The following is a 72089-nucleotide window of genomic DNA, read 5'->3' as shown; positions in this document are numbered from 1 at the left end:
ATTTATTTTCACTTTAATTGACCCATTTGTTAAGTTGGACCGCCTCCAATTTAACCCACCTATGAGAGCCTCCAAGGATCATAGGTACCCCAAATTGTTACTTCCATGAGAGCCCTCGGGGATCATGGTTTAATTAAACCCATATCCAATTAATTATTTGTGATGAGAACACTCTGGGATCATAGGTTCCCCAAATTGTTATTTCCATGAGAGGTTCCAAGTCCAGTTGCTGAAAGTTGTCCATAACCGGGGACATGGCTAATCATCATTAGTTTGTACACTCTGCAGAGGTTTGCGCACTTTTCCCCACAAGAATCTGTCGGATTTTGGGTTCTGCGGACCCTTGAGAGGTTCGAACTCTGGGGTGCGTGCGAAGAACTCAACCTCCCTAGCCTGCCTACTAACGAATCTCATAGCCTAGCTCAACGAACTCGAAAGAAAAGGGGACACAGCTGTTTACCTAGGTTCGGGCCACCTTGCGGTGTAAAACCCTACTCTTGCTTTGTGGTGGATTGGCCTCGAGGGATGAGGGTGAACTAGTATAGCGGGAGAACAACCTCAGGAGGAGGAGTGTTCTTGGGCTCAAGTGAGTTGGTGAGCTGATCAGGGTCGAATGGATCCGATCCCCTCCATGGTGGTGGGTACGTCCTATTTATAGTGGCCTTGGTCCTCTTCCCAAATGAAGGCGGGAAGGGATCCCACAACGGCCAAATTCGAAGGGGGACAACTAGTACATGTTGCCGTCTGAAAAGTAGTCTTCGCCTGCAAAAGCCTCTTGTCGTGACGCCGTGGTGGGCTCGACAATGACCTCCGTCCTGCCGTCCTGCGGTCTTGTCTTGTTGCACAGGAATGGAAACCTTTGGCTGATTCCTCGATACTCCGCGTCTGTGCTTTCCTCCTTAGAACCAAAGAGGAAACTGGTACATTGTGCCCGCCTGGCCTTGGTCGCCATGGCTCACCTCATCCGAACCTCGCGAGGTGAGGCTTGCATAGAAATCTCCGCTCCTCGGGAGCCAACCTGAGGTGGCTGCTCCTCGTGGAGGTCTTGGTGTTGTCCGCCTCACGAGGCTTGGCCCCTCGCGAGGGTCTTGAGTTGTTGATGCCGTAGTTGGCCATACCAGGCCGTCGGTGAGCCACGCCGTGGGTCGCAGGTAGGCAAGTTTGGGTACCCCTATTCCCAGAACACCGACAGTTGCCCCCGGGCCCAAGGCGTGCTCGGACTTGGCTTCGAGGCAAAGCCAAAGGACAAGTGCAAACCGCCGCAGGCCCTAACCACCTGCGGCCTTGGTCGACGCATGGCGATTGATGGGACGTGGGCGTCTCTGCTTCTCTAGGCTGCCCCTGTTAACTATTTCGGGCTAACAAAAAGACTGGCGCCTGGTGCGAAGCCTTCATTACCTTCTCTCTGCCTTGCTCCAGATCCCCTTCTTCCTCTGCTCCAAGTGCCTCCAGATCTGCTGAATTGTTCCCCTGATCTTGCTGCTGATGGCCTCCGACAAGGCGAAATCCTCGGCTCCGGCTGTGCGCCCGGCTTCTTGGTTCGAGCCAGCCCTGAGCGCGTCCACCATCACAGAAGAGAAGCACCTCGCCGCCGTGCTCCCGCTGACGGCAGGCGACGACAATGAGGAGGATGACACGGCGCTCCGGGTTGGCTTCGCCAAGCCGGAAGCTTTGGGTGATACCTTTTACCCCTTCTTCCAGCACAACTTTCTTGCTGGGTTGGTTCCCCCTTTCTCCAGTTTCTTCTACGCCATCCTCCACCATTACGAGCTTCACGCCCTCCATCTTCATCCCAACTCCATCCCCCTCCTGTCAATCTTCGCCTTTTACTGCGAGGCGTTTGTAGGGGTGATGCCATCCATCATGCTGTTCCGCCATTTCTTTTACCTCCGGATAAGCGGCGACCAGTGTTCGGGGTGCGCCTACTTTATCACGGCCAATGGCAGTAATGCGATCTGTCAGGCCGGGAAGAAGGTGGAGGTCTTTCGGAACAAGTGGATCTTCATGGACGCCAAGCGCACCCACGCCCGGTTGGAGCTGCCGACCGCGTCGCCAATGCCCCTGGAAGGGTGGGCGCACGAGAAGCTCACCGACCCCCGGGTGGAGCTGTTCGTGGAGAGGATGACGGCTGACCTGAAGGTGGAGGACCTGATGGCAGAGAAGCTGACGGGGCCCATGATCATCAAGGAGTTCCTCACGCAGCGCCTGGCCCCACTCCAGGCGCACTCGCGCCTCCTGGGGAGATTCAAGGGCGCGGAAGATGACCTTCGGCTACGCCCAGACAACTTGCCCGACGAGGAGTTGAGGAAGGTCATGCGCGCCCTGCTCGGAAAGGACCAGGGCTGCCCCCCGGACTCCCATCTCTTGTTGTACTGCCGCACTGATGGAGATAAGGTGGCCGCCGTCATGCCCACCTTCAACGAGCGTGGGCTTGTGCCGCTGAAGCCTTCCCAGCCCCTGGGCTCCCCGGTGTCGATGTCTTCTGGTGAGTCCAAGGAGGAGGAGAAGGCAGATTCAGAGGCAACCTTGGAGGAGGTGCGAGAGACCTCTCCCCCGTGACAGACCGACCTCCTTAGCGGCCTTTCCAACGATGACGACGCCGATGAGCACCCAGTCATAGAGTCTCCGCTCTCCACTGGGGTCACCACGAGGTTCGGGGGCACCCCCCGGAAGAGGCTGAGGTAGGGGATCCCGAAGAGGGACAGGTCGTCGCTGATTCCTTCGGGCAGCGGCGCTCCTGCCTCGCCACCGACCTCAGGAATTATGTCACCGAGGATCAGTAAGTGTATTTCCTTGCCCTTGCTCTTTAATCTCGATGCAGTACTCAATATCTTCATCCTAATGCCAGGCTGATGTCGGTGGCAAAGAAGAAGAAGGAGGATGCTGGAGCCGCCGAGGCCTAGCGCCCTGCTGTGGTTGCAGTGACTCTAGCTCAGGAGGACGAGACTGCCCCCCATGCTTCTGCGGCAGTGTCTACCTCCCGAGGCTCTGGGGCCCGGCCTCAGGAGAAGACGGTCCTTGAGGCTGGGGCGACTCCGGATGCGCTTGCCTTTAGCACGCTCGCTGAGGACCCGAAGGATCTGGAGCCCTAGGCCCCTTCTACTGCTGCTACCTCACAAGGCTTGACGCTGGCACCGCTTCCTCCCCCCATCATCTCACAGGCGGGCCGTGGTTCTTCTGCCATGCCCAATGCCCTGGAGGAGGCATCCTCCGCACTGCACCGGCTCTGGGACGATCTTCAGGACCCGGACCAGCGCAGGGCATCGGGGCTCCTAGAGCTAGTCTCGGGGTGGCTCCAGGCCGACGCGTCCGTCAAGGCGGCCTGGGGCCAAGCCACGGCAACCGCAGAGGAGGGAAGGAAGGTGGCCGGCCTAGCCACAGCCGCCTGCAACGTGGCACTGAAGGAAGCCAAGGCCACCGAGGAGCGCTGCAGTGTGGCACAGGCCGAGCTGAAGACCCTTTGCGACGAGCAGGCCACCCGCGCCCGCCAGCTTGAGGAGCAGGAGGAGAAGCTGAAGACCCGGGAAGCTATGGTCGCCGATCGTGATGCCGAGCAGGAGCAGGTAACCCGAGAGCAGGCTTTGTAGCATGGCCGCCTGGACAAGCTAAAGGAGGAGGTGGAGGCAGCCCAGGCGTCCCACGCAAAGCTTGTCTCTGACGACAAAGCCCGGCTGGAGGCCGGGGAGAAGCGCCTTACTGCTTCTGAGAAGACGGCCGCCATGGAGCACGCCGCCTTTTACTCCCTTGAGTTGAGGTCCCGCAAGGCGCTGCGGGATCTCTACAGGAGCGGGTACAAGGAGCCGTTGGTGAGTCCAGAGGAAGGCCCCACCGAGCTGCTCCTCAAGCTTGTAATGGCGCTCGAGGCCATTGTCGTCGGAGTGGGCCCCATGGTGGAGGGGGAGGCCCGCGCGCTTTCTACCTCATCCATGACGCGCGTCTTCGGCCACCTCTACCTCCGGGACACCAGCTTCGACCTCAGTGCCTTGCTCGAGCTCGTGGACCCCGAGTCCTATACTGCCGCTGATGAGGCCGTGAAGGATAGGTGGAGGCCCTGCCGCGGAAGTTCCTCGCCATCAACTCTGTACCGCAGCTGATGGCAAGGGTGCCGCCGTCGGCTCCGTGACCGCAGCTGAGGGCAAGGGTGGCGACGAGGTCGTCGACGGCGGAGCTTCCCACACGGGTGATGGCGGCGTCCCAAGGCTAAAGGAGAGGCTTGATGGCTTGATGGTGGTGCTTCCCTCTGTTCAAAGCCTGCAACACATATCGTGCCTCGCGGAGGTGTAAGCAGTTGTGCTTGGTACCCTTAAGATATAATATGTTTTGTAATAATTTGCTAAGGTTCCACGATTTCCTTTTTGTTTGCTTTAGTGTTCTGCGTCGGCAGGGACCGGCCCTGCGCATACCTCAGCCGTCGTTGGATCGTCCGGATAACCAGGACGAGACTAAGGGGTGAGGGGCTACGTGACCAGTTAGGCTCCTGAGTCGTGATGCTAAGGAGTCCCCCTTGACGTACAAACAACCCTCGGGAAGGAGATGCGAGAGTAGGTCTTAGCGTTCTGCATCGGCAGGGCCCAGCCTTGCGCATACCTCAGCTGCCATTGGATCGTCCGGATCACTAGGACGAGCCCAAGGGGTGAGGGGCTACATGACCAGTTAGGATCCTGAGTCGCGATGCTCATGAGTCCCCCTTGACGTACGAACAAACCTCCATACCTTTCCTCGTCGGGCTCTTGCTCGGGAGGGGTGCACGAAGACCAGGTCCGAGGCACCTGGCGAGGTGGCGTATGCCAGGCATGCCCAGCCCCCTCGCGCAATTCTCCCGAGGGAAAAACGGCGCGGTGAGGCTGAGCACCGAGCCTAGTGGCTCGCCTGAGGTTAATGCAGCCGTGAGGCCACCCTCAGCTGTTTATCACCAGTGTGGAGCATGGCGCTTCCGCTCTTGCATGGGCATAGCCGCTCCTCGACTGTGTCGACTGCGAATGGGAAGCATGGTGCTTCCACCGGTACGTGGGTGGGGGCTCCCTCTAAGGGGAGACCCCGGGGCGTGTACAACCCCGCCCTGACATGTGGCTTGCATGGCAGGGCTAGAGGAGGTGTGTTTAGGCACTCATGAGCTAGCGCGGGACTCACGAGGTCCTACCTCACGGAAGGTTGCGCCTGAACTTGGTCGGGAACACTTGGATAGTCTTGCGAGATGGTTAGGCGACTTGCACCGAGTGAATCTCCTGAGGTTATCGCATGAGAAGGCCAAACCCCAATGACCCAGAGGTGACATGAATGGGACCGGCCCACCAGACAGAGCTCAGCTGTTGGGTTTATCGACGTTGCAGGGACGGACCCGAGCACAGACGCCGTGCCAAGTCTTCTCATGCGAAGGTCCTGAAGAAAGACAACCAGCGCATGGCTCCCGAGGTGACGAAGCACCAGGCCGCGTGCCCTCACTCATCCGCCCACAATTAGCTCATGCGAGAACAAGGCACCAAGGACCATGAGAGGTGACGTACACGGGAGCTAGCCCGCAAGCCAGAGCTTAGCCTCTTGGGTTTAGCAATGCTGCAGGGACGGACCCGAGCACAGACGCCGTGCCAGTCCTTAATCATGAGGCTGTCGGGGGTGGGTTTGCAAGGGCGTACGACGTTCATGGCAACGAAGTGCCGGACAGAAAGATGATGATCACAAAGCAACTCATGGAAGAAGGTAAAGCCAGTTCTGATAAATGCTGGAAGGATACATGCCGCAGGGGCAAACCCACACGGCTAGGGGATAATGCAGCCCGAGGGGCGCCCCCAACTAAACAAACTAAAGGGTGTCACCTGGCACCGTTGCTGAAGAGATGTTGGAGTAGTTGAAGACGCGTGCAGCAAAAGTCGCTCCTCATGAGCCACCCAGGATCCTGAACCTCGGGAGGCTCTGGAGGCCCAGGGGACTCACAAGGATCCGTCGCCAGCTCCGCCAGGATCGCCTGGTGCTTGGCCTCACGAGCCACCTGACACTCCGCATGTGGCGCCGATGCACGACAGCCTTACTCAGCAAGCCGAAAGGCATGCGAACATAGCTATGAGGGGGGCCCTCGCATCAGCCAAGGCGGGACAGGCAGAAAAGCTCCTCAGACGCGTCCCTGTTGAGCCCGGGGATATTGACGCAGATGTGCAGCTCACTGTCCTCACCGAGGTAGGGGGCTGCGCCTGGTGGTGGGGAATGGTCGCCGCGCATAGCTCTTGCCTCCTGAAGCTCCACGTTTTCTTTGGTGATGAACTCCTGAGCGCCTGGTGCCTCGCGCCCCGCGCTTTCTTCATGGGAGCGCGTGTTTAAGCACGCCTCCACATGGTGCCCGAGTGCCTCCCTCGTTGTCGGATTCAGGGTTCCATAGATCCTTGAGAGGTTCAAACACTAGGGTGCATGTGAAGAACTCGTCCTCCCCAATATGCCTGCCCACCGATCCAATGGCCTAGCTCGACGAACCGAATGAACAAGAGACATAGCAGTTTACTCAGGTTCGGGCCACCTCGCGATGTAAAACCCTACTCCTACTTTGTGGTGGATTGACCTCGAGGGATGAGGATGAACTAGTATAGTGGAGAACATCTTCCGGAGGAGAGGTGTTCTTGTGTTTGATGAGCTGATGGGTGAGAGGATGATCTCAAATGATCCATCCGTCTTTCCGTTCCTATCATGGTGGCTAAGTCCTATTTATAGTGGCCTTGGTCCTCTTCCCAAATGGAAGGAAGGAAAGGATCCCACAATGGCCAAATTTGAAGCGAGACACCTAGTATATGCTATCCTAACAAAAGTAGTCTTCGCCTGTGAGGGAGTCCTAGATTGGGGGGTCTCCGGACAGCCGGACTATATCCTTTGGCCGGACTGTTGGACTATGAAGATACGAGATTGAAGACTTCGTCCTGTGTCTGGATGGGACTCTACTTGGCGTGGAAGGCAAGCTAGGCAATACAGATATGGATATCTCCTCCTTTGTAACCGACCTTGTGAAACCCTAGCCTCCTCCGGTGTCTATATAAACCAGAGGGTTTTAGTACGTAGGACAACATACAATCATACCATAGGCTAGCTTCTAGGGTTTAGCCTCTCTCATCTCGTGGTAGATCTACTCTTGTAATACTCATATCATCAAGAACAATCAAGCAGGATGTAGGGTTTTACCTATATCAAGAGGGTCCGAACCTGGGTAAAATATCATGTCCCCTGCCTCCTGTTACCATCCGCCTTAGACGCACAGTTCGGGCCCCCTACCCGAGATCCGCTGGTTTTGACACCGACATTGGTGCTTTCATTGAGAGTTCCACTGTGCCGTCACCATAAGGCTCGATGGCTCCTTCGATCATCGCTAGCGATGCGGTCCAGGGGGAAGCTTTCCTCCCCAGACAGATCTTCATATTCGACGGCTTTGCACTGTGGGCCTATTCGCTTGGCCATCTGGAGCAGATTGAGAGCTACGCCCTTGGCCACTAGGTCAGATTTGGAAACTTGAACTACACGACCGACATCCGCAGAGACTTGATCTGCGACGGATTCGAGCCCATGCCGGACGCGTTGTACAGTCTTGACGAGCATGACATAACTCCGCCGTCGGACAGTATTCGAGAGATCGCATCCGCATCTACTCCGTCCATCTATCCGGAGCAAGTCGTGCCATCCGAGAGCGGAGGGATGGACCCCGCCATGGAGGCCGCACTCTCAGTGGCGATAGAGTCGGATACTGACTTTACCCCTTACGAGAGCCGTGTCGCCAAACCACTGGATTCATCCATGGCCACGGACTCCGAGCTGCTCATATCCGTGCCCGTCAAGTCCGACTGGGCGCCGATCATGGAGTTCACCTCCGCGGACATCTTTCAACACTCACCCTTCGGGTATGTGCTAAATTCATTAAGGTCTCTCTCCCTGTCAGGAGAACCTTGGCTGAACTATGTCCATCTAGAATGGGATACGGACGACGAAGAAATTCGCTACCCACCCACCACCCACTTAGTAGCCACTGTCGACGACTTAATCGACATGCTCAACTTCAACTCCGAAGACTTCGACGGTATGGACGATAAAGCCGGAGACGAACCGGAACCACCGCCCATAGGGCACTGGACCGCTACTTCATCACATGGCGTATACATGGTGGACACCACCAAAGAAGCAAATGGCGATGAGAAGACGGAGGATGACCCCTCCAAGAAGCAACCCAAGCGCCGACGTCAGCGGCGCCGCCCTAAGCCCCGCCATAGCAAGAACAGCGATAATAATAGTCCACGCGACTCTGGAAGAGACGACAACTGCGCCACCCCGGTGGCAGAAAACGATCAAGATGCAAACTGCAAACATAGTGCGGATCTGACATCCGAACACGATGACGCAAAAGATAAGTGTGACGCCCCGAGACCGTTGCGCCAGGTGTCTTCCAGTTATTCCCTGTTGTTGCCTTGTCTTTCGCTTGCGTGTAGCATCTTGCCATGTCATCATCCGCATTGCATCATCATGTTTTCGAAACATGCATCCGTCCGGGTTTCCCCAGTTCCATCAGTTGTTCGTTCCAAGCCTAGACACACTTGCACGCGCCCGTGGCACGTCCGAAATATTATTTTATAGGTGGTCGGAAAATGTTCTCGGGATGGGTTGAAAGTTGGCGTGTGGTCTTATTATAGTGTAGATAGACCGCCTGTCAAGTTTCATCGCATTTGGAGTTTGTTTGACGCCCCAACGGATAACTATAGCGGCAGTATAGTCAGTCTAACGTCGGACGTTTTTGGTCTCCGAAAACTGCTGCCTGGCCCTCTCTCTCTCTTCTCTCCTCTCAGCCTCGCCACAGCCCACCTAGTCCATCCATCTACCCCTCTTCGCGTCCGGTGCCATCCGATGCGATCGCACGGTCCGAAAACCCCTCTTTGCACAGTGCACCGACCCCTCACGTGCGCGTCCGAAACTTCCCCGGACCCGACCCGGGCAGTCGTCACCGTTGTGTCTAGATCATCCCCAAACATCTACAAAACATCACCGTTTTCTTATTTGGACTCCCTAGCCTCTTTTTCTCGACCGCCCGATTACGATCGGACGGACCGAATACCCCTAACCAAAAACCCACTTAATATATATATAGGGCAAACCCTAAAATCTAGGGACATTGTCCCATCCACCAAATCCCCTCACCCGCCGCCGCCAGTCCTGACCTCTCTTCCTCGGGATATTCCCCGATCCATCCGCAGCGCCACCCACCTCCCTCGTTTTCTTCGCCGGACCAACTAACACCCCTCTCGCTCCACCTGAAGCCAGCGCGCCTCCCGATCGAGGTGCTCGATCTGCTGCACCCGAGAGCGCCTGCCTCCTCCTGCTAACATGCCTCATCACCGGAGCTTGCCACCGGCGACAGCATCAAGAACACCGACCTCTGCTGCTCCTTCTTATTCCATTTCCTCCTCGGTCTCCCTCTCTCTCATGCCGGTCCTCCTCCCTCTCTCTCAGGTACCCTGGACCGCCCATGAACGCCAAGTCCACAACTCGTCGCCGCCGGGAACGAGTCCCTCCGCCCGGATCCGACACGGCCCGTGTTCTCGGCCTTGTCCCCGCCTCCAGGGCGCCGCGCCGCCCACAGGAGACCACCTGCGACGCCCGCCAAGTCCTTGCCGCCCCTGCATCCCCTGCTACGAGCAAGAGCTCGCCCGATGCCACCTCGCCTTCCCGACCCGAATGGACACCAGATCCGGCCGAGGACCACTGGATCTCGCCGCCTCCGCCTTGAACCTGTCCATCCATGACCTCCGGTGCACGCCGCCGCTTCCCTGCATCGCCTGAAGCCGCCCGCGTCTCGCCTCCTCTGTGTTGTGTTTCCTCTGCATAGAGCGACAGCTCGGGAACGAGCACCCGCCCCGCGTTGACCGTGTTTTCGCCAGCCGCTGTTGTTTCCCGATCGATTGCCTAGGCCGGCCTCGCCTTGTGCCTCGTCGCGGCCCAGCAGGGCGCTGAGGCCCAGGCCTCTCCAGTCAGATCCCGAAGCCCAGCTGCGCCCCCCTGCAGGCCTCCCCTCTCCACCAGCTAGGCCAAGGCCCGATGTGAGCAGCCTCTCCAGATCCCCTCTTCCTGTTGGGCCAACAAGATTCGGCCCATGTAGTGTATTTTTTTCCTCGGGACGTATTTAGCTATTATCTAGGAATTGCAGTTTTACAGAAAAACCCTCCATGTTCATGCATTTAATATCTCACAAACCATGCATCGGATTAAAACAAGTTATATATGGAAAATAATTAGAATCTTGTCTAGTTTCATAATATGTAATTTTCACCCGTGTTTAAAATGTTTAAACTATTGTTTGATTAAATTTGCTTAAATAACTTGTTAAAATGTTTTAATTCATAACTAATCAGCTGTAGCTAGGTTTTAAATAAACTTTATATGTAAATTGGGTAGAAAAATGCATAGATTATCGTGGTGACCTTACTTTGCATGATTAATAACTCTAAAATTATGTTTAGGGCAGAACAGTACCAAACCTTAAAGTATGCATATGGGGGTTTACCGGAATTGTTGGTCGTTGTTTCCGGCCTGATTGAAACTTGCCTAGATAGGTAGTTTTGTTGTGCTTCACCCCTTTCCATGTTAATCAACATTTAATATTGTTGGGTACATAAACAAGATCGAACTAAATAATTGATGTGGTGTTCTCGTTGCATTTTGGGCTCCACTTAACTTGTAGTTTTGTTTGTGCACTTTGCCATGCTTCATTAAGCCGGACAAGCATCATACTTGATTGTGCATCATGCCATGTTCATGTGGTGGTTGTTTACCATGATTGTTTGCTTCTTTCCGGTGTTGTTTCTTCGGGTTGGTTCCGACAACGTCGCGTTTGTGAGGATCCGTTCGACTATGTCCATTTTTCTTCTTCATGGACTCGTTCTCCTTCCTTGCGGGATCTCAGGCAAGATGACCATACCCTCGAAAACACTTCTATCTTTGCTTGCTAGTTGCTCGCTCTTTTGCTATGCCGCGATACCTACCACTTGCTATATCATGCCTCCCATATTGCCATGTCAAGCCTCTAACCCACCTTGTCCTAGCAAACCGTTGTTTGGCTATGTTACCGCTTTGCTCAGCCCCTCTTATAGCGTTGCTAGTTGCAGGTGAAGATGAAGTTTGTTCCATGTTGGAACATGGATATCGTTTGGGATATCATTATTATTATATCTTGTTTACATTAATGCATCTATACACTTGGTAAAGGGTGGAAGGCTCGGCCTTATGCCTGGTGTTTTGTTCCACTCTTGCCGCCCTAGTTTCCGTCATACTGGTGTTATGTTCCTTGATTTTGCGTTCCTTACGTGGTTGGGTTATAATGGGAACCCCTTGACAGTTCGCCTTGAATAAAACTCCTCCAGCAAGGCCCAATCTTGGTTTTACCATTTGCCACCTAAGCCTTTTTCCCTTGGGTTCTGCAGACTCAAGGGTCATCTTTATTTTAAACCCCCGGGCCAGTGCTCCTCTGAGTGTTGGTCCAACCTGTCAGCAGCCGGTGACCACCAGGGGCAACTCTAGGTTGGCCTACCGGAATCTTGGACAATCCGGTGTGCCCTGAGAACGAGATATGTCCAGCTCCTATCGGGATTTGTCGGCACATTCGGGTGGCTTTGCTGGTCTTGTTTTACCATTGTCGAAATGTCTTGTAACCGGGATTCTGAGCCTGATCGGGTCTTCCTAGGAGAAGAAATATCCTTCGTTGACCGTGAGAGCTTGTGATGGGCTAAGTTGGGACACCCCTGCAGGGTTTTGAACTTTCGAAAGCCGTGCCTGCCGTTATGGGCAGATGGGAATTTGTTAATATCCCGTTGTAGAGAACTTGACACTTAACTTAATTAAAATGCATCAACCGCGTGTGTAGCCGTGATGGTCTCTTTCCGGCGGGGTCCGGGAAGTGAACACGGTCCTGGGTTATGCTTGAACGTAAGTAGTGTCAGGATCACTTCTTGATCACTTCTAGTTCACGACCGTGCTTTGCTTCTCTTCTTGCTCTCATTTGCGTAAGTTAGCCACCATATATGCTAGTGCTTGCTGCAGCTCCACCTCATTACCTTTTCTTACCCATAAGCTTAAATAGTCTTGATTGCGAGGGTGTGAGATTGTTGAGTCCCCGTGGCTCACAAATTACTTTGAAAACCAGTTGCAGGTGCCGTTGATACCAGTGCAGGTGATGCAACCGAGATCAAGGAGGAGCTCGATGAGGATCGTGTTCGGCGTGTTGTTTCGCTTCTAGTTGATCAGTAGTGGAGCCCAGTCGAGGCGATCGGGGATTTAGCATTAGGGGTTGTCTTTCTTTATTTGGTTCCGTAGTCGGACCTTGATTGTATTCTGGATGATGTAATGCTATATTCATGTTTTGTGTGAAGTGGCGATTGTATGCCAACTCTTTATCCCTTTCTTATTCAGTACATGAGATGTGTAAAGATTACCCCTCTTGCGACATGCCTACTATGTGGCTATGCCTCTAAGTTGTGCTCCGACTCATGGGAGATATAGCCGCATCGTGGGTGTAACAATAAGCTTCATCAATCCCCGTCTAGGGAAGAAAGCAGTCCGGACGAAGATGCACCCATCATCCCGAAAACCCACTTGCAGCAAGAGAACCTCCGCAGAAGGCTTACTGCCACAACAAGAAGCCTGAAGAAACAGAAGCAAAGGCTCAAGGTTGCACAAGATACGCTCAACAGCAAGTGGAACAAAGTAACAAAGTATGGTGAAAGTTACCATCCAAAAAGCTATCCAAAGCAAAAGCTATTACCGGAATTCGACGACGAGGCCTTAGAGCCCATACAGTCGATAAGTGATACGACCAACCGACCGGATCCACCGCCCTATGAACGTGATAGAGCAGCTAACAAAGTCACGCATAAGTCAACACACGTTCTACGTGAGAACTTGCGTCAAAAATCCGGTGCGACTAGATCTATCTATGGATCTAGGAAGCACGCTACGGCACACAACCAGCACCGAATATTACAACCGTCTGAACACTATGGCGCATCCCATTACAGGGGTGCCGCACACCCACTATGTTTCACTGATGAGGTGCTGGATCACGAATTCCCAGAAGGATTCAAACCAGTGAACATAGAGGCGTACGACCGAACCACAGACCCTGGAGTCTGGATAGAGGACTTCATCCTCCATATTCATATGGCTCGTGGAGACGATCTCCATGCCATTAAATACTTGCCCCTCAAGCTTAAAACAGTAAATGTGATCAATGTGACAAGGAGGAGAAGCAATCACGCACTCCGATGCACACGCGCCATCGAGCCCGTCACCCCTAGGTCCAACCCTTGGTTGACCTACCCGATCACATTTGATCGTAGGGATCACGATACACATATCCGGTGCGAAGGACTGACGGCCTTGGTGTTAGACCCAATAATAAATGGGTACCATTTCACAAGGGTCCTCATGGACGGCGGCAGTGATCTCAATCCGATATATAAAGACACAGTACGCAAAATGGGGATAGACCCGACACAAATAAGCCACAGTAATACTACCTTCAAGGGAGTAATACCAGGCCAAGAGGCCCACTGTACGGGCTCTCTACTACTAGAGGTGGTATTCGGTTCTCCCGATAACTTCCGAAGTGAAATGTTAACTTTTCACATCGCTCCATTCCGAAGTGATTTTCAAGCACTACTCGGAAGGGCGGCTTTCGCTCGTTTTAACGCAATACCGCATTATGCTTTTCTCAAGCTCAAGATGCCCGGTCCACGAGGCGTCATTATAGTTAGCGGAAATACCAACCGTTCTTCACGTACGGAAGAGGACGCGGCGGCTCTAACAGCCGCACACTAGACGGCCTCACCAACCAGAAAAATGGCAGGTTGTCAAGACCACAGACACGGTTAGACGAGTCCGACGTTCCATCATGCATGTATAAGATTGGTTTTCAAACCCTCATAAAGCGATACCAGGGGCTTCCCGCGTGCAATCAGGGCCAGCCCGACTCAACTACGCTTCTCTGGAATTTTGATAATTTATTCTTCTTTCTGGCACGGCAACTTTCACCTAAGTTCTTTCCTTTTGCAGGTGACAATCGTGCTATACCCGTCCAGGACACGGCACAACGGAGACACAGGCGCAGACGTGCAGCAGGGACCCGCCCAAAGGTTTATTTTTAGATTAAGGCCCTGCGTAAACCTTTTTTACTGTCTCTTGTTGCTCAGATCCTCCGGATAATTAACACAACTGAGAAGGATGCCGGCGTATTGGCATGTGGCCACGCCAGGATTTCGCACGTACCCGGACACATGGGGTTTCTTATAAAGGGCATTGTTTAGCCCGGTATATGTTATAAAGACCAAATACCTTAGGGAGTGTTCGGCGTCGTGAGTTTGTACCTATATGCATCAGCTCCGAATCATGTCTTTGGTCAAATTTTGGGTTTACCTGGCTCCCACGTTTTGGTACCTTACGTTCCGTTATATCAGCTAAGGTAGCACTGGGAGAACTACTGTGATTGTGCCCTGGTTCATCTGGATGAGCACCTTAGTAGAGAAAGCCGAAAACTGACTATCATGATATAGCGAGAGACTGGTCAACCACTCGATGACTAATCGGAATCTTCGGGATTCCTCCGCATTAATGAAGGGCCATTTCCCGGTCATGTACGTACGCGCCCCGTATTCGGACGAGCGCAGAAGTACCAGGGGCTATATAGTAGCCCCACTGTCAAACTCCTATGGCTAAGTGAAAGTGTTAAAGCAATATAGTCCGATTGCCTCATTCGCTACGCTATCACCTCCTTAACGGACCAAGACGTTGGATCAAGTGTGGATATGCATCTTTTGCGAACACCCCCGCATTATATGTGTGGGAGCGGAAGCCGACGACTGCAAACTTTCGGGTTATATACATATATACATAAACGGCCGCACAGGAGGCATCATAGTACTTTTGGGCAAAAGTATAAATACAGCCTTGATTAATTCAGAAAAACATTGTTTGTACAATGGGACTACATGCCACTGGAAAATAATATTCTTCGAGCACTGAGCCTCTATCAAACGAGCACCTTCAAGGACTTCTTCAAAGTAGTGCTCGGGAGCAACTCGGCCTATAGCCGAACCCTGTGCCGCAACAGTGGTGGCCTCCATCTCCGCCCAGTATGTTTTGACACGGGCAAGGGCCATCTGCGCACCTTCTATGCACGCTGATCTCTATACAGCATCGATGCGTGGCACAACTTCAAGGAATTGTTGCACTAAGCTAAAATAGCTACTCGGCCTTGGCCCTCCCGGCCACAGGTGATCCACAACGGACCACATGGCAAGTCCGGAAAACCTATGGAGCTCGGCCCAACCGCTCAATCGCTCATTCAGCAGCAGCGGACGGACTGGACCGTGAAACTGTGACCAAAACAGCTTTTCCACTTCGGGACCTTTCTGGTCCTTGAAGTACTCGGCTGCGTCAGCACCACTTGCAGCCAAATCCATGAACGCGTCCGCAGAACTCCATAGCCGGTCCAGAGGAGCATATTTCGGATCTCTGAACTTAGTCCGCAACAAGAAGGGCTTCCCAGAAACGATATCTGCAGCTCGATTCAGCTCCTCCTTCGTCGCTCTAATTTTGGAGCGGGCTTCCTTGGCAGCCACCCGGGCCTTCTCCAGGTCCGTCGCCTTCAAGAAGCCGATAACGGTCAGCAACATCTTTTAACTCCACGGCCATCTTGGCTATTTTTTCTTTGCTCTCGCAATGCGCGGCCTATTCAGCCCTTAACTCCTCGGCCGCCTTTAAAGCGGCCGCATTGCTACTCCTTGCTTGCTCCTTGGATTGGGCAAGCTCTGCCCGAAGGGTCTCCACGGTGGCAGCTCCATCTGCAGTCACAACATATTAAAGACACTGGCATCATCCTACTCTTATTATGTGACGATCACCAGAAAAATCACTCACACTGAGCCTCGTCAAGCTGCTTGTTGACAAGCACGATGTCGGCATCAGCCGCATCCAGCTGCCACCTTAGTTCGGCAAACCCATGAGTCCGGCTAGCCACCGGAGCTTCAACCAACTGCACATAAAGGCGGTCTGGTTATTACCTGGGACTATGATCCTCTGTTTGCCACCGTTCTTGACGACAATCGGAGTCTCAGGGGCTACTATCTGCATGGGCATACCTAACGTATGCGGTACTGTTAAAGGCATATATTATTTCACGTACCTCGAAGCCTTTCAGCAGACTCATAAAAGCTTCCTGCAACCCGCTTTCAGCGGATGAAATTCCCTCAATTACCGTACCCATTAGCGTACGATGCGCTTCCAAGACGGCAGCTTGCCTCAAAATATCCTTCAACGCGTCCGACCGCACACTGTACGGACCCTTGCTGTCGCTCTCCTTAGGAGCCGGATACTGAGGATTCCGGGCAGCCAAAGGGTTATCCTCCGGACCTAGTGGATCCGGAGATACCCTTCGCGATGACACTTCAAGGTCGCCCGCTTCTTGAGCTGGGGAGTCCGGAGGAGGTGTTTCGCTCTCCATCATCTCCGGAAGAAGATCCCCCGAAGATGAACTCTGTCGAGAAGAGCTGCGATCCAAACTACAATTTACAAGGATCAGTCATTGTCTTCGGAAGTAAGGTAGGATATCTTCACTATTAAGTACTTTTTGATTACTTACAGCTCGGTAGAGGGCTGATCCCCGCGCGGACATTGTGCGGCAAGAATACCCTCCGAGGCAGGACCCTCTGGTGGAGATTTTTCTGGATCTTCAGAGGTAGTCCTCTTCCTTCCCCGGGGAGGGAGAATGTCAGATTCATCCCCTTGGTTACCCTCCCTTGCAGAGGCGCTCATTCCTTCGATTGGAATAGGTAGCGATGGAGGCCCGCTTTCACCCTCTTTATTCCCCCTTCATCTTCCTTTGAGGGCAGTAGACGAGGTGCTAGCTCGAGCATCTTTTCTAGCACAAGATTGTCCAAGCCTTCAGGAAGAGGGGCCGAACACCGGATCATCTTCGCCTTTGCTATCCAGTCCTGGTCAAAGAGCGATTCATCAGAATGATGTCATGATAAACAAAAGGACAGTGTGTTTGGCCAGGGGATTATTTACTTGGGCAGCGGGGCGGTTGCATCTCAGGCCCACGTCCTTGATAGTGTCCGGACACTCTATTTGGGGTCCGAAGAATGATTTGTACATCTCCTCATGCGTCAAGCCGAGGAAATGCTGAATAGTGCGCGGTCCTTCCGGGTTGAATTCCCACATGCGGAGGGGCCGGCGCTTGCAAGGCTGGACTTGACGAACCAGCATAACTTGCATTACCATAACCAAACTGAAATCTCCCTCGAAGAGATCTTGGATACGGCTCTGCAGTATTGGCACGTCCTTGGCTGGACCCTAGCTCAGCCCCCTGCTTATCCATGACATCAGTTGTGGTGGGGGGCCCGAGCGAAAGGTGGGGGCAGCTACCCATTTGGCACTTCGGGGAGCTATGACGTAAAACCACTCCCGTTGCCACAATCTGGACACCTCTGGAAAGGAACCCTTTGTCCATGGAGCGTCAGCAATTTTTCTTATTAAAGCACCTCTGCACACTGCGTACTGCACCTCGACCATCTTCGGCTTCACATCGAAGGTCTTGAGCCACAGGACGAAGTGAGGGGTAATGCGGAGGAAGGCCTCACACACGATAATAAATGACAAGATGTGAAGAAGGGAATCCGGGGCCAGATCGTGAAAATCCAGCCCGTAATAGAACATCAGACCTCTAACAAAGGGATCCAGAGAGAGGCCTAGTCCTCGGAGGAAGTGGGAGACGAACACAACGCTCTCGTTGGGTTCGGGAGTAGGGACAACCTGCCCTCAGGCGGGCAGCCTATGCGAAATTTCGGCGGTCAGATATCTGGCCTCCCTCAACTTCTTGATGTCCTCCTCCGTGACGGAGGAAGGCACCCATCGGCCTTGAAGGCTAGATCCGGACATGATTGAAGGTCCGAAGCACCTGACCTGAGCTTTGGGTGTTAGAACTCGAGGCGGGGGAAGGATTCGATTGAGCACAGGAGGGAAAAAGAAAAAGCCTTGTCCCTTTATAAAGGGGATGAATATCGGGCGTCCTCCTCGTGGCCGTTCGAGATTTATCTAAGATCTAGGAGTCATACCAACAGGCACGCTTGGGTTACCCACGTTTGTATTGATGATAATCCCGTGATAAGGGGAGCATCATCTTTGCTTTGACAAGGCGTTATGTGCGGGGCTGGTTAAAGAAAAGTGATGTCATACTATCAAAACATGTCAGCTGATTGGATTTATGAAGTATTATTCTCTCTACGGTGGAATGTGGAACTTATTTTACAGGGTCGGACACTGTCCTTGCGTTCAAACTCTTCAATGGTGTATTCGGAGGAGGAACCCGCCTTGCAACGCCGAAGACAACACTGCGCGCCGGACTCATCATCATTGAAGCCTAGTTCAGGGGCTACTGAGGGAGTCCTGGATTAGGGGTCTCCGGACAGCCGGACTGTTGGACTATGAAGATACGAGATTGAAGACTTCGTCCCGTGTCCGGATGGGACTCTACTTGGCGTGGAAGGCAAGCTAGGCAATACGGATATGGATATCTCTTCCTTTGTAACCGACCTTGTGTAACCCTAGCCTCCTCCGGTGTCTATATAAACCGGAGGGTTTTAGTCCGTAGGACAACATACAATCATACCATAGGCTAGCTTCTAGGGTTTAGCCTCTCTGATATCGTGGTAGATCTACTCTTGTAATACTCATATCATCAAGAAAAATCAAGCAAGACGTAGGGTTTTACCTCTATCAAGAGTGCCAGAACCTGGGTAAAATATCGTGTCCCCTGCCTCCTATTACCATCCACCTTAGACACACAGTTCGGGACCCCCTACCCGAGATCCGCTGATTTTGACACCGACAGCCTGCAAAAGCTCCCGGCCGTGACACTGCGGTGGGCTCCGCGATGACCTCCTTCTTGCCGCCATGGCGGTCTTAGTCTTGTTGCACCAGAATTGAAACCTTTAGATGGTTACTCAAGACTCCGCGCATGTGCTTGCCTCCTTAGCACCAAAGAGGAAACTAGCACACTGCACTCGCTGGCACCCGCCTCGCCTTGGTCGTCATGGCTCACGTCATTCGAAACTCATGAGGTGCACCTTGCATTGATATCTCCACGCCTTGGGAGCCAGCCTGGGGAAGCCGCCCCAGGGAGGTCTTGGTGTCATCCGCCTCGTGAGGCTTGGCCCCTCGTGAGGGTCATGAGTTGTCGATGTGTAAGCTGGGCCGTACGGGGCCACTGACAGAGCCATGCCATGGGCCGCACGCAGGCAAGTCTGGGTACCCCCATTGCCAGAACACCGACGGTAGCCCCCCGGCCCAAGGCGTTCTCGAACTTGGCTTCGAGGCAAAGCCATAGGGCAAGTGTGGAGCGCCATGGGCCCTAACCGCTTGCGGCCTTGGTCGATGCGTGGCGATTGCTGAGGCGTGGGCGCCTCCACTTCCCCACGCTTCCTCGGCAATCGTCCTTGCCTGTCGAAAATGTTGGCGCCCACTGGGGAACTTCCATTCCCTTTCCTTTGTCTTTCTCTAGATCCCCTTCTCCTTCTGCCCAGAAAACCTCCAGATCCACCGAAACTCATCCCAAATCCGCGACCGATGGCCGCCGACAAGACGAAACCCTCCGCCACGGCCGGGCGTCAAGCCTCCTAGTTCGAGCAAGCCCTGAGTGCATCCACCCTCGCCGAGGAGAAGCACCTCGTCACCGCGCTCCAACTGACGGACGACAGCAGCAATGAAGGGGGAGAGACGGCGCTCCGGGTCGGTTCTGCCAAGCCGGAAACCTTGGGCGACACCTTCTACCCCTTCTTCCAGCACAACGTCTTCGCGGGGATAGTCCCCCCTTTCTCCGACTTCTTCTATGCCGTTCTTCGCCACGACAAGCTCCACGCCCTCCATCTTCACCCCAACTCCGTCATCCTCCTGTCAATCTTTGCTTTTTACTCCGAGGCATTTCTGGGGGTGACGCCTTCCGTGGTGCTGCTCCGTCACTTATTATTCCTTTGGGTAAATGACATCCAGTGCTCGGGGTGCGCCAACTTCATCGCGGCCAATGGCAGCAATGTGATCTCGCGGGCCGGGAAGAAGGTGGAGGATTTCAGGAACAAGTGAATCTTCATAGGCGCCAAGCGTTCCCGCCCTCGGCTGGAGCTGCTGACCTCGCAGCCAATGCCCCTGGAAGGGTGGGCTCACGAGAAGCTCACCGATCCCAGGGTAGAGTTGGTGCTGAAGGAGATGACGACAGACCTGAAGACTGATGACCCGAAGGTGGAGAAACTGACAAGGGCCATGATCGTCAAGGAATTCCTGACGCAGCGCCTGGCTTCGCTCCAGGCGCACTCGCGCCCCCTATGGAAGTTCACGGGCGCAGAAGACGACCTCCGGCTGCGCCCATATGACTTGCCCAAGAAGGATCTGGACAAGATCGTGCGCGCCCTACTCAGGAAGGACCAGGGCTGCCCCCCAGACTCCCATCTCCCGCTGTATCGCTGCCCGGATGGGGAGAAGATCACCGATGCCATACCCATATTCGATGTGCGCGGGCTCGTACCTCTGGAGCCCTCCCGGCTCCCGGGATCCCCAATGCCGGTGTCCTCCGGCGAGTCCGACCAGGTGGAGGGGGGACTCGGAGGTGACCTGGGAAGGGATGGGGGAGACCTCTCCCCCGCGCCAGACAAATCTCCTCCACATCCTTTCTGACGACGCCGACGCCGACGAGCACCCGGTCCGGGAGTCCCCGCGCTCCGTCAGGGTCACCACGAGATCCAGCGGCACCCCTATGAAGAATCTGAAGCTGGGGGGTCCCAAAGAATAGCAAGTCGGCGGCCCCACCTCGCCACCAGCCGTCGCCATTTCGGAGCCAACCGTGCACCCGTCTGCCCCTGGGCATATCAGCTCCCGTGCTCGCGAAGCCTGCAGGCCTCGCGCTTTTGAAGAGGACGAGGGATTACGTCGCCGCGGACCAGTCAGCGCCATCTCGTCTTTGCTTCCTGCTCTTGTTGTAGTGTCTTGACGTTTGGTTCCTCTGTGGCCAGATCAATGCTGGCGCGAAGAAGAAGAAGGAGGGGCCAAGGCCACTGAGGCCAAGCAGCTTGCCGCGGCCGTGCCTCCTCCAGCGCAGAAGGATGCGGCCGACCCGTGCACTCCTGCGGCTGGGTCGGCCTCCCGAGGCTTGGACTCCCATCTCAGGAGGAAGTGATCTCTGCGGCCATGCTGACTCCAGAGGCGCCCATCCTCAGCTCTCCTACTGAGGTTCTGAAGGCCTCGGAGCCCCCGGCCTTTTCTGCTGCTGCCGCTTCACCGATCCTGGCGCTGGCAACCCTTCCTCCCTGGTCCATCATGCTGCCGAGCCGCGGCTCTTCTGCTGCGCTTGATGCTCTGGAGGAGGCTCTTTTGGCGTTGAACCAGCTTTGTGATGACCTTCGGGCGCCGACCGGTGCCTGGCGTCAGGGCACCTGGAGCTGATATCGGGATGGCTCCGGGCAGACACGTCTGTCAAGATGGCCTGGTGCCAGGCCATGGTGGCCTCAGAGGAGGGCAAACAGGCTGCCGGCCTGGCTGCCGCCGCCTGTGATGTGACAGTGAAGGATGCCGAGGCTGCCGAGGAGCGCTGCCGAGTGGCGGAGGCCGAGTTGAAGACCCTCCGCGATAGGTAGGCCACTGAGGCTCGTCAGCGTGAGGTGCGGGCGGAGGGGCTGAAGGCCCGGGAAGCTGCAGTCGTCGACCGTGACACCGAGATGGAGCAAGCGGCACAGAAGCAGGCCATGGAGCGTCACCGCCTAGAGAAGTTGAAGGGGAGGTGGATGCGGAGAAGGCCCAGCTAGAGGCCAAGGCCAAAGTTCTTGCCGAGGGGCGTGTCGTCTTTGAGTCCCTTGAGCAGAGGTCCCAAAAGGCCCTGCGGGATCTCTACGGGAGGGGGTTGAAGGATCCGCTGGTGACTATGGAGGAAGGGCCCGCCGAGCTGCTACCCATCTTGTCATGGTGCTCGAGGGCGTTGTTGTTGGGGTCGGCCCCATGGTGGAAGGAGAAGCCCGCGCACTCTCCACCTCGGCTGTGACGCGCGTCTTCAGCCACCTCCATCTTTGCGACCCCAGCTTCGACCTTGGAGCCTTGCTTGAGCCTGTGGACCCGGAGCACTGCAACGCCGCTGCCGAGGCCGTGAAGGGCCAGGTGGAGGCCTTGCTACGGAAGTTCCTCGCCATCAACCCCGCAACCACGACTGATGATGCCGCTAACCCTACGGCCACGGCTGATGCCACGGGCGACGGCACGTTGTCGACGACGGGGCACTCCTCACCGGCGATGACATCACCCAAGGCTAAAGAAGAAGCTCGATGGTGGCACTCCCTTCCATTTTATCTCCTACAACATGTATCGTGCCTCGTGGAGGTGTAAAAACTTATATGCTTTGCAGCTTTAAGAGACAATATGTTTTGTAATAATTTGCTAGGGTTTTGTGATTTCCTCCCTGTTTGCTTTAATGTTCTGCGTCGGCAGGGCCCGGCCCCTCGCGTACCTCAGCCGCCGTTGGGTCGTCCAGATCACCAGGACGAGACCAAGGGGTGAGGGGCTAGATGACCAGTTAGGCTCCCGACTCACGATGCTAAGGAGTCCCCCTTGACGTGCGAACAACCCTAGGGAAGGAGATGCAAGAGTAGGTCCTAGAGTTCTGCGTCGGCCCGGCCCGGCCCTACGCGTTCCTCAGCCGCCGTTGGGTCGTCCGGATCACGAAGACGAGCCTAAGGGGTGAGGGGCTACGTGACCAGTTAAGCTCCTGAGTCCTGATGCTCTGGAGTCCCCCTTGAGGTACGAACAAACCTTCATACCTTTCCTCGACAAGGTCCTGCTCGGGAGGGGCACGCGAAGACTAGGTCCAAGGGACCCGGTAGTGCGGCATACGCTACGCTTGACCTGAGCGTAGCCCTCATGCCTAGACCCTCGCGCGACTCTCCTGAAGGGAAAGCGTTGCGGTGAGGCTAAACACCAAGCCTGGCGGCTCCCTGATGTTTTTTATCACCAGCGCGGAGCATGGCTCTTCCGCACTTGCACGGTCATAGTCGCTCCTGGACCGTGTCGACTGCCAGCGCGGAGCATGCTGCTTCCATTGGTGCGTGGGAAGGGGATCCCTCTGAGTGGAGCCTCCGGGGTGTGTACATCCCCGCCCTGAAACGTGGCTTGCATGGTAGGGCTAGAGGAGGTGTGTATGGGCACTCTTGAGCCAGCGCGGGACTCATGAGGCATTACCTCAAGGCGGGTTGCGTCTGAATTTGATTTAGAACACTTGTGACGATCCTGCGAGATGGTTAGGTGACCTGCACCGAATGAATCTCCTGAGGTTATCACATGAGAAGGCCAAACACCAACGACCCCATGAGGTGACATGAATGGCGCTGGCCTGCCAGACGGAGCTCAGTCATTGGTTTGTCGACGCTGCAGGGATGGACCCGAGCACAGACGCCGTGGCCAATCTTCTCATGTGAAAGTCCTGAAGAAAGACAACCGGCGCACAGCTCCCGTGGTGACGAGGCACTGGGCCGTGTGCCCTAGCTCATCCGCCCGTGATTAGCTCACGCGAGAACAAAGCACCAAGGGCCATGGGAGTTGACGTGCACGGGAGCTGGCCCGCGAGCCAGTGCTCAGCCTCCTGGATTTAGTGGCGCTGCAGGGACGGACCTGGGCACAGACGCCATGCCTGTCCTTAATCATGAGGCAGACGTGGGTGGGTTTGCAAGGGCGTACGATGTTCATGGCAACGAAGTATCGGACAGGCGATGATAATCATAAGGCGGCTGATAAAAAGGGTAGATCTAATTCTGATAGATGCCAATGATACATGCCACAGGGACAGACCCACGTGGCCTGGGGATGATGCAGCCTGAGGGGCGCTCCCAGCAGAACAAGTAGAAGATGCAAGAACGATACATGTCGCAGGGACAGACCTACGCGACCTGGGGATAGTGCGTCCCGAGGGGCGCCCCAACTGAATAAATCGGAAAATGACACCTGGCACCATTGCTGAAGAGATGTTGAAGTAGTTGAAGACGCGTGCTGAAGAAGTCGCTCCTCATGAGCCACCTGGGTCCTGAACCTTGGGGGGGGGGGCCTCTGGAGGCTTAGGGGGCTCGTGAAGAACCGTCGCCATCTCCGCCAGGACTGCCTAGTGCCTGGCCTCCTGAGCCGCCATGATGCTCTGCATGTAGCGCTGAGATGCAGCAGCCGTGTTCAGCAAGCCCAAGGGCATGCGAATGTAGCTGTGAGGGGGGGGGCTCGCACCGGCTGACACGGGATGGCCAGTAGAGCCGCTGAGAGGCGACCCTGTTGAGTCCTGGGATATTGATGTAGATACGCAGCTCGCTGTCCTCGCCAGGGCAGGGAGCTGCGCCTGGTGGCGAGCGTCGGTCGCCACGCATGGCTCCTGCCTCCTGAAGCTCCTCGGTTGCCTTGGTGATGAACTCCTGAGCACTCGGCATCCCATGCCTTGTGCCCTCCTGGTGGAAACGCGCACTGAAGCACGCCTCCACGTGGTGCCCGAGTGCCTCCCTCGTGACATTGGCTAAGTCAGAGGCCCTCCAAAAGAGAGCCCCCGAGCCCAGCCTAAGGGGGCGCCGGGCGTGCCTTCGTATGCGAGGGAGGGAGGCGCCCCATCCATCGGCGCTGGTCCTGAGGTAGTGCCGCCGGACGCCCCGCTCCGCTGAGGTTCCTGGTGGGTAGATGGCGCCTTCGTCGTTGGTGTTCTCGATAGCCGTAGCCTGGTAGGCGCACTCAAGGGAGCATACAACGTCCTTCTCCTTGCAAGCGACCGAGATGACGTTGCGGCTCCCTGGCATCTTGAGGACATTGTAACCATGATGAGTCACTGCCATGAACTTGGCCAGGGTCGGGTACCCAAGTATGGCGTTGTATGGAAGATGGATGTGGGTGACATCAAAGTCGATGAACTCTGTGCGGTAGTTGTCGCGCTGGCCGAATGTGACAGGGAGGCGGTTCTGCCCTATCGAGGTGGTGGAGCCAACGGTTACTCTTGAGAAGGGTTTGGTGGGCTGTAGCTGGTCATAGGGCACCTAGAGTTGGTCAAATGTTTCGATGGACAGAACATTGAGCCCCGCACCGCCATCAATGAGGGTTTTGGTGACGAGGACGTTGCTGATGACGGATGAGCAGAGCATCGGGAGGGCACCGGCAGTTGCCGCACACTTGAGCCGGTCGTACGAGCTAAAGGTGATGGTGCATTGGGACCACCTGAGCACCACGGGCCCCCAAAAGCCTGCGGCCTCGGTTGACGCGTGGCGGTTGATTGGACGTGGGTGTCTCCGCTTCCCCACGCTGCCTCGACGACTGCACGACTTTACAAGTCCCCGCGACATGCAAGGGAAACCATCATTACCTGCGATCGTGGGAGACGCCGGTTGGCCTTCTCTTGCTATAAATGGGGAGAGGGGGGAGGAGCCCCCGTTGCCCATCTCTTCCTCGCTTGCTCGCTTCTTCTTTGCTTCATTGCGTGCAGCGCCTCCGATGTCGCCATGAAGGAAGTTCTCTGCTGCCGAGAAGGGGAAAGCCCCTCGCGAGGGCCCCGGTTCCCCAGCGCCCAAGCGTGGTCGCGGCCGTCCGTGCAAGCACGCTGTGACCCCCACCGTGGCCCACCGTCAAGGCGGCGCCGCAGCACATGGAGGGGACCGTCCCAACCATGGCGGTCCAGCTGACGAGAGGAGGCGCACGACGGTGGGGCGGCGTCCCCACCCACGCTTCCATTCAGCAGAGGTGTCACCAGAATTCATTTTCTGGTCGGAGAACCCAGCCGCCAACTGGCTCCACCTTCCGCGCTTCTTTGTCGATGAACTGTGGTCCAGGCGGGCTCTGGTTGCAGGCGGATGGTTGCTGTCGCAAGGCCTCATGGGTCACGGTCGAGACTTCCGCCGCGGGCAACATAGCCCTGGCCCGTGGCTGGCAGATGCTCGCCCGTGCGCGCGGCCTGGGCAGGCGATGCGCGCTCCACTTCAGGTATGATGGTGGGTCAACCGTCTATGTCAGGGTGTTCGGGGAAGATGGTCGCCGCGCCGGGTGCTGCCTCGAGACGAACGACGGTGAGGAGGTGCTTGTCCTTGGCGACGGTCGCGAAGAGGATGAGGGCGAGCCTGCCCTCGGCGGCGACCGCGTCTCTTCCAGCTACGGCGGCACTTCCTCCGGTGACAAATCCAGCAGCGGTGGCTACGACCAGCCGCCACGCCTACTTCGAAGGAGGCAGCGGGTAATCTCGTCGCCGCGCCTCCGTGAAGCGCGAGGAGGGGTCTGGCTAGGCTCGGGGCGTTGCCAAGGGCCTGCCTCCGCGGATTGCTGAAACACCACTTTGTTTAGCTTTTTCCTTTCCTGCATCAGAAAATGAAACCAGTATCGGCCCAGAGGGGCGTGTATCGAACTGTGGTTCTTGGTTAATGCGACGTGTGTGTTATTCCCATGCCATGTTGTTATTTTGTGCAAAGATAACTTGACCTGATGCATCTGGGACGCCCTTTCCTTCACGAGGTGCCTGCCTGGTGCTTTTGGGACGCCCCTTCCTTTACAAGATGCCTGCGTTTGCTCAGAAACTGCAAAAAAAATTAGCGGGTGCGCTAGAGGGTTTGCCGTTCACCCAAACCTTGACTTGGCGCTTTGTATCGCGGTACCCGAGGGGCGCGTATTAGGAGAGATGTGCCAGGTTTCAGGCTCGAACGAGGGTGACTTGCGAGAAGGCAGAGAGAAGAAAAACGCTCGCGAGGGCACCTACCTAGCCCCCTCGCGAGGTATGCGAGAGAGAGACCATGAGCAAACCAGAGCCGAAAAATGCGGTAAAAGGCAAAGGAACCGAATCAGCAAGGAATGCCAAAAAGCAAACTTGATTTAGGAGAAGCGAGCCAACTACGGAAAGCAAATGAAAATCCGTGTCCGGCACCTAATCTAGTCTTCAAGTCTTCTCGCCAGCGCGGAGCTAAGTGCTATCCACTAGGCGTGGGAGGGAGCCCCAGGGCCAGAGGCCGGCGCTCCTGAGACTCCAGGGCATGTACAGCCCCAACTCATTATTACGTGAGAGTGTCACGGGCGGCGATTCTTCACAGGCACCGGGCCTTCTTCATAGGCTCTGGGCCTTGCTTCACAGGCTTTGGTCCTTGCTTCATAGGCTCTGGGCCTTGCTTCATGGGTAGAACTTCCAGAGGTGCTGGATGTTCCAGGCATTTTGGATAGGTGTCCCTTCTTGCGTCTCCAGGCGCACGGTGCCAGGCCTGGAGATGTGGACGACCCTGAATGGGCCCTCCCACATGGGTGAAAGCTTGTGCAACCCTTCCCTGGAGAGGACCCGCCTCACGACCAAGTCACCAGTCTCGAGCGTCCTGGAGCGAATGTTGCGGCAGTGGTAACGCCGCAACGCTTGCTGGTACCTTGCCGCCCTTGATGTAGCTTCGCGTCGACGTTTCTCCCCCAGTACGAGATCCATCCCCCGCATGGCGTCCTGCTGTGATTCGTCGAACGCCAGAACCCGCGTGGAGCGATGCTTGACCTCATGAGGGAGGACTGCTTCAGCTCCGTAGACAAGGATGAACGGGGTCTCACCCATTGGCTTGGTAGCGGTGGTGCGGATGTACCACGGCACGGACTGGAGCTCGACGTGCCAGCCCCTGCCGCAGGCCTCCAGCTTCTTCTTGAAGGTCCTGGTCTTCAGGCCCCTTAGGACCTCAGCGTTGGCGTGCTCAGTCTGACCATTGCTCCTGGGGTGGGCCACCGAAGTGTAGCAGATATGCGTTCCAAGGTTAGCACAGTAGGTTTTAAAGAGGTTACTAGTAAACTGCGAGCCGTTATCTGTGATGATACGGTTGGAGACCCCGAAGTGGCTCACGAGGCCCTTGATGAACTTGACAGCAGAGCCGGCTGGAATGGTTCAGATGGCTTCCACTTCCGCCCACTTGGTGAACTTGTCAATGGCGACGTAGAGATAATGGTAGTCCCCTGGCACTCGTGGGAACAGGCCTAGCATGTCTACCCCCAGATCGAACGGCAATGTGAGCGGGATGGTTTGGAGGCCCTGAGCAGGCTGATGGATTTGCTTGGCGTGGAATTGGCAAGCTTCGTAGGACTTCACCAGCTCGGCTGCATCGTTGAGTGCTGTGGGCCAATAGAATCCGCTGCAGAAGGACTTGCTGAGGAGGGTCCGCGCTGATGAGTGATGTCCACAGTCCCCACCATGTATGTCAATCACCAGCTCCCTCCCTTGATCGCTGGAGATGCAGCACAACGTGACATCGTTCGGCCGTCTCCTGTACAACTCGCCGTCTTGAATGCAGTATGTCGTGGCCTGTCGGGCCACACGCTCCGCGTCCTCTTCCTTCTCCTGTAGTGTCCCGTGCATCAGGTACTCCTTATACTCCTTGGTCCAGCACTTCTCCTGGGCTCGAGTGCCAAGAGTAGCCGAGCTCCTGAGGTTGGGCCGCAAGCTGGTGCTCCCGTAGCTAGGGGCTGTGGGAGCTCCTCCCGAGGCTGGGTCGTGCTTGAGAGAGGTGGCGTAGCCGACGGCTTGAAGAGCCGCTCTTCGAAGACGTCGAGATCTTGCGGTTGCCGCTTGGATGCTCTCTTGGCGATGTCGTCGGCTTCCTTGTTGGTGCCCCTGGGTACGTGCTGCAGCTCCAAGCCTGAGAACTGCTTTTCCATCTTGCGCACCTCCGCAAGGTAGGCCTCCATGTGTTCATCCTTTGGCTCGTACAATTTGTTGGAGAAGTTGACGAGGAGCTTCGAGTCGCCCTTGACGGTAAGGCGCCTCACCCCCAGAGCCGCCGCAGCCTTCAGGCCGGCTATGAGGCCTTCGTATTCTGCGATATTGCTAGAGACCTTCTCGCTGTGCTGGAAGCAGAGTTGCACAACGTAGTAAAGCTTGTCCTAAGTGGGCGAGATGAGCACTGCTCTAGCCCCCACGCCCTGGTGCGCAAAGGCGCCATCAAAATACATGATCCATCCATCTGTTGCCTCACTTCCTGGGGAGGTGGACCGGTCTTCTCCTTCCTCAAGAGCTGGGGCATCTGTCCATTCCGCCACAAAATCGGCGAGCGCGGCTCCCTTGATGACCCTAGTGGTGCTGAACTCCAGCTGGAATGCTTGCAGCTTGATGTTCCATTCAGCAACCCTTCCGGCTGAGTTTGGGCTCCTGAGTACCCTCTCCAATGGGTAAGATGAGATGACCTTGATGTGGTGCCCCTGGAAGTAGTGTCGCAGCTTGCGCGAGGCCACCAAGAGTGCGTGCAGGAGCTTTTGCGGCATGGGGTAGCGTGCCCTTGCGTCTCGCAGTACGGTGCTGACGAAGTACACCGGGTGCTCGACGAGGGCTGGCACACTGTTGAGGCTCTGGTCTTGTGGAGATTGTGGCGCATCCTGAGGTGGAGGGCTTCCTGAGACTTGGCCATCCTCAGGAGTTTCCGCGACGCTGCCCTGCCGAGCTTGAGCTTCTGCCGCTGATGGCTCTGGTGTGCCTTCCTGACCCTGTGATGCATTAGCTCTGGCTTGGCGCGGCACACCTTTGTCTCTGTGCTCCTCCCGAACCGCCACTAGCTCCGCGCTAGCGGAGTACGAGGTGGCGGCGAGGTAGAGTACCTAAGCCTCAAGAGGCCGCGGCGCCACCATCACCGGGGGGCTGGTGAGGTATTCCTTGAGGTCTTGGAAGCCCCGGTCGGCCTCCGAGGTCCACTCGAAGGGGCCTTTCTTCTTCATGAGCTTAAAGAAGGGTAAGGCGCGCTCGCCTAGCTTAGAGATGAAACGCCCTAACGCGGTCACTCGTCCTGCCAGCTTTTGCATCTCCCTGAGGGTCTGTGGTGGGCTCATGTCTTCGATGGCCTTGATCTTCTCCGGGTTTGCTTCGATCCCTCTGTGGGATACGAGAAACCCCAGCAGCTTGCCAGAGGGGATGCCAAACATTCACTTCTCTGGGTTAAGCCTCAAGTTCACCCGGTGAAAACTCTCAAAGGTCTCTTCCAAGTCTTGAATCAACGTCCTCGCCTCGCAAGATTTGACCACTATGTCATCAATGTAGGCCTTTGTGTTCCTGCCAAGCTGCCACCCCAAGGCGATGTGCATCAGCCGCTGAAAGGTTGCGCCCGCATTGCGAAGGCCGAAAGGCATGCAGGTGTAGCAGTACACCCCACATGGTGTCAAGAAGGCCATCTTCTCCACATCCTCCACCGCCATCTTGATCTGATGGTATCTAGAGAACGCATCCAGGAAACATAACAAATCGCACTCAGCGGTGGAGTCGACAATCTGATCGATGCGCGGAAGGGGGAACGGATCTTGGGAGCAGGCTTTGTTGAGGTTGGTGAAGTCGACGCACATCCGTTCCTTCCCACCTTCTTCGGTACTACGACGGGATTCGCCAGCCATTCGGGGTATCGAACTTCTCGGATGGTACATGCCACCTCCAGTTTGCGTGTCTCTTGGACGATGAAGGCCTGCTTCTCAGTGGACTATCGTCTTGATCGCTGCTTCACGGGGCGTACGTTGGGTCATACCCTTAGATGATGTTGGATTGCCTCTCTCGGGACCCCTACCAGCTGATTGGGCTCCCACGCGAATATCTCCTTGTTCGCGCGCAAAAACCTCACCAAAGCTTCTTCTTGTCCCGGGCCAAGGCCGGTTCCTATGGTGAAGGTGGCTCCTGAAGACCCGTCCTTGTTGACGGGCACCTGCTTGGTCTCCGCCTTGTCTTGGGTGAACAGCTGCCTCTTGTTGGTGGGCACGGTCTCCTTGGCCTCGGGTGCACCAGTGCTGGCTGGTTGTGCCGCTGCCGCGGTCTTGAAGGCGAGCCTGAGTGTTGTCACGGCCTCCTGAGTGTCCCCCTTGATGGTGAGGATGCCCTTGCTCCTTGGCATCTTCATGAGGTTGTAGGCCGGGTGAGTCACCGCCATGAACTGAGCGAGAGACGGGTACCCGAGGATGGCGTTGTACGAGAGACCGATGCGAGCGATTTCAAAGTCCACCAGCTCGGTGCGATAGTTGTCTCGCGTGCCAAAGGTGACAAGGAGGCGGATCTGCCCCAGAGGGTGAGCAGCTCCACCACCCACTCCTGTGAAGGGCTTGCTGAGGTCGAGTCGTTCGAGCGGCACATGAAGAAGGCTGAAGGCTTCCACGGAGAGCAAGTTGAGGCCGGCGCCATCGTCGATGAGGGTCTTGGTTAAGGCCACGTTGCCGGTGGTGGGCGTGCAGAGCATCGGGAGCATCCCGGAGCTGGCGATGGAGTCGGGTGGTCTTCCGAGTCAAAGGTGAGGTCGGCCTCCGGCGCAGCCCAACCCGGCAGAGCCCCCGGGCACTTGCAGGCTACCCCACTCTGATGGAAGAAAGGCTTGACGTGGCGATCTGAAGGAGGTGCTTGGGAGCCACCCAGCAGTGCCGCGACTGCATGGTGTGCCGGTGCCGTGTAACGCCCAGTGAAGAGGTCGCGGAGTTCCCCCCAGGACGTCATCGTGGATCCCGGTAGGTTGAGCAGCCAGGCGCGCGGCTCGTCGGCGATCGTCAGGGGGAACAAGTTTGCCATGATCTTGTCGTCGCCTCCGGCTTGGAAGACGGCCTCCTCGTATGCTAGCAGGAGCAGCGCCGAGTCTGCCGCGCCATCATAACACGGCGGCATCTCCGGCCTAAACTTGGCTGGCCAATGCACTTGCCACAGAGCGGGTCCAGGGCTCGGTACCCAGACTCCCTGCTGCTGGTGTTGGCCGCAGAGGTTGGTGGCAGGGCACCTGCCATGGGAGCGTAGTGCGGTGGTGCGGGGTGCTGGTTGGTGGAGAGAAGCCCCGGCGCACCCCTACCTGGCGCGCCAAATGTCGGATGTGGGGCTCCGGCTAACCCTTAAGGTTCGAACACTGGGGTGCGCGCGAAGTCTTTCCCTCCTACCGATCTACGCTCTAGCTCGCTAAGATCTTGCGGACGAACTCGACGAACTCACAACACAGAAAGACACGGGGTTTATACTGGTTCGGGCCACCGTTGTGGTGTAATACCCTACTCTAGTGTGGTGGTGGATTGCCTCTTGGGCTGATGATGAACAGTACAAGGGGAAGAACAACCTCCTGAGGTTGAGGTGTTCTTGTGCTTTCAGACTTGTGTGTCTCTCTGGGTCTGATGATGACCCTCCTACTATGGCGGCTAGTCCTATTTATAGAGGCCCTGGTCCTCTTCCCAAATATTGAGCAGGAAGGGAGCCAACAATGGTGGGCTAATTCGAAGGGGGACAGCTAGTACAAGCTATCCTGACAAAAGTGGTCTTCGCCTGCACAAAGCTCTGGTGGTGACGCCGTCTCGGGCTCCACGATGACCTCCGTCCTGCAGTCCATGGCCTTGGTCTTGTTGCACCAAAATGGCAACCTTTTCCTGATGCCTCGGTACTCCGCGGCTGCGCTTGCCCCCTTTGCACCAAAGAGGAACCAAGGATGCTGCCCGCGCTGGCGCCCGCCTAGTGTCGATCATCATGGCTCACGTCACAAGAGCCTCATGAGGTTTGCCCCACCTTGATATCTCCGCTCCTCGCGAGCCTGCCTGACCAGGCTACTCCTGAGGTGGTCTTGCATCGTCCGCCTCACGAGTCTTGGCCCCTCGCAAGGGTCTTGGGTGTCGTGTTGGTGAAGATGGGCTGTAGGCCTGCTGGCTCTGCCACGCCGCGGGCCGCAGGCAGGCAAGTCTAGGGACCCCCGTTCCCAGAACGGCAACAGATGCTGGCTGCGACATCCCATTCTGCCGAAGTCTCCAAACTAAAGCAGAGTCTGGAGCGGGCCGAGGAAGAGCTTGGCCATGTGAAAAAAAAACTAGAGGACGAGCAAGGTATGAAATGGCCTATTCAGATCTAGAAAGATATGAACTGTTTGTGTTGATCGTGTTATCATGATATTTCGCAGGAGCTGTGATCGAGGTGGAGACCCTCAAGAGCACGTTGGGCGAGGCACAGAAGAGAGCGGCAAAGAAACAAGCCGCCCGCGAGAAACACGAGGCAAGGGTTGGGGAGGTCCAGTAGGAGCTCCAGGACGCCATAAAGAAATGCGAGTCCTTGGAGCACAAGATTGCGGACCAAGAGTCCGAACTTGCTAAGGCCTACCAAAGGGCACAAGAGGCTTAGGTTGAAGCCCAAGGCGCCCTCCAGGAAATCCAGCAGGCCAGGAAAATCGTGGCAGGTAAGGCCTTTATTATGCAGAACAAATATGTGAAGAAAAGGTACCTCTTACTGACCCGGATTTGGAGTTCTCCAGGGGCGTTTGCGGATCTGCCGCGCAGTGTTACTGATGCTGTGGAGTTCTTCTGAGCCGAAGAGGGGAGCTCAATGGAGAAGCTATTCTGGTCGCAAAACCTTGCGCCAGAGCGTTGGGTGCCCTTTAGCGATCAACTGAAACAGCTGACCGAACTGCATAGGGTGGCCGAATCGGCCATGAAGGATTTGATAATCTGTTTGTGTCCTGCCGAAGCCATACCCAGCAACTACTTCGGACTCGTGAAGCGGCTGGTCGATGCCTGCCCTCGGCTTGATGACATCAAGTGGTCGGTCTGCATCGAAGGTGTGTGGATGGCCTTCGCCCGTGTCAAGGTGCAGTGGGCGAACATGGACGCCATCAAGCTCACGACCGAGGGACCACCCACGGGCAAGGAGCACTGCACGCCCGAGCGGTATTTTGATGATGTCCTGAAGGGATCCCGCCTTGTAGAGGGCCAGTGTGCAAAAGACATTATTATCTTTGAATGAAGACATTCATGGTATCTCATCCTGTATCATGAAACAAAGATGATATGTAATATGATGCTTGTTGTTTGTTTAAAATTTTTCCTTTTGTGCGGCTGTTTTACTAAATCTGAGAGTTGGCTAGTCATCGGCTTCAGCCCCCACGTAGGTAGTACGGGGGTGTTCGGGTTGGAACCTAAACACTCTTGATCCAAGAGTTTGGTCCTTGAAGGAGATGTTTAGCGCAACAAACCAGGCAATCGGACTATGTGGCTTTATCACCCTCACTTAGCCATAGGAGTTTGACAATAGAAACATAGGCGTAGCCCCTAGTTAGTATTTGTTAATCCAGACTAGGGTGTTGTAGACACCTGATCAGGTGGAGGCCGGTCTGTCGCATAATGCGGGAAAAATCGCAAGAGATTTTAACCTCCGAATAGTTGACCAGCTCTCGCCGCATCATGACAGTCAGTTTTCACTTTCTCTACTGAGGTGTTTACCCGGATGAACCAGAAACACAATCGCAGTAGTTCTCCCTTTACTACCCGAGCCGACAGGACGGAACGTAAGGTAGTAAGCACAGGAGCCGGGCAACCCAACTATTGACCAAAGACATGATTCGGAGCCGATGCATATAATGCTAAACTCGGGGTGCCGAACTAAACTGTAAAAAGTGTTCGGACTTTGTTGCCGTAGTATGGGGCGCAATGAAGCCCCTAGCAAATTAAAGCGTACCAAAGTGTATGGGTGCAATCGATAAGAAGAGCAAAATAAAATGAAATAGTAAGCCAATGCCACATAAGTTGGGCCACAAACTGTTTCCATTATAATTTGATTAATATGTCGAAGCGTATTTGTACAAATAGTGCGATAAGCAACAGGGCTATTTAACCTGCCAAGCCAAGGGGGAGCTGCGTGCGGGTCCTGAAAACAGGTAGAGTGATCGTCAAGAAGACCACCTAGAAATTCCACCACGCGTCTATGATGCTTGCCACCTTGGTATATCCATCCTTCGAAAGGATCAGTGATCAGGCTGTCATGAGGGGCCTATGGAAAAGAAAAGGAAAAAAAGAAATGGGAAAGTATGTGTGTCTGAGGAAGGTCGAGCCGTATTATGCACCACAATCGAGTTATGCCTCCGTCTATGCCCATGGTATTTTGAGTGCGTAGTTATGTACGCGCGGTACGTACACCACCATTTGGTCGGGACTGAGACGGAGGCCGAATTGCTAGTTGAACTCCTGACAAGCTAGACTATCAAGCTGCGGAGTAGTCCGGACTCGCTTGACAGTGTCCGGGAGCTTGGTTGCTGAATTAAAGTTCTGCTTGATAAGGCCGCTATGTACTTCCGCTGCCAGGGCCGCGGTGTGCACCTCAGTACGGAGGGAGCGTTCAGTGTTTCCATTGACTGTTATGACACCGCGTGGTCCGGGCATCTTGAGTTTGAGATAAGCATAGTGTGGCACCGCATTGAATCGAGCAAATGCAGTTCGTCCGAGCAGTGCATGATAGCCACTCCGGAAGGGGACAATATCGAAGATCAAGTCTTCTCTTTGGAAGTTGTCCGGTGATCCGAAGACGACTTCCAATGTGATTGAGCCCGTGCAGCGGGCCTCTACACCTGGTATTTCTCCTTCAAAGGTAGTTTTTGTGGGCTTGATCCTTGATGGATCGATGCCCATCTTGCAGACTGTATCCTGATAGAGCAGGATGAGGCTACTGCCACCGTCCATGAGGACTCGCGTGAGGTGGAATCCATCAATGATTGGGTCGAGGCCAGTGCGGCTGAACTGTCATGCCGGATACTGGTCGGATGATCCCTGCGATCGAAGGTGATCGGGCAGGACGACCATGGGTTGAATTTTTCGGTGACTGGCTCTATCGCGTAGACGTCCCTGAGCGCATGTTTGCGCTCCCTCTTGGGGATATGGGTAACGTATATCATGCTCACCATTTTAACCTGGGAGGGAACTTCTTCTGTCCCCCTATTTTCGGAGGACGGGGCTCCTCGTCATCGTCCTCACTTTGCAACCCCTTCTCCTTGTTCTCGGTATTAAACTTACCGGCCTGTTTAAAGACCCAACAACTTCTGTTGGTATGATTGGCTAGTTTATCGGGGGTGCCATAGATCTGACATGGACGATCGAGTATGCGGTCCAAGCTGGATGAGCCTGGATTGTTTCTTTTGAATGGCTTCTTCCGCTGGCCTGACTTGGAGCCACTGAATCCGGCCTTGACCGTCATGTCATCGGTATTGTCATCGTTGCTTCGACGCTTATGTCTGTTGCACCGGGGCTTGCCGTTACTTCGGAGGTACCAGGTTCTCCTGCGTTATTATTGCTATGGGCTAGCCAGCTATCTTCGCCCGTGCAAAAGCGGGTCATAAGTGCCGTGAGGGCTGCCATGGACCTCGATTTTTCTTGGCCGAGGTGTCGGGCGAGCCACTCGCCGCGGATTCTATGCTTAATGGCCGCTAGGGCTTCGACATCCGGACAATCGACTATCTGGTTCTTTTTAGTTAGGAACCTAGTCTAGAATTTCCTGGCTGACTCTCCGGGCTATTAAACTATGTGACTTAAGTCATCGGCATCCGGAGGTCGGACGTATGTACCTTGGAAGGTGTCGCGAAAGGCATCTTCCAAGTCCTCCCAGCTGCCAATGGAGTTTTCTGGCAGGCTGTTTAACCAGTACTGAGCCGGTCCCTTGAGTTTTAGCGGGAGGTATTTGATGGCATGGATCATCGTCGCGGGCCATATGAATATGGAGAAGAAAGTCCTCAATCCATACCGTGGGATATGTTGTTCCATCGTATGATTCGATATTCATGGGTTTAAACCCTTCTGGGAATTCGTGCTCCATTACTTCATCAGTGAAGCAGAGGGGGTGTGTGGCGCCTCTATATCGGGCCAAGTCGCGACGTAGCTTGGATGGAGTCTGTCTGTGGTTCTTAGCCCGGACGTGGTTATGCTTGTCACATCCAGCTAGATAGCCGTCATTGCACGTCGGGGCACGCCCCTGTGATCCATAGATTGATCTGGTCTAACCTGCTCTATTTTCCAGGTCCTGCCGCAGGTCATATGTATGTCCCTGAGCTATTGTGTCTCTACCTTTACGGTGAGGTAGTATGGACTGGTGTTCGGCTTGAGTTGCCGTTTTATCCCGACCACGTGGTGGTCGGTCAGCCGCATTATGAGCTGATGGTACGGGCTCAAGTGCCTCGTCGTTGAATTGAGGTAGCAGTTTATGCTTCGGGTAACTTTTGGTTGGGCGCTCGAGGTCGTATTCCTCGGCTGTCAGGACCTTAGTCCACCAGTCGTTGAGTAGGTCTTGATCATCTTGAAGATGCTGCTACTTCTTTTTCAGGCTCCTTGCAGTGGCTATTAGCCAGCGCCTAAAGCGCTCCTGCTCGAGGGGTTCCTTATGCACGATAAAGTCTTCGTCGCCGAGGCTCACCTCATCCTCAGAGAGTGGAAGATAATTGCTGTCCTCCGAGTCTTCATTTACGGCCTGTTCATCAGGGCTAGCTTGCCCATCTTCCCGATCGTCCTGTGCGGAGGTTGGCTCGACGGGGTCTTCTTGGTCTTCGGTGTCGTCTGGAGTATTTTTCCCTCGTGCCGTTATCGCTTTCTTTTCCATGGCGTGATTTAGAGCGGCGTTGCTGACGTCGGCGCTTTGGCTGTATCACAGGAGGTTTATCCTCGACTGGATCTTTATCGTTATCGCTGTTACCCTCTTTGGGTGTATCCACCATGTACACATCATACGAAGAGGTGGTCATCCATCTCCCGTAAACGGTGGGTTTTGGGCCTGCTCTTCACCGACATCGTCTTCCATACCGTCGATGTCTTCGGAGCCGTAATCGAGCATGTCAGTTAAGTCCTCGACTTCGGCTATGAAGTGGGTGGTGGGTGGGACGTAAAATTCCCCGCTCTCTGCCCCTAGTCTGGGCTGGGCGTAGTTCAGACGTTGCTCCTCTGTAATGACAAGGGATTGCATCAAGTCTAGAGCCTCGCTTAAATGTGAGGTTTGGCCAGGGAGAAGAGAGTCTGTGGAGTACGGCGGGAAGGAGACTCCTTGGCGGAGCTCACACGATGCTGACTCTGAGGGTTCGGAGCCAGTGTCCGGAGAAGAGTCCGGCATCATGATGGTTGCCAGCGACACTGCTTCCTCCAGCTCTCCCGTACAGGTCTTAGTGATTGCAGATAGTCCGGCGGGCTCAAGAATCCCTTCTTCGGACCTGGCTATGCGCTCCGGATCTAAGGCCGGGGTGGAGGTTGGGGTCATGAACCCTTGGAAGATCAAGTCTCCTCGGATATCAGCGACATAGTCCAGATTTCCAAAACTAATATGGTGACCTGGGGCGTAGCTGTTGATCTGCTCCAAATGGCCAAGCGAGTCGGCCCGCAGTGCGAAGCCGCCGAATACGAAGATCTGGCCGAGGAGAAAAACCTCCCCTAGGGCGGCATTGTTGTAGATGACTAATGGAGCCATCGAACCTATTGATGACAACACAACGAAACTCTCAATGAAAGCACCAATGTCGGTGTCAAAACCGGCGGATCTCGGGTAGGGGGTCCCGAACTGTGCGTCTAAGGTTGATGGTAACAGGAGACGGGGACACAATGTTTACCCAGGTTCGGGCCCTCTTGATAGAGGTAATACCCTACTTCCTGCTTGATTGATCTTGATGAATGTGATGATTACAAGAGTTGATCTACCATGAGATCGTAATGGCTAAACCCTAGACGTCTAGCATGTATGACTGTGATTGCCTCTATGGACTAAACCCTCCAGTTTATATAGACAAGGAGGGGTCTGGGTTGTACCGAGTCGGTTTATAGTGGAAGGAATCTTCATATCCGAACGTCAGGCTTACCTTCCACGCAACGGGGAGTCCCATCCGGACACGGAAGGAAGTCTTTTGTCTTGTATATTCACGGCCCATCAGTCCAGCCCATGTCATGTAGCTCGAACGCCCGAAGGAGGTGTCGTCATAGCGTGGACGCAGGTCGGGCTTGAACTTCCCCGACCAGACGAGGCTGCGTAACTCTGGAGTGAAGGCATGGTAGCCCGCTGTGGTCACGGGCGCTCGTCGTGGGTGTGCAGCTTTATCTTGGGGCTCGCCTGCACCACGGCATGTGGCGCGCGGTCCTGACGTGGCGGTGCTGGGAGCGCACACGCCTCTGCTTGTGGCCGCTGGACCACCTGGCAGCTTTCTTATTGCTGCGCAGGAGCCCTGCACGGTCGGTCACGCCTTGGGGCCTCGCGCCTTGGCTCGATGATGGCATCTTGACTGGGAGGCTAAGGAGGTGCTCCATGGGCTACGTCACCCACAGCAGGCGGCTGGCGAGGCAGCGGGAGAGACGATGCAGGAGAGCCCCTGGCGGCGCTGACGAGCTCAGCGATGCGGTCCAGCCTCGTAGAGGTTGTCGATGGGGCCTGTGCCATGGGCAATGTGGCATGTGCGTTTTCTGGGCCGGGACAAGCATGAGACGACGAACCGGCCGGGGTCAGCAACGGGGTGGCGTTGCACCCCTCACGCCGCACAAAGGGGTGCAGTGACGAAGCTTGCTGCTCGTGCCCCGTCGGGATGGCAGTGGCGTTGGCAGCGGGCGACGGGGAACGACGGGGAGGCCCGCCAGTAGGCGCCGTATGGGCGACGCGAGTGGCGCGGACGGCCCGACGCTCAGCACGGGCTCGACGGGCGTCAGCCATGGAAGCGGTAGAGCGGTGGCGAATCGGTTGGCGGAAGAGAGGCTCTGACGCACCCCTACCAGGCGCGCCAAATGTCGGATTCGGGGTTCCGAATACCCTTGAGAAGTTTGAACACTTGGGTGTGTGCAAAGAAATCGTCCTCCCCAATCTACCTGCTCACCGATCCAATGGCCTAGCTCGACGAACCGAATGAACAAGAGACAGATCAGTTTAGCCAGGTCTGGGCCACATCGCAGTGTAAAACCCTACTCCTGCTTTGTGGTGGATTGGCCTCGAGGGCTAAGGATGAACTACGACAGTGGAGAACAGCCTTAGGAGAAGAGGTGTTCTTGTGCTCGATGAGATGGTGGGTGAGAGGATGATCTCAAATGATCTGTCCATCCGTCCGTTCCTATGGTGGTGGCTAAGTCCTATTTATAGTGGCCTTAGTCCTCTTCCCAAATGTAAGGCGGGAAGGGATCCCACAACGGCCAAATTTTAAGCGAGACAACTAGTACATGCTATCCTAACAAAAGTAGTCTTTGCCTGCAAAAGCTCCCGATCGTGACGCCGTGGTGGGCTCCGCGATGACCTCCATCTTTCCATCCTGGCGGTCTTGGTCTTGTTGCACCGGAATGGAAACCTTTAGCTGATTCCTCGGGACTCCTTGCCTGCGCTTGCCTCCTTAGCACCAAAGTGGAAACTCGCACACTGTGCCTGCTGGTGCCCGCCTAGCCTTGGTCGTCATGGCTCACGTCATCCAAACCTCGCGAGGTGCACCTCGCATTGATATCTCTACTCCTCGGGAGCCAGCCTGGGAAGCCGCACCCCAGGGAGGTCTTGGTGTCGTCCGCCTCATGAGGCTTGGCCCCTCGCGAGGGTCTTGAGTTGTCGATGTTGAAGCTGGGCTGTACCGGGCCGCCGATAGAGCCACGCCATGGGCCACAGGCAGGCAAGTCTGGATACCCCCATTCCTAGAATGCCAACACTCGTGACGTTGGCCAGGTCAGAGGGCCTCCAGGAGAGAGCCCCCGAGCCTAGCCTGAGGGGGTGCTAGGCATGCCTTCCTGTGCGAGAGGGGAAGGCGCCCTGTCAGTGGGCGCGGAGGTTGTGGCGGCATCTCCGGATGCCCCACTCTCCTGAGGTCCTTGGCGGAGAAGCTGCTTCTTCTTCTTCTTGGGGACTGCCTTAGGAGGGTTGGCAGTACCCTTGTTGTCTGTGTCTTCGACAGCCGCGGCCTGGTAGGCGTGCTCGAGAGAGCACACTGCGTCCTTCTCCTCGCAGGCGACCATGATGATGTCGCGGCTGCCTGGCATCTTGAGGACATTGTATCCATGGTGGGTGACCACCATGAACTTGGCCAGGGCTGGGTCACCAAGGATGGCATTATACGGAAGGCGAATGTGAGCGACGTCAAAGTCAATGAGCTCGGTACGGAATGTGACAGGGAGGCGGATCTGCCCTATTGGGGTGGTGGAGCCGTCGGTCATTCCTGAGAAAGGCTTGGTTGGCTGCAGCTGATCGTAGGGCATCTGGAGGCTGTTGAACGTCTCGATGGAGAGGACATTGAGCCCCACACCGCCATCGATGAGTGTCTTGGTGACGAGCACGTTGCTGATGGTAGGCGAGCAGAGCATTGGGTGAGCGCTGGCAGTTGCCGCGCACTTGAGCTGCTCGGAAGAGATGAAAGTGATGATGCACTTGGACCACCTGAGCAGACATGTTGCCTCGAGCTTGGGGAGGGCTGCGTTCATGTCACGCGTGAACTGCTTGAAGATGCGATGTGAGGCTGGGGCCTGAGCGCCGCCAAGGATGCAAGCGACGACACGAGGCTCCTGGAAGCCCCCTGCCTCTCGTCCTGGTGATTGTCGTTGTTCCTCCTTGGTGGTGGCGACAGTGGGGGAAGGCCATCGTTTCCCTAAGAGCGGTCCTCGAGAGGCTGATCTCTCCAGGCACCCTCGCGAGGCTGACCCCGCCAGCGGTCCTCGCGAGGCTGGTCGCCACTCCTGATGAGGGTCACGGCCGTCCCAGCGTCTTCCACCTCAGCCTCCTCCGTGGCCGTGGCCTCGATTGTTGCGCTCGGGGTGTCGACTGAGGTGCCCGTCACGGATGGCCCTGAGCTCCTGACAGTCGTTGGTGTTGTGGCTGTGCATGTTGTGGAAGATGCGGAATGGGGGGCTACCCTTTGATGACTCCAGGTGATCACAGTCGCGCTTCATCTCTGGTTCAGCCACGAGTATGGCTGGTCCCTTGCGCTTCACGTCCTTGGCCTTCGTCTTCTTGTCTTCTGGGTCAACTTCTGGGAGCTCAAGAAGGGAGAGGCGTCCCTCGTCAGCTCTTGTACACTTGGTCGCCATGTTAAACATCTCCAGAGCAGTTCATAGGTCCTCGTGTATGGTGAGCTCCTCCCTCATCTTGACGTTGCGGACGCCATCAGTGAACGCCGAGATGATGGCCTCATCTGACACCTTGGGGATCTTGAGGCGAACGCTATTGAAGCGCCGGATATACTTTTGTAAGGTCTCTCATGGTTGCTGCTTGATGCAGCGCAGGTCACCCGCGGCCGGTAGGCGGTCACGAGTGCCCTGGAAGTTGGTGATGAAGCGCTCTCGCATTCGTCCTAGCAGGAGACAGATCCAGCGGGGAGGTTCAGGAGCCATGAGCGCATGCCATCCTTGAGGGCCATGCGGAACCGGTTCACCATAACCTTATCGTCGCCATTGGCTGCCTCAATGCTCAACTCATAGAGCTGCAGGAACTCGTCAGGGTCGGGAGTGCCGTCGTAGCGTGGCGGCAGGACGGGCTTGAACTTCCCTAGCCAGACGATGATGCGCAGCTCTGGAGTGAACGCGCGGAATCCAGCAGTGGTCGCGAGGGCCTACCGTGGAGGTGGAGCCTGGTCTTGACGCCCGTGCGCCGCCGCTGTAGGCGGCGCTCGGTCTTGGCGTGGCGGTGCTGGGAGCGCACACGCATTTTCTTGTGTCCGCTGCACCACCTAGCAGCTCGCCTCATCGCGCGCGGGCGCCTGGCGCTGCAGATCATGCCATGGAGCTTCCCGCCTTGGCTCGATGATGGCATCCTGCCTTGGAGGTGGAGGAGGCGCTCCGTGAGCTACATCACCCGCATCAGGAGATGGTTGAGACAGTGAGCGAGATGGTGTCGGTGTCAAAACCGGCGAATCTCGGGTAGGGGGTCCCGAACTGTGCGTCTAAGGCGGATGGTAACAGGAGACGGGGGACACAATGTTTACCTAGGTTCGGGCCCTCTCGATGGAGGTAATACCCTACGTCTTGCTTGATTGATCTTGATGATATGAGTATTACAAGAGTTGATCTACCACGAGATCATAGAGGCTAAACCCTAGAAGCTAGCCTATGATTATGATTTTTGTTGTCCTACAGACTAAACCCTCCGTTTTATATAGACACCGGAGGGGGCTAGGGATACACAAAGTCGGTTACAAGGGAGGAGATCTACATATCCGAACTGCCAAGCTTGCCTTCCACGCAAAGGAGAGTCCTACCCGGACACGGGATGAAGTCTTCAATCTTGTATCTTCATAGTCCAACAGTCCGGCCAAAGTATATAGTCCGATTGTCCGAGGACCCCCTAATCCAGGACTCCCTCAGTAGCCCCCGAACCAGGTGTCAATGACGATGAGTCCGGCGCGCCGATTGTCTTCGGCATTGCAAGGCGGGTTATTCTCCAAATTCCGAATACCTGTTGAGTAGTGTTCGACTTCCCATAAATGTTTCACTCCTCAGCTTCTGTGCTTTAATAATGGCTATATTCCAGTATCGAGCGAATGTGAGAAGTCGGGGCATTTTTACATTTTCCACCCTGACCCTGTGAGTAAATCGCCTATTTAAAGAGTCGGGGATCCTCAGATCAGATCACACCATCCTCCCACAGCGAGTATCCATCGGAGCGCGCCCGGAAAAGCCCATCCTATCATGGCCGCCATCGCAGCTCCTCCTCTCACTCCCGTAGCACTAAGCCAGGCAATTGGGAGAAGTGTTTCGTCCCTCACAGCCAATTAGTAGAGTTACAGACCCAGGGGTTTCTTCCTCCTGCGTATATGGTCCCTGTCCGAGCTGGACTAGCCACTTATAACGGCAGGGAGCAAGCAAAGAGCTTCCCCAACCCGTCCATGGGGGAGCGGGTATGCCTTGTCCCTTATTGAGGGGACTCGGATTTCGAATCCATCCGTTCCTCCGCGGGCTCCTAGAGTTCAACAGCCTCCAGCTGCATAACTTTACTCCCGCCTCCATATTGCACATCGCTGGCTACGTCGCATTTTGCGAGCTGTTTCTGGGCTGCAAAGCTCATTTCGAGCTATGGAAATGGCTATTCTGCCTCGTACCCCGAACACAGAAGGAGTCAATATATCAAGTGGGCGGAGCCGAAATATGGCGCATCGCCGGGACCGGATACCTGTCCGGTGCCCCAAAGAAGACATCCGAAGACTGGCCTTTGGAGTGGCTTTATATAGACGACGTTCCCCTACCAGACCCTATTCGGATGGGCCTTCCTGAGTTCAATAATGCCCCTCTGAAGAAACGCCGCAACTGGCATCCTTGGTGCCCCCAGGAGGAAGATAACAGAGAGGTCCTTTACCTCATGGGCAGGATAGAAACGCTGGCCAAATCAAGACTGACAATAATCGAGGTTATGTCAATATGTATAATGCGGGGGGTGCAGCCACTTCAGTATCGGGGGAAACCCATGTGGCACTTCAATGGAGAAGACGATGCCACCCGCTGCGGCAGTAAAGGTCCAGACTCCGCCGCCGCTCTAGCAAAAGTACTGTCCGATTTATACAAAGGAGAGGAAGAGGAGTTCATCCGTATTAAGCCACGGGATGGATTCTCCATGTACAACCCCCCAAACTGGGTGAGCTGCTACCTTTTACTCCAGATCTTCCCGCATTCTTCATTATAAGTATTTACCTTCCTATTTCATACCAGGTACTGCGAAAAGCTGTGAGGGAGGTCCATAGCCCGTCTCCACAGCCAGAGGACCCTGATCGGGCCCTCGACCCCGGACTCGAAGAAGATCCGGACATAATCGTAGAACTCATCGACATGATGTTCTATCAGTTGAGCTTCGACGGTGCCTTGGTCGCTATCATAGCCGATTATCCGGGCCTGCTCCCTACATCACATGTAAGTAAAACTGGAGTCCCAACTTATGATATTGATCCTTTTTTGCACTACACCCATCACACACATATGGTGTCCTACAAGGAAGGCCCTCGGGATGCCACGCCGAACCCGCAGTGACTCACCAGCAAGGGGCACCGAAACTGGATAGGCTTAAAAGGAAGGCGGTCAGGACTGAGACGCTGTCACAGAGGTATGAAAAAACCCTGCTCTGTGGTTTGTCATCTTTTAAAATATAATAACATCCATGGTTCCCGGCAGAAAAAATGCTCGCCGGACCGTGCCCAGAGAGCCTGCCGGCCATGCCTCCGCCAGCCGGACCCTAGAGTCGGACTTAGGGGTAGATGCTAACGTGGGGACAACACTGGATGTTCCTCCTATAGAGGATGCAGATAGATTGTCCGCTACGAATTCCGAAGTGGAGAGTGCCATGAATCACAGGCGCCACCGGGCCGTACTCCGCGACCCTGGTTTCTCCGAAGAGGCGTTCGATGCCTTCAACTCAGGAGACGCGTACATACGCGCTGCTCAAAATGGTCTTGCCAGAGCCACAGACCATTATGTAAAGGATATACGGGTAAGAAATTTTATAATTATATATACCACTAGCCCCTGAGACTTGAAACAGTTGACACAACTGATTTAAGGATCATTATTTGTGTAGGCTCTTATGGAGAATACCCAGTTGTCTCAAGAGGTGGAGGAGTGCAAAGCCCAACTGCGGGTCGTAGTTGCCTCAATGAAGGAGTCCACGAAGGCCCCATCTGGTAACACTTGCTTCTATCGAAAAGAAGGATATGTACCGGTTAGTATTCAGCATGTATGCAAATCTAACAATAGATTCTGTAGGGGACACCGGAGTGAATCCGGAGGTCGTGCGAGGGGATGAGCAACATGCTCAACGACAGCTAGAGGCTGGCGAGCGCGTGCTGACGTCGATTAGGCAGGAGAATATTGATCTCCAAGATGCCAATGCCCAGCTGGGCGTTGAACTGAAAGACGTTCGGGCCCAGCTAGCTGAGTCCGTAAAGTTGAATAAGAGGCTTCGACGCGGCATTTTTAGTAAGTGCTTGAACGAACTTTTTATAGAGTTTGGCGAAGAAATCGACTAACAGAGTTATGTCTGTAGGTATGCTGACAGGTCGTCCTGGAGAGGAGATGCCCGGATCTGCGGGCGATCTTCTGCCAGAGTTCTCACAGCTGCACGAACAAGCTCAGCAGGTGATGCAGGGCATTGCCCAAGCCTTGTGGCCATCCGCCTCCCTGCCAGGAGGCATGGGGGAGCTTGTAGAGATGCTCAAGGGAGCGCGGCAGCGCTTCTGATTATGGAAGATATCAGCCTGCTGGCAAGGTGCAAGTGAATCCTAGGCCATGGTGAAGACGCGATATACCAAGGCTGACCCGAACCACATGGCCGAGGTCGGACCTGTAGGGTCCAATGGGAAAGAGATCCCCGTCAGTTTAGTGTATGACCAGGTGAAACTAGCCGCAAAGTATTCCCAACAGGATTGTAGGCTAGACAGCCTGTTGGATGGTATAGAAGAAGAATTTAGTCAGTCTAAGTGATTGTGTACTTCAAGTGACATATATTGTCCCTAGCCGGATTGTAAATCATTTGTCATGGTGGACCTTTTCGCTTCGACCTCTGGCCCCGACAGTCCGGAGTGTATCCGAATACCCGCTCAGTTATGTAAAAACCGGGGTATGCGTGGAAACCAGGCGTAGGGGTCATTAGTGCTTGAACATACAAGTACCTAACTAGCTATGTTATATTACATGGATAGTAAGAAACATCTTCCAGGGAGAATAGTTCCGTTAAGGGTTCTGTAAGTGCATCTAGTGCCACCCCTAGTTGGTTTTGGAGTATTGACGACAAACCTAGTTGAGGGACTAATGTGTTTGTGAGAATTGCAGGATAACACAGGTAGAAGTCCCTCATTGATTCGGTTTTCCTACCAGAGATGACCCCTAAAAATGTATGAAGACATTGAAGTCAAAGGTGGTATATGAAGATATTCACATTGAAGACTATGACAAGAGAAGACACCACATGAAGCCTATGGAGCTCGAAGACTTAGATCTTTCGTAGTTCTCTTTCTTCTGTGTTGAGTCATAGGAACCACCGTACTGTTAAGTGGGTTCCAAGAGAACCAGTCAGAATGACTGAAGTGATGCTTAAACAAAACCTATGTCTTCGAGTGAAGACTTTGAGAGCGAATCTTGTCCAGAGTCGGGCAAGTCAGCTTTGCTTGAAGCCCAAGTAAAGTTGCCGTGTGAGTTTGAAATCTGACCGTTGGAACACGTGTCAGTTCCTTAGTGACCCAGGGTCATTTCGGACAAATCATGTCGGGTTGCCAAGTGGCTATAAATAGCCCACCCCCTACAACCATAAACGGTTGGCTGCTCAGATTCGGAGTACGGCTTTTGTCGTTTGACAGCAACCCACCTCGAAGCCTTTGAGAGAGAATTCCTTGCGAGGATAAAGCCCTAACCACCCAGAGCCAAAGAGAATTAGGCATCACTTAAGTCTTCTTGTCTATGTGATCTGAAGACTTATTACACTTGAGGACTGTGCATCCTCCAGCCGGTTAGGCATCGCGTTCTGAGCATCCAAGAGACATTGTGGATTGCCGGTGAACGAAGTCTGTGAAGGTTTGGGAGTCTACCTTGAAGACTTACCAGAGTGATTGGGCGAGGTATGTGTGACCTTAGCTCAAGGGGAATACGGTGAGGACTGGGTGTCCTGAGCTGCGTGTTCAGGACTGGGTGTTCGGGACTATGTGTCCTAAGGTTTAAATACCTAGCCGCCCTAACCAGACGTACAGTTGTCATAGCAACTGGAACTGGTTCAACAAATCATTGTCTTCAGCGAGTCACTGGTTTCATCTTCCCTTCCCTTTACTTACTGTTACTCCTTGTGAAGTCATTGTATGTTCGCACTATCTTTTGTCTTCACTGAGTGACTGCGTGTTCTGTGTGGCTTCACAATATCTTCCTACCTGATCCTTACTACATTGCTGCTATTAGTCATTGTGCTTTCACTCTATTGAATACTTGACTATGGCTTGCCTAGTGTAGTCTACCTTCCACTGCAGGGTAATAGGTTTATTTCTATCGTTTGTCTTCATAACTTCCACGTTTTGAAGACTTTCATAAAAATCGCCTATTCACCCCCCTCTAGTCGATATAACGCACTTTCAATTGGTATCAGAGCAAGGTGCTCCCTTGTTCTGTGTGATTCGGTTTAACCACCTGGAGTTTTAGCTATGTCGACTGCAGGGATAATTAAAGTCTTCGCTGCGTGCCCCGTCTTTGATGGAACTGAATATCCCTACTGGAAGAATAAGATGCGCATGCATCTTGAAGCCATTGACGTCGACCTATGGTATGTCGTCAAGAACGGCGTTCCCAAGGCTGGAGAAGGTGTCACTGCTGCTGATGTCAATAAGTTCGTTCAACTGGACACTACTGCCAAGAATATCATCTGTGGTCATCTGACCAAAGGACAATATGGCCGTGTGAGTGCTTTGGAAACATCTAAGCTGGTCTGGGACTGGCTCTCCAAGGTCAATGAAGGCGTCTCAACCCAGAGAGATCAGAGAATCAGTGTCCTTCGCAACCTCTTCAACCGCTTCAAGCGAAATGACAATGAGAATGTCCAGCTCACATTTTACCGACTCACTGACATCACAAATGAGCTTCAAGCCCTCGGCGCTACTAAGATCACCAAACATGAAGTCGTCAAGACACTACTGAGATCACTTGATAGTTCGTTTGACACCCTAGCCCTGATGATTCAAGAACGTCCTGACTTCAAGACACTCGATCCATCTGACATACTTGAGAGGCTCAACACACATGAGTTTCAGCTTTCTGAGAAAAGAGATATCTACGGTCCAAACTATGGGCGAACTCGTGCCTTGAAGGCAAAAGCTGTCTCCTCATCTGAAGAAGAATCTGACAGCAGTTCGGATGATCCTGAAGACATTGGAAGGGAACTTGCTATGCTTGTGAAGAAGTTCCAAAAATTCACCAAGAAGAAAGGTTTCAGAAAGTCTTCCCGATCAAGCTCAAGGAATGATGAAGCTTCTGCTCACGACTACAAGAAGAAAACATGTCACAAGTGCAAGAAACCTGGCCACTTCATCTCTGAGTGTCCATAGTGGGACAATGAGAACAAAAAGAAGAAGAAGAGCAAGGAATATGACTCTGACGACAAGAAGAAGAAGAAATACTCAAAGTCTTCTTCCAAGTCTTCCTCAAAGTCTTCATCACACAAGAAGAGCTCATCTGGCAAGGCACGTGCGTTTGTTGGCAAGGAAATGGATTCAGAGGAGGAGTCCACTTCTGAGGAGGCGGAGGTGGAGTCTGAGGAGGAGTCCGATTCAGGCATCACAAGTCTGGCTACAGCATACGTTGCCAAGTCCATCTTCAACACTGAAGACAATGACTTCATCACCGACACCGATGCAAATGACAAGGACTACTCCACTTCTACCTACTGCTTCATGGCACGCGGTGCCAAGGTAAACACACGCACTACTCACTATCAAACATCTAGTGACGATGACTCTGATTGTGGTTCAAAACCCAGCTACAAAACACTTGCTAAAATTGCAACTGAACAACAGAAAGCTATGGAACATATTCAAAAACTGTTAGACAGAAGCGATGATCTGTTAGGTGCTGAAATGACTCGATCTGAATCCTTAATTGAAGACATAAAAAATCTTCACGTTAAGTATGAGGAACTTGAAAGTCGTCATGAAACTCTCTCAACAACTCATGAAAAGCTTTCCTATGATTATCTTCAAAGGAAGCAAGATCTTGAGAAATTGAGAGCGACTCATGAAGATCTTCAAAAGGAAAACAAGTCACTTCGCGCCAAACAGATCAGTTCCGCTCAGGAAGGATTTGAACCACCATGTCTTAAATGCATTGAGTGTGATAATGCTACTTCTGTTGCTGAATGTTCTACTGCTACTACTGTTGCAATATCTTCAACTGTTGATGTGGTAACTAACCCCTCTACTGAGGATACCACTGCTATTGCTGATGAGAATGCTAGGTTGAAGACATTGCTTGAAACAAGGATGTACAAAAGTCTTAAAGGGCATCAGACACTATGTGATGTCCTCAAAGAGCAGATTCTGAACCGAAACCCGAGGAAAGAGGGTGTTGGGTTCGTAAGGAAAATGAATGCCGATGGCTATTACTGGAAACCTGAGCAGTACCCCAAAACCACATGGGTTGCTGCAAAGGAACCTTCAGCAGATCCATCCAATCTATCCGGCTTCACTTGTGCTAACCCCATTATCATTGATGAATCCCTTGATGCAAACTATAAACTGTTTAAGAATCAGAATGGTGAAGTGTTTGCCAGGTACATTGGTACTAACTGCAGGAATGGACCGCCTATGAAGAAGATCTGGATTCCGAAAAGGTGTCTGGAGAATCTTCCTATGAATGTCATCATGACACCTCACATGAAGAAGACAAATCTCAGACCAAAGGCTTCATACGGTCCAAAGGCTTCATACAGACAGAGGACTCACCTGAGTCGCACTAACGCAAATGTTTTGCAGGGAAACCATACTCAGGCATATGAATATGAGAGCGGTTCATCAAACCACCATGTTCATAAGACCAAGAACTATTCTGCTTATTCTTATGAGTACTATTATCCGCCTGCAAGACTGTTTGCTAGGGCTCCAAAGCCAAAGTTCTCAGATGCTGCACTTAGACTTATTGCTTCTAAGCCACCCTTGAAGATGTGGGTGGCTAAGAAAGCTTAACTCTCTTTTGCAGGGAAAGGTCTCCAGCAGAAAACCAAAATCATTTGACGCTATTGCTGGGGACCTTAAACATCTTGTAGGGCGCAAGATCAAATGCCCGAATGGTCTTACTATGTACTTCATTCCTGAATCGCTTGCTACTCTCCCTATTAGTCCTAATCTGGATCTAAGCTTTCATAACCCACTGGTTCGTCAAATGTTTTTGCTTCACAATGCTCTTCGTGAAGCCTATCCCCCTAACTGCACTGTAGGGTACGACACCAGCGTCTTCAGAATGGATTATTGATAGTGGGTGTACAAATCACATGACTGGCAAAAGAAGCCTTCTTATGGACTCAACCTTACGTCCATCCGACAAGAGCCACATCACATTTGCTGACACTGGTAAAAGTAAGGTATTGGGTCTAGGTAGAGTTGCAATCTCAAGGGATCAACACATGGATAAAGTCATGCTTGTTGAATCCCTTGGCTTCAACTTAATTTCTGTCTCAATGCTTTGCGATTTAAACATGATCGTAATATTTGGAAAATATCGTTGCCTTGTTCTAATGGAATCTGACAAGTCTCTAGTATTTGAAGGGTATCGAAAAGATGATTTTTACGTGGTAGATTTCTCAGCAGGACCACAGCTTGCCGTATGTCTTCTAGCAAAAGCTTCAGAATGTTGGCTCTGGCATCGGAGGCTTGGGCATGCTGGCATGAGGAACCTCCACACCCTGGCAAAGAAGAAGCATGTCATAGGCATCGAGGGCGTCAAGTTCAAGAAAGATCACTTATGTGGTGCCTGTGAGGCAGGAAAGATGACGAGGGCCAAACATCCCTCGAAGACATTCATGACCACTACTCGACCCTTCGAACTGCTTCACATGGATCTTTTCGGTCCCACTCATTACTCAACTCTTACTACTACTGCTTGTCTCTATGGCTTTGTCATTGTTGATGATTATTCTAGATATACTTGGCTGCACATAATCCTTTACAAGACTGAAGTGCAGGATGTCTTCAGACGCTTCGCCAATCGAGCAATGAACAACTATGGCGCCAAGATAAAGCATATCAGAAGTGACAATGGCACTGAATTCAAGAACACTGGCCTTGATACATATCTTGATACCTTGGGCATCACACATGAATTCTCAGCCCCGTACACGCCACAGCAGAATGGGGTCGTCGAACGCAAGAACAGAACACTCATTGAGATGGCCAGAACGATGCTAGATGCATACAAGACTCGAAGAAAATTCTGGCCTGAAGCCATTGATACTGCATGCCATACAATCAATCGTGTTTATCTTCACAAGCTTCTGAACAAGACATCTTATGAGCTCCTTACTGGCAAGAAGCCAAATGTCAGTTACTTCAGAGTATTTGGCGCCAGGTGCTGGATCAAGGACCCACATCACACCTCAAAGTTTGCACCAAAAGCACATGAGGGTTTTATGCTTGGATATGGAAAGGATTCACACTCCTACAGAGTCTTCAATCTCTTTCATTACAAAGTGGTTGAAACAATGGATGTGCGGTTCGATGAGACCAACGGTTCACAAAGAGAGCAACTGCCAAATGTGCTAGATGAAGTTCCATCCAGTGAATCAATCAAGCTAATGGGAACTGGAGAAATTATACCTTCTGAAGCTCATCCTGAAGAAGAACTTATCATCTCAGCACCTGATCAACATGAAGACAATGCTCAGCCTGAAGACATTCCTTCTAACAACGACAATGATCAGCAAGAGCAAAATCTTCGCCCTGTACATCCTCGCGTTGCCAATGAAGTGCAGATTGAAAGAATAATTGATAGCATCAATGCACCCGGTCCACTCACTCGTTCAAGGGCAACTCAGCTAGCAAATTTCTGTGGGCACTTCGCATTCGTCTCAATAACAGAACCCAAGAAAGTTGAAGAAGCCTTCATGGAACCTGAATGGATTCAAGCTATGCAAGACGAGCTTCAATAGTTTGAGCTGAATAATGTATGGGAACTGGTCAAGCATCCCGATCCTCGGAAGCACAACATAATAGGCACCAAATGGATATACCGCAACAAGCAAGATGAGCATGGTCAAGTTGTCAGAAACAAAGTTCGTCTCGTTGCTCAAGGATATACTCAAGTGGAAGGCATTGACTTTGATGAAACATTTGCTCCTGTGGCTAGACTTGAAGCCATACGCATACTGCTGGCCTATGCAAATCATCACAACATACTTCTTTATCAAATGGATGTGAAGAGCGCCTTCCTCAATGGCAATATTCAAGAAGAAGTGTATGTTGCACAACCTCCTGGCTTTGAAGATCCAAAACATCCTGACATGGTATACAAGCTCAACAAGGCATTGTATGGCCTCAAACAAGCCCCTCGGGCCTGGTATGACACACTCAAATACTTCCTGAAGAGCAAAGGCTTCATACCTGGATCTCTCGACCCCACTCTCTTCACAAAGACATATGATGGTGAACTGTTTGTGTGCCAAATATATGTGGATGACATTATCTTCGGCTGCACCAATTAGAAGTACAGTGAAGAGTTTGGATATATGATGCAAGAGCAATATCAAATGTCTATGATGGGAGAGTTGAAGTTCTTTCTTGGTCTTCAAATACGACAGCGACGCAACGGCATCTTCATATCTCAAGAGAAGTATCTCAAAGATTGCCTGAAGAAGTTCGGTATGCAAGACTGCAAAGGCTTCACGACGCCAATGCCAGCCAAGCATCATCTGGGTCCTGACGACAATGGTAAAGAGTTTGATCAAAAAGTATACCGCTCCATGATTGGTTCTTTACTTTATCTATGTGCATCTAGGCTAGATATTATGCTTAGTGTTTGCATGTGTGCTCGATTTCAAGCGGCACCAAAGGAGTCGCATCACTTAGCTGTGAAGCGAATTCTTCGTTATTTGGCTCACACCCCAACTCTAGGATTATGGTATCCAAAGGGCTCAGAGTTTGACCTAGTTGGATTCTCGGATGCTGATTATGCTGGTGACAAAGTGGATCGCAAGTCTACATCAGGCACATGTCACTTTCTGGGACGATCACTTGTATGTTGGTCTTCAAAGAAGCAGAACTGTGTATCTCTCTCCACTGCTGAATCTGAATACATTGCTGCTGGATCTTTCTGCGCTCAGCTTCTGTGGATTAAGCAAATGCTCAAAGACTATGGCATTCATCTGAAGCAAGTGCCACTCTACTGCGACAACAAAAGCGCCATCAAGATTGCCAACAACCCAGTTCAGCACTCGAAGACAAAGCACATTGAAATTCGTCATCACTTTCTCAGAGATCATGTTGTGAAGGAAGATATTGATATCATACACGTCAACACTGAAGAGCAATTGGCAGATATCTTCACCAAGCCCTTGGATGAGAAGAGATTTTGCAAGTTACGGTGTGAGCTAAATATCCTGGAATCCTCAAATGTCCTGTGATCAGGCACACATCCTAACCCTTATGCATATTGATGACTTAGATGTGCAACACACGAAGTAAAGTATATCTTAAATCAATGAAGACATACATTCTAAGTGTGAATACATTAATGTGGAATTTGACTTCGGAGCGCCACGATAATTGTGCGCCGTGTCTGGGTCTAATACTTCCTATACGGTGGGTAACGCCACCACCAAATGTTCTATTTTGAAGTGTTTCACTCATGGCGTTACCTTGCTATGTCTTCACATTTGGTTTGGCTTCAATCTCAACATGTCTTCATGATTATCTTCACTATGTTGATTATATATATATACTAGTGTTCTGTCCTCTACAGCATTCACTTATAGCTATGTCTTCTTGTTGAATCTTTTGAACTAAGTGAATGTGATCGAACCCTAACCTCTCTATGCTATCTATCTCAAACTCTATCTCTCCAAATCATATGCATTCTATTGAAACTGTCGAATGTCTTCTCTGTGTCCTTGTCAGCAGAAGATACAAAGACAAACCTTAAGTCCACTTTCAATGCTCATTCCTCCACATGAAACCCGGAGAAGTAGGAACAACCACCCGACAATCCAGGCGTGCGTGGGACGTGGAACAAACCCCAAAATTCTGCATGATGGCCACATGTTCCTCAGATGCGAATCACCAGGGGCACCTGTGTAATAATGCAGTGCCGCCCCTGTACCTATAAATACACACTTCACGGCGGTCATTATCTCTTCTTCCACTCTCGCATGAACCCTAGCGCCACCGCTAGCCCTCGATGACGCCGGTGACGAAGCGCTTCGCTGCCGCAACCTCTCCGACGCCGTCTTCACGCTGACCGCAGACATCGTCCTCTCCGCCGTCGCCGTAGGTGTCCTCCGTCGCCAAGTTAGGGCACGGAAGATCAAACTGCTCGGCCTCATCTTCCACTCCGTCTAGCAGTTCTTAGTGTGGTAAATAAACCTTCCTTTTTACGGCACCGTTCATCCTATGGCTTTGCCACTTTCTACCACAAGAAGTTTCTATTCACACAAGTTAGATCTCTCTCATACTGCATCTCATAACATGCCTAGTATATTCACTTATGCTTCACAAAGTAGTTAGATTCCTCACTTGTACTGATCTCTGGATTCGTACAAATCTGGAACCAACTCCTTATCTATGAGTGAATGTCTTCGCATGATGAGGTCAATGTCTTCTAAACTAATTTATATTCAAAATCTTCTGAGAATGCATATGACCTCTTCCCCTTCCCTCGCACCTTAATGCTGTCACAGGTACATGTCCGTGGGAGAATCCCTTGGTTCTCATAGTCTGCATTCATTTGCAGAATTCTTACAGCATCATATAAATTCTCCCGAAGCAAGTTCCTGTTTGTCCAACAAGCGAAAATCTTTGAAGCCTTTGAACATGTTGAAGCCTTTCAGTTTAGAGTTCATGGCTTCAGAGAAATCAGCAAGGAAGGGTGGCAGAAAGCGTCGTGGAGAAACATCTAGAGATCTGCCAGATGACCTCTCAGAACTGTACAAGACAGGTCCTGAAGAGGATTACAATCAGCGCAAGACCCGAATCCAATGGATTCGAAGATATTGGGCAGAACAATGGTTCAAATACCGATTTGTAACCCAGGAATATGCTGAGAAAAATGCCATTAAGAGACTATGGGGAGACATCCTATACAAGAATCTTCAACCCAGGTCCAGAGATGAAGCCATTGAACAAGGCTTCTATCCCTGCATGGTCCGTGGGCCACAGCCTGTTGATGCACACCCATCGTCACTACTATGGTGTCATGACGACATTCTGTTCAAGCGCAACTTCCAGTTTGCCCAGAACTCAGCGAAGCAAAACAAGAAGACATTGGGACTAGACTTCAACCCTTGTCCCTCAGCTCCAAGGGATGATGGCACACGAGATGCAGAACCCAATGTCGTCGGTTCTTTCTACAACCTTGAAGGCCTCATCACCCATATCTTGGTTCAAGGGACAGCAGTGAATGAGCCTGCAGCTGACGCTGAATCAGATGAAGCGCCTGCAGCACCGAAGCCAAAGAAGTTGAAGAAGCCTAAAGCTTCAAAGCCTGCCCCTTCACCAAAAATCTCATGGGCGAAGCCACTGGCAACTGCACCTCCTGAAGACAGTGTGCAGTCCGAAGATTTATCACGCATCTCCAAGCCCTAGAAGGTCAAGATGCCTCTGCCACACACCGGCCAAGAGCTAACAGCTGCTGCCATTCTGCGCAATGATGCCATTGATCTGTCAAGTGATGAAGATCTTGCAGATGACGCTCTTGAGCAACTCATCAAGAGCAAAGAAGAAGCAGAAATCTTCAATGATCTGCCTCTCTTTGATGTAACAATCATCCACAACTTCATTGATGAATGGTTTGACACGCCAAACATCAGCTTCGACGATCTCCAACTACCCATTGGCCTCAGTGTCGCCTTCCATGGCGCCATTGCTTCAGAGTTAGCTATCGCCCAGCGCATTGTTGAACTGAAGCAGAAGATTGACTTTGAGAAATCTCAGTTCAAGAAGCATATGGCCAAGCTCAGCGTGCAAGACGTGAAGAATTTCAAGATTATGCTGCACGAGCTCAAGGAAGCCTTTCTAAAGAAACGTGCAGAAGCTCAGGGTTCTCGTGAGCGTGTGAAGGTCCTGGCTGATAGGTGTGTGCAAGCCTACAATGAGGCTGAGAAGCGCAAGGCCCTTGGGCGTCCTGGCATCGACCCCAGGATGGCTGCCAAGAAGTAGAAGAAGCCCGCTATGGCTGAACCTGAAGCACCAAGGCAGGAGGCAGATCCCCTTGTCTTCCCAACTAGCATGACTAGCCCGAAGCCAAAGGTCAGGTCAACCGCTTCAGAACTGAAGAAGACTAGGACTGCTGAGGCTGAAGCAAGGAAGAGAAAACATCCTGAAGCCTCTGCTACTGCCCCCACCAAGAAGAAAAGAATGACCAAGAAGGAACGGGTTGCTCCCACAGAGCCCTTGATTGTTGAACCCATTTCCATGGTTCACCCCGACGCCGATCCACAAGAACGTCAACTGACTGTCCATGAGCCTGCTTTCACAGAGGCTCATGAAGCTGAAGACTTTCCAGCAGCTGATCCCATCGCTGCAGAAGACATTGGTCATCATGACCATGTTGAAGATGATGCAGCCCTTCCTCAGCTAGAACACCAACAGGTATCATCGCCTGTGCTAACGCACAGCGAACTCATCAGCATTGGTCGTCCACTGACGCCAATTGCACAGGATGCTTCATGGGCGGATCGCCCACAAGAGAATGAAGACCTTGAGGCCCAGCCAACAGCAACTCCACAGGCGTCACCCGCATTGCGCAGGCTTCGCAAAGGTCCAAGACCTCAAGTCTCTGCTGAAGACAATCCTCCTGCTCGTCAAGTGGATGTTGAACATCTTGAGGCTGCCACCACCAACACCACTGAAGCCACTGACGCTGTCATGGCTGAAGCTAATGTGGAGCCCTCACCAACAAAAGCACCAGAAGTCAGCGAAGCCACTGATCCCGCCACTTCTGTTCGTGAGTCTGCTGCCGGTCCCCAGTTCGACTATCATGTTGAGCATAGGCCTCAGGTACAGAAGCCAATCCCAAGATTGCTAAGGTTCCCAGGTCCTGCATCAGCACCTGGCTCCTTCAATATCAATGGCTTCAGAGCAGACAACACATTCTTCAACAGCTCCAGGAACCCCTACTCCAGGGAAAGAATATCATCTGATCGATTCTGGAGTTATCCGCAGCGAAGCTATTACTCATGCGTTCTTTACAACCAAGGTCGCATCTTCCCACACAAGCGCCTTGACATTGAAGCAATAGATGGTCTGCCCTGTCTAGAAGAAGCTCTGGATTGCTTCAAAGAGGTTGGACTGCTGCCGTTCGTCACTGACCAAGAGCATTGGAACAAAGAGTTGCTGCTCCACTTCTATGCCACACTTCACATCCGCGGGTATAGCAGAGATCCGAAGACTTGGGTCCTGGAGTGGCTGACAGGAAACGTTCATCACGAAGCCAAAGCCTTTGGCATCATTGAGCTCACTGGTTTGCCCACTCCTGGCGATCTCTACGAGCATGGCTGTCAGCTTCATAGTGAAGCTATTGAGAGCATCTTTCAGAAGACTGAACCTAATATGAGTCAGATGCTCAGTATGATGAAGCCATTGCCCCAAGATGCTGCTTGTCCCACGGAGTTCTTCGTTGAAGACCTTGAGTATCTGCCAAGAACCATTTATCACATCATAAGGCGAACTCTCTGGCCAATCAAAGGACATTCTCCCCATGCCAAGCTGGAAGGTGCAATGAAGACTTTGGTCTTCTACATTCTTCATGGAAAATGCTTCAATACACAGGATTTCTTCATTCGCCAACTTGCTGCATCTGGCTCTGATCTGTTTGGTTTGAAGTTCTACGCCCCTTGGGTGATGCAGCTGATCAAACTTCACTCCGCTATCTCATATCAGCCCTCGGCCCGCAACCATCGGATCTTTTTGCCTGATGTGGATATGTCTATTGAAGCCATCTATCCTGAGCCTGCCAAGGAACCTCTCAGTCTTCAGAATGCAGAGAATCAAAGTTTCACTCAAAACATTGAAGGCGTGGAAGCCGTAACTCGTGTGTATCCTTTGGCTGGCACTACACGTGCACCGCATCCTACTCTCATTGAAGCCACTGACAGTACAACTGCTCCACGACCCAAGAAGCGCACTCATGTTCTCAACGACCGAGAGCTTCTTGTGGCTCTTCATCAGAAACAGGATAGGCATCATGACTGGCTGAAGCGTCAGATGCAAAGCCTCTTGGTGGATGTTAATCGCATTCGCAATCTTGCCACCAAGAATGCTTTTGTTGCCCATGAAACCTCTCGCCGCACATGGAAAGGCTAACGCTGATGTGTTCTGAAGATGATCTTCAAGAGGATGGCTTCACTGAGCGATTCAAGTTTGACTCCACACCTCCTCGAAGGGCAGTGCTGCGACGAACTCCATCCCTTGAAGACTCTGAGTTCTCTTCCTCTGCTGCAACTGTGAATGCCAGAGTGATCGAGGATGAAGACGATGCTACTTCACCGCCACCTCCTTCAGCACGCTTCGACTCTGCTCCAAGCTCTTCAGCACCGCCAAACACCACCAACGACCCTGCTGCTTCACCTACTCCTCGTGGGAACGAGTAGATGCTCTATGTCTTCAAACCTTTTTGGTCCTTACTAACAAAAAGGGGAGAAGCATATGAGGTTGATAGTCTTCAAGCGGGTCCATATGGGTGGGTGCTTTATATTTTGCTTCGTGCTTACAACTCTCGTTTTGCTACATTTGGTTCTTTGAGTTGTAACACTTAAACTCGATGGTCGTCTGCTACTTATCTGCCACCTTGTGTTGCGATGATAAATTCCGCATGTGCGACGATAAATTCCGCACTTAGATCATTATGCAGACGTCCATTTTCCATTATGCATGTCATTATCTTCATATACTTTCACATGCATAGTGGATTGTCATCATAAGTTGAAGTGGATCTCCACAAGTACAACCTGCCATGTGCATTTGCATTCCAAAAGCAAATTACTTATATGCACATCTTCAGGGGGAGCCCTTGCAACTTATGAAGACAATTCCTTATCCTTTACAATTTCACAGATTATATTCCCCGTTGAAAACTTCAACTAGTTTGTCATCAATCACCAAAAAGGGGGAGATTGTAAGTGCGTCTAGTGCCACCCCTAGTTGGTTTTGGAGTATTGACGACAAACCTAGTTGAGGGACTAATGTGTTTGTGAGAATTGCGGGATAACACAGGTAGAAGTCCCTCATTGATTCGGTTTTCCTACCAGAGATGACCCCTAAAAATGTATGAAGACATTGAAGTCAAAGGTGGTATATGAAGATATTCACATTGAAGACTATGACAAGAGAAGACACCACATGAAACCTATGGAGCTCGAAGACTTAGATCTTTCATAGTTCTCTTTCTTCTGTGTTGAGTCATAGGAACCACCGTACTGTTAAGTGGGGTCCAAGAGAACCAGTCAGAATGACTGAAGTGATGCTTAAACAAAACCTATGTCTTCGAGTGAAGACTTTGAGAGCGAATCTTGTCCAGAGTCGGGCAAGTCAGCTTTGCTTGAAGCCCAAGTAAAGTTGTCGTGTGAGTTTAAAATCTGACCGTTGGAACACGTGTCAGTTCCTTAGTGACCCAGGGTCATTTCGGACAAATCAGGTCGGGTTGCCAAGTGGCTATAAATAGCCCACCCCCTACAACCATAAATGGTTGGCTGCTCAGATTCAGAGTACGGCTTTTGTCGTTTGAGAGCAACCCACCTCGAAGCCTTTGAGAGAGAATTCCTTGCGAGGATAAAGCCCTAACCACCCAGAGCCAAAGAGAATTAGGCATCACTTAAGTCTTCTTGTCTGTGTGATCTGAAGACTTATTACACTTGAGGACTGTGCATCCTCCAGCCGGTTAGGCGTCCCGTTCTGAGCATCCAAGAGACATTGTGGATTGCCGGTGAACGAAGTCTGTGAAGGTTTGGGAGTGATTGGGCGAGGTCTGTGTGACCTTAGCTCAAGGGGAATAGAGTGAGGACTGGGTTTCCTGAGCTGCGTGTTCAGGACTGGGTGTCCGGGACTGTGTGTCCTAAGGTTTAAATACCTAGCCGCCCTAACCAGATGTACAGTTGTCACAGCAACCGGAACTGGTCCAACAAATCATTGTCTTCAGCGAGTCACTGGTTTCATCTTCCCTTCCCTTTACTTACTGTTACTCCTTGTGAAGTCATTGTATGTTCGCACTATCTTTTGTCTTCACTGAGTGACTGCGTGTTCTGTGTGGCTTCACAATATCTTCCTACCTGATCCTTACTACATTGCTGCTATTAGTCATTGTGCTTTCACCCTATTGAATACTTGACTATGGCTTGCCTAGTGTAGTCTACCTTCCGCGGCAGGGTAATAGGTTTATTTCTATCGTTTGTCTTCATAACTTCCACGTTTTGAAGACTTTCATAAAAATCGCCTATTCACCCCCCTCTAGTCGATATAACGCACTTTCAGGTTCGTTTCACTGGGTACGCATGCGTTAATGTGCATGTCCAAACTACGAGAAGAGACGCATGATATAAACATCTGGGGGCATGTATTGCAATAATTTAAAGTCATCTTTTGTTCACCGACCGAATATTCCCTTAAGAACGCTAGCTTTCGGCTTCACCCAGTCTGAGGTACACATCTGGCTGACCCGGCAGTAACAATCGCAGAGGCCTTATGCCCTAGATGAATTAATGGGAACATAGGGCATAAACACAAGAGCCAGGCAACCCAGCTTGGCCAAAACTTAGGTCATATCGATGCATATAATGGCGAAGAAAAGGTACATGTGAAAAGTAACACATGTGCGGGGGGCATAGAGCATGGGACATAGTTATATTAAGCTTCTGTATAAGAAGCCCCCAGGTATAATGAGCACGCCTAGCATGCCAAGATTGTGTAGTCAAGACACATTTTGACCTTTTAAGACCGTGGAGAAAAAGGGAAGAAAGAAAGAAAATACAGATAACGGATATATAAAAAATTGATGGAGGTAAGGAGACGAACACAGAGTCCGGCACTAGGCATAGAACCTTCAGAGTCATGCTGCGTTCCATGGGTTTGGCTCGAGTCGATTGTCTGATGCATCCCGCAGACGATACGCTCCACCGGTCAGAACTTTGTCAATAACGAAGGGACCTTCCCATTTGGGCTTGAGCTTGTCCATTTTCTTCTCCGGTAGGCGCAGAACGAGTTCGCCAATGTTATAAGTTTTGACCCATACTTCTCTGCTTTGATACCGCCGAGCTTGTTGCTGATAGAATGCGGGGTGGGCTTTTGCCACGTCACGCTCGTCCTTCGGGGTGTCCAAACTGTCCTGCCGATCAAGCTCGGCTTCTTTCTCTTCGTACATGCGCACTCGAGGTGAGTCATGAATGATGTCGCAGGGCAGTACCGCCTCTGTGCGGTACACCATAAAGAACGGTGTGTATCCGGTAGTGCAATTCGGCGTGGTCCGCAACCCCCATAGTACGGAGTCAAGCTCCTCCACCCAGTGCGTTTCTGATTCCTTCAAGGATCGCAATAATCTGGGTTTAATGCCACTCATGATAAGACCATTTGCTCGCTTGACTTGACCGTTAGTTTGTGGGTGATAGACAAAGGCATAATCGAGTTTAATGCCCATTTTGCTGCACCAACTTTTTACATCGTCCGCTGTAAAGTTCGAGCCGTTATCGGTGATGATGCTGTGGGGGACGCCGTAACGGTGTACAACCACAGATATGAAGTCTATGACTTGTCCGGACTCAGCCGTTTTGACTGGTTTGGCTTCTGTCCGTTTGGTGAATTTATCCACCATGACCAATAGGTATTTTTTCTTGTGGCTACCCCCTTTAAGGGGTCCCACCATGTCAAGCCCCCAGACCGCGAAGGGCCAAGTTATGGGGATTGTTTGGAGAGCGGTGGGTGGCATATGGCTTTGGTTTGCAAAAAGCTGGCAACCGACGCAATGTTGAACGAGGTCATGTGCGTCTGCTCGGGCCGTCAGCCAATAAAAACCTATACGAAAGGCCTTGCTTACAAGGGCCCGAGCTATGGCATGGTGGCCGCCAAGTCCAGCATGAATTTCTGCCAAAAGTTGCCGTCCTTCCTCTTCGGAGATGCACCTTTGAAGTACTTCGGTATCGCTTTTCTTATAAATCTCTCCCTTGTGGACCTTGTAGGCTTTAGACCACCGCACAATGCAACGTGCCTCGTTTGGGTCATCGGGGAGTTCTTGCCTAGTTTGGTAAGCCAAGAAGTGTTTTGTCCACGGGGCGATGACAGCCATAATCACGTGGCCAAAGGTGTTATTTCAAAGGCAGAGCCTCCGATTACGTCAGAGTGTTCGGTATCTAGCATTGTGGTCGGGTCCGGACTGTTTTTGCCGGTCTCTCCTTCCCATACCACGGATGGCTTGAACAGCCTTTCCAAGAAGATGTTAGGTGGGACAAGGTCGCGCTTAGCGCCGATGCGGGCGAGGATATCCGTCGCTTGATTATTTTCTCGGACCACATGGTGGAATTCAAGCCCCTCGAACCGAGCTGACATTTTGAGGATGGCGTTGCGGTAAGCCGCCGCCATTTTTGGGTCCTTGGCGTCAAAGTCTCCATTTATTTGAGATATTGCGAGGTTTGAATCCCCACGCACCTCTAGGCGTTGAATGCGCATGGAGACTACCATCTGGAGACCATGCAACAGGGCCTCATATTCTGCTGCATTGTTGGAGTCTGTGTATAATATTTGGAGTACGTATTGGACTGTATCTCCGGTGGGGGATGTCAGGACGACGCCTGCCCCCAGACCAGCCAGCATCTTAGAGCCGTTGAAGTGCATGATCCAATTGGAGTAGGCGTCGTACTCTTTAGGGAGTTCGGCTTCCGTTCATTCAGCGACGAAATCAGCCAGTACTTGCGACTTAATGGCTCGCCGTGGTTTGTATGTTATGTCGAACGGGAGGAGCTCGATAGCCCATTTAGCAATCCGGCCCGTGGCATCGCGGTTATTTATTATGTCGTTGAGTGGTACTTCGGAGGCCACCGTAATAGAACACTCTTGAAAGTAGTGTCGTAGTTTCCGGGATGCCATGAAGACCGCTTATGCTATCTTTTGATAATGTGGGTACTGTGATTTGCATGGAGTGAGCACAGTGGATACGTAGTATACTAGCTTTTAAAGCGGGAACTTATGTCTGTCCGTCTCTCATTCGACGACGAGCACTACGCTTACAACTTGGTGTGTTGCCGCTATATATAACAGCATTGGTTCGCAGACATTTGGCGCGGCCAAGATTGGGTTGGTGGCCAATACGGCTTTTATTTCTACCAATCCGGCCGTGGACACATCCTTCCACTCAAAGTGTTCGGTGCGTCGAAGAAGGCAATAAAGAGGTAGTGCCTTTTCTCCTAATCAGGAGATAAAGCGGCTTAAGGCAGCCACGCATCCAGTTAACTTCTGGATTTGCTTGAGGTCTGTTGGGATAGCCAACTGTGACAAAGCTCGGATTTTAGCAGGATTTGCTTCAATTCCTTTATTGGAAACGATGAAGCCCAAGAGCTTTCCGGCGGGCACGCCGAAAACGCATTTTTCGGATTGAGCTTGATGTCATATGTTCGGAGGTTGTTGAACGTGAGCCTCAAGTCGTCTATTAAGGATTCGACGTGTCTTGTTTTAATGACCACGTCGTCTACGTATGCCTCCACTATTTTGACGATTTGTGTTTCCAGGCATGTCTGAATCATGCGTTGATAGGTTGCACCGGCGTTTTTGAGCCCGAAAGGCATGGTGTTAAAACAGAAGGGGCTGTATGGAGTGATGAATGCCGTTGCGGCTTGATCGGGCTCCGCCATCTTAATTTGATGGTATCCGGAGTATGCGTCGAGGAAGCACAATGAGTCGTGTCCTGCGGTAGCATCGATAATTTGATCGATGCGGGGGAGTGGGAAGGGATCCTTGGGGCAAGCCTTGTTAAGGTCCTTGAAATCGACACATAGGCGCCAGGATTTGTCCTTTGGTACCATCACCAGGTTTGCTAGCCAGTCCGGATGTTTTATTTCTCTAATGAATCTGGCCTCGAGTAACTTGGCTAGCTCTTCTCCCATGGCTTGCGGCTTGGGCTCAGAGAAACACCGAAGAGTCTGCTTGACCGGCTTGAACCCTTTTAGAATGTTAAGGCTATGCTCGGCCAGCCTGCGTGGGGTTCCTAGCATGTCTGAAGGATGCCAGGCGAAGAAGTCCCAATTCTCGTGCAAGAACTCCCGCGGTGCAACGTCTGTTGTGGGGTGCAGCTGTGCCCAGATGGATGTTGTTTTTGTAGGGTCCGTTGGGTGGACCTGGAATTTGACTATTTCGTCCGCTGGTTTAAAAGAGGTGGACTTGGGTCTTTTGTCGAGTATCACATCAACCCTATCCACTGTGGAGCGCAGCGCAGTTAGTTCTTTGGCCGCCAGGGCTTCGGATAACGCCTCGAGGGCTAGTGCGGCGGTTTTATTTTTGGCGTAGAGTGCTATGTCCGGATCACTAGCCAGATTGATTATTCCATTGGGCCCAGGCATTTTGAGCTTCATGTACCCGTAATGCGGTATAGCTTGGAAGATCGTGAATGCCTCCCGCCCTAAAAGGGCGTGGTATCCACTACTAAACGGGGCCACATGGAATGTGATTTCTTTGGACCTATAGTTCTCCGGCATGCCGAATACCACATCTAGTGTGATTTTTCCCGCACATCGTGCCTCCTGACTAGGGATGATTCCTCTGAAGGTCGTGCTGCTTTGCTCAATGCGGCTCTTGTCTATTTCCATCTTGCTAAGAGTTTCCTCGTATATGAGGTTTAATCTACTGCCACCGTCCATGAGCACTTTAGTAAGCCGGAAGCCGTCCACAATTGGACTAAGGACCAAAGCGGCTGGTGCTCGGGTTGCTTGGAATTGAGGTTTGTCACAGGCATTGAAGGTTATGGCTATGTCGTTCCATGGATTTATTGCTGCAATGTGGCAGACTTCGGCAAGGCTGCGGAGTGTTCGCTTGCGCCTATTATTTGAGGTGAAGGTCTCAAAGACTGTCAATATCGATTGTTATTTTCCACAGGATGGTGATCTGTTGTATTGTTGGTGAGGATATCCTCGCCGTGCTTGGCCACCTGCCGGAGTACCCAACATGCTCTAAGGCTGTGCGTTGCCATGGTATTCGTTGTACTGTGAATTTTGCATGGCCCATTGAGCCATCCCTCCAATACAGTTCCACGCCCTGTAGTGGGCTTTGGTTTCTTTGTAATTGGATCGGGTGACTTACGAGAGTACACCCTTTTAGTTCCGACGGGGGGTTTAGTGAGAGCCGGAGGGTCCCAGAATTTTTTTTGGGTTTTCCAGGCGCTTTCCATCGCACAGTACTTCCGTACTATGGCCGCCAAGTCAGCAAAGTGTGCTATGTCATGGTGACTTATGGCGTTGAGGATTCCCTTGTTCGTGCAATTTTTGCAAAATGAAATTGCGTCTTCCTCGCGATAGTCCTTGACCTTGCACATTACAAGGAGGAATCTAGCCCAATAGTGATGTACTGTCTCTTGGGGCTCTTGTCTAATGTGGGAAAGATCACTTGAGTCTGGGTGGGTGGGTAGATTTAGGTCTGAACCCTGACCCGATCTGAGGCCCAGGGGCGGAGGAGTCTCCGAGCTTAACAATTCGGGCTCCGGGATGCTGCCCAATAGTCCTGGCCCACTGTCTAATTCTAGGTTGGAAGCTTGGGCCATGTCCTCCCGTGTACGGGTATCCGGCTCGGAGAGCTCGGAAATCCAGACATAGTTTTTCCTCAAAATAGAGGAAGAACCGCTACATTGCTCCTCCACCACCACCATCTTATGGGTGACCGGCGGAGAGTTAATCTCCCTTTGGTCGGGTTTAAGCCCGATCCGATCATAGTCCGTAGCAACTCCCAGGGCGGCGATGCGATCCAAGAGCTCGTTCAAGGAAGAGAGCTCTATTGGATCCATCTGCTCGGCGAATACCGAGCCGACGTGGAGGCTATTTTTTATGACCCGAGAAGTCATCGTCGGTGCGACGGCCGAACGGGCGGTCATGATGAAGTCGCCTAGTCGGAGGGTTTGTCCTACAGCCAGGGCTCCCCCCGAGGTGATGTTGTCCTTGACAACAAGACAAGCCATCCAGCCTTATCGTGACGGCATAGTGGAACTCTTAATGAAAGCACCAATGTCGGTGTCAAAACCGGCGGATCTCGGGTAGGGGGTCCTGAACTTTGCGTCTAAGGCGGATGGTAACAGGAGACGGGGGACACAATGTTTACCCAGGTTCAGGCCCTCTCAATGGAGATAATACCCTACGTCCTGCTTGATTGATCTTGATGATATGAGTATTACAAGAGTTGATCTACCACGAGATCGTAGAGGCTAAACCCTAGAAGTTAGCATGTGATTATGATTGTTGTTGTCCTACGGACTAAACCCTCCGGTTTATATAGACACCGGAGGGGGCTAGGGTTACACAGAGTGGGTTACAAGGGAGGAGATCTACATATGCGAACTGCCAAGCTTGCCTTCCACGCAAAGGAGAGTCCTACCCGGACACGGGACGAAGTCTTCAATCTTGTATCTTCATAGTCCAACAGTCCGACAAAAGTATATAGTCCGGCTGTATGAGGACCCCCTAATCCAGGACTCCCTCAGATGGTGTAGCAGATTCTCCGGTGGCGCTGACGAGCTCGGTGAAGCGGTCGAGCCAGTCCTCACAGAAGTCGTCGACCCGACGGTAGCACAGGAGCTCGTGTGCCATGAGCAGTGCGGCATGCGGGTTTGCCGGGCCATGACGAGCATGGGAAGACAAAGCAGCTGGAGTTAGTGATGGAGTGGCGGTGCGCCCATCCCGCCGTGCGGAAGGATGCAGCAACGAGGCTTGTTGTTCATGGCCCGCGGGGCCGGTGGCGGCGTTCGCCACCGGCGACGGGGGACGGTGAGGGCAGCCATCGCCCGCCGGTGCTGTCTGAGCGACATGAGCAGCAAGAGCGGCCCAGTGGTCAGCACGAGCTCGACGTGCGTCAGCCATGGAAGCGGTGGAGCGGTGGCGGGCCAAATGTCTGAGCACCCTTACCTGGCATGCCAAATGTTGGATTTCGAGTTTCGTGGACCCTTGAGAGGTTCAAACTCTAGGGTGTGTGCGAAGAACTCAACTTCCCCAGCCTGCCTACTCTCCAGTCTCATAGCCTAGCTCGATGAACTCGAAAGAAAAGCAGACACAGACGTTTACCCAGGTTCGGGCCACCTTGCGGTGTAAAATCCTACTCCTGCTTTGTGGTGGATTGGCCTCGAGGGGCTGAGGGTGAACTAGAACAGTGGGAGAACAACCTCAGGAGGAGTGTTCTTGGGCTCAAGTGAGCTAGTGAGCTGGTCAGGGTGGAATGGATCCGATCCCCTCTATGGTGGTGGCTAGGTCCTATTTATAGTGGCCTTCGTCCTCTTCCGAAATGAAGGCGGGAAGGCACCCCACAACGGCCAAATTCGAAGGGGGACAATTAGTACATGCTGCGCTGGCAAAAGTAGTCTTTGCCTGCAAAAGCCTCTGGTCATGACGTCGTGGTGGGCTCGACGATGACCTCCGTCCTGCCGTCCTGGTAGTCTTGGTCTTGTTGCACGGGAATGTAAACCTTTGGCTGCGCTGATTCCTCGGGACTCCGCGTTTGCGCTTGCCACCTTAGCACCAAAGAGGAAACTGGTACACTGCACCCGCTGGCGCCCGCCCGACCTTGGTCATCACGGCTCACATCATCCGAACCTCACGAGGTGAGGCTTGCATAGAAATCTCCTCTCCTCGGGAGCCAGCCTGAGGTGGCTGCTCCTCGTGGAGGTCTTAGTGTCGTCCGCCTTGCGAGGCTTGGTCCCTTGCGAGTGCCTTGAGTTGTTGTCGCCGAAGCTGGGCCGTACCAGGCCGTCGGTGAGCCACGCCGTGGGCCGCAGGCAGGCAAGTCTGGGTACCCCAGACCCCAGAATGCCGACAGAACCGATCCCTCCCTTTACGTCCTCGCACTTCCTGGTGTTTGAGAATGGGATGAAGGAAACATGGTCTTCCAAAGAGTACCTCTGGGCCACTGCCGGTGCCCATCCAGTCCTACCGTTCTTCTACATCTCGTAGCACCGTCTAGCTAGAGTCACAACTAGGGTTGACCAAGCTAGAGCCCATAATGGCTTGTGACTGCGCACGGAAGCTACTTGATATGAAACATGTCCAACCTTTTTGAACCTGGGTGGCATTCCCCACATTTTCCTGAGTAATGCAGAGCCTCTCGGGGGATACATACTAGTCGACTGGTCCCGACAAACCTTTCTGCCCAGATGATTGATTAATTGGTATTGTTGAGCTTCCGAGGAAATACAATGTGGCACCCCGGCTCAGAGCAACCGGTTTACCTTGCATTGCCTGCCCAGAGATCAAGTCTTCTGGCAACACACAACAACTTGGTCAACAAAACAACCGCTTTATTGATGCTAGCAGAAACATAGGTTCGATATTACATCAAGTAGCGAGGCCAAACGGCACACACGGTGCGACTGAACAATATGTACATTATTTAATGAACATGAAGGGCCTCGATCATGATAACTAGGCAACCTCAGAACGACGACGAAGTGGAACTCCATAGCACAGGGGCACCGATGTGGACACGATCTAGACACGGGACGTTCTCCGATCCGGAACGACTTTCCTGAAATCTGGCATGACACGCGAGGTCAGTACATTGAATGTACTTGCAATCTCACAACAAGCATAAGCATAATGGCAAAAAATATGATGATAATTAATCAGGTTTAATGCAATGCAAGACATATTACTGATGCAATGATAAATCAACTTTTGCACCGAGTCCCGCAGACTCTCTTACCAGACGGGTTACCTCGTAACCGGAACGGTGATCATAACCGGATCACAAACGAAACCAACACTTTGGTTCCCACAACGATCATCTTCATGATCTCACAAATCATCACATAACCAGTGCGAGAAACAAACTTTAGTGTGCAAGATTAATTATTAATGTTGATCCATGGACTGAATTACTCATGAGCTATGTCCGTAATCAAGGATGCGGCTATCGATAGACTAAAAATACACTCTATAGAGGTAGCACACTTTACCCACACCACGGAACCCATGGCCTCAGCTTCCCATTCGGGTGGACCAACCACTACTGGAATCAGCTACTTTGCCATCTGCCAACTCTTTGTCATCTACTAGCAGACGGCAAAGAAGCTCTTTGCCATCAGCTACCGAAAAGCAGGCGACAAAGAAACGGCGGATGGCAAAATAGCCCTTTGCCATCTACCAGCTCTTTGCCGTCGGCTGGCTGACGGCAAAGAGAGAGGTGGCCCCCACCCCCAGCCCGTTTAGAAAAAACTTAACGCCCCACCTCTTTGCCGTCCGCTAGCAGACGACAAAGAGAGATAAAGGCGGACGGCAAAAAGCGGTGGACGGCGAAGAGCAGATTAACTAACGGCCCCCACCCCCGCCCGTTACTCTCTCTGCTCTCCCTCTCTCCTCCCCGACGCCCACCAGATCCCCACCCACCGCCGCCCCCGCCGCCCGGCACCGCCCCCACTTGCCCCGTCGCCCCACCACCCCTCCGCCCCCACCCCACCCCGCCCACCGCTCCCGCCGGCCATCCCATTGCTCTGGTGAGGGGCTACTTCTTTTTTTCTGTTTTTTCATTTTGTTGTTGTTTAATTGTTAGTGCTAGATTGTGTTTGTGTTAGTGTTAGAAAAGAATTGGAAGAAGTAGAAGTAGTAGAAGAAGAAGAAAAGAAAAGAAGTAGAAAAAAGATGAAAAAAGAAAAAGAAGAAAATAAGTAGAAGAAGAAGAAAGGAAGAAAAGAAAAGAAGTAGAAAAAAGATGAAAAAAGAAGAACAAGAAAAGAAGTAGAAGAAGAAGAAGAAAAGAAGAAAAGAAGTAGAAGAAGTAGAAGAAGAAGAAAAGAAGAAAAGAAGAAAAAAGAAGTAAAAAAGTAGAAAAAGGATGAAAGAAGAAGAAGGAGAAAGGAAAGAAGAAGAAGGATAAAAGGAAACATCCCGACCCCCTGACCCCAACACCACACCCCGACACCCCGACCCCCTGACCCCCTGACCCCGACACCCCGACCCCGACACCCCGACACCACACCCCGACCCCGACACGACACCCCGACACCCGACCCCCTGACCCCTCGACCCCGACACCACACCTCGACACCCGACCCCCTGACCCCGACACCCCGACCCCGACACAACACCCCGACCCCGAAACAGCTCCCCGACCCCGACACGGCACCTCGACACCGACACGACCCCCTGACCCCGACAAACCGACCCGACAGACACCCCGACCCCACCCCCGACCCCGACACCACCCGACACCCGACCCCGACCCCGACCCCGACACCACACCGACACCGACCCCGACAACACCCGACACCCGACCACCCTGACCCCGACACGACACCCCGACCCCCCGACCCCAAAACAGCACCCCGACCCCAACACGGCACCCCGACACCGACACGACACCCCGACCCCCGACACCTCCCGAAAAGGTGTTCTTTGGCCTTCATGAGGCCGACGGGGTCATATATTTGTGAATTATTAGTTAGGTCATATATTTTTCGATTTTGTTATGAAAAACATCATATATAATTGTGTTGATCGGGTAGATTTAAATGTGCAGTTGTTTCATCGTTGCGAGGTTTGGTGTTCGACGACCTCGCCATGCGTTTCACGAGCTCTGCCCCTTTGTTCATGGGTGAGCACAAATGACATGTCCTCCTCCCCCATTAATTATTTGCTCTGTTCCGGTGTTCGTGCCGATGAAACTTGATAGCTAGCTATATAGGTGTCTTTAATCATCAGTATGCGTAACCAATATGTGTCTCACATTCGAAAGCGCCATAGTTATAAATATGCATGCATTTGCATATTTATAACCTTGATTCTTTCGAATTGTCCAATGCTATCCATGGATAGCCCGAGTATGTGTAGATTGGGTTCGTTTTCCCATATGCTTTGCTCCGGATCCGACGCATAAATTCCGTTAGTGCCTCCCCTGTTGTTCTCCGGGTACACATCCTCTCTGTTTATTGGAGAGATGTCTATCAGAAGAACAGTGGGGAGGTGCTGCCGAAATTTTGCGTCGGATCCGGAGCATAGCATGGGAAAATGAACCCAATCTACACATACTCGGGTGGGATTAGGACCTATCATTACCTATTAGAGTGTAGGTTGCATGGACGTAATAAAATTGACAAAGTAGATCAACTGATTAATATATACATGGTGAATTATATATATAATTGTTGTGTGTCCAGTAGCTCTGAAAGTCAAGATGAGTGATTGTGCATGGATGTATACCGGTCACACGGTCATAACAAATGGAGCGCTGAATGGTTCACAAAAACCAAGGGGTTTGTGGAAGCCGCATTTGCAAATGGCCAGAGGAAAACCTGGTGCCCCTGTTTCCAGTGCGGCAATTGGGAAAAGAGGACAGAGGCTGAAATGGGCAAACACCTGCAGAAGAGTGGTTTTACTCTCAATATGGTGTGGGCATTTCATGGTGAGTCTGCCCAACGTGATCGAGCTGAGGTGGATCGTCGTCGCACTGACAAGCATGGTACCGGGATGGAAAACATGGTGCAAGACTATGATGATGCTCGGGATTTGGACGAGGAGATGGAGGAATCTG

Source organism: Triticum urartu, chromosome 4 (genome assembly GCF_003073215.2).
Source record: "Triticum urartu cultivar G1812 chromosome 4, Tu2.1, whole genome shotgun sequence".
NCBI classification, from domain to species: domain Eukaryota; kingdom Viridiplantae; phylum Streptophyta; class Magnoliopsida; order Poales; family Poaceae; genus Triticum; species Triticum urartu.
The sequence above is the reverse complement of the archived record's forward strand: the minus strand, read 5'-3'. Positions refer to the sequence as shown.